Here is a 56,657-nt window from a genome sequence, read left to right as displayed (position 1 = left end):
GCGACACCGTGTTTCTACCAATCAGTGATTGGCATTCTCGCCAATCGGCGTGGTGCGTTCTCAAGACGTCATTAAATTCTGGCCGATCAGCGTGAAGCGTCGCACCTAATGTGTTACAACGCGAAAACATCGACGCCGCATAAACAAAAAATGTTGTCTTAAAAGCTGCCACTCAAATAAAACGTTCAAATTTTCGGTCGTTGCTTTTAATCGCAGCCTCCGCGCAACTGCGATGAGATCTAAGCTGCAAAGGCGGCACAAACGATTGCTCCAGAGCTGGCCGGCCTCCGAGATCATCAACGGCGCAGCCCAATTGCAGTGTCGGAGGCCACGCAGCAAAAAATACGATCGCAGAATCTATCCTATTTCGCTGAGCAACGTGAACCATTTTCACGGGTGCCCAGGTAGCACCGAAACATTGTGATAATGTTACATTTTTGTTACGCTGAAATGTTATTTATATGTCCTTAATGTCCTCTTTTTCTAATGTTTTTGTAATGTTACATATAAATGTTCGAATAACCTTCCCCAAACATTCATGAAACATGTAAACAACATAAATGAAACTTTCTCGAAAATGGTGAAGCAGCCCCGCACCAGCATGCAGGCCTGCCAGTGATGACGTCACACAACTTACCACACATTGCAAGAACCAACAACAAGAGCACAGCAATTCGTATTCACTCACCTCCAAACATATATCATGCCGCAGAGCTTATATACTCGCTACTGCGTGATGTCCCATGAGTGACAGTGGGCAATGGGTAATAAGTAAAGTTTTGTGACAAAGTAATGGGGCTCGTCATGTAATCTATGGCGAGTACTATCTAAGAGATGTGGTTACAAGGTACTGTTAGTTGAAAAACATCTTTACTCTAAGAACAGTGAGAAAATGTCTGGAAATCCGTGCTCGAAATATATTTGCAATGTTGTTTTATAGTTGCGACTCTAACATTATAATAAAATTTAGAAGATTATATTAAAACAACGCTTATTTAGAATGTGAAAGTAACGTTTCCTATGTAACTTATAACGTTATATGTTAATTTTTAATGTTAATGTAAAGTTACTATGCAACATGTAACATTACTCCAACTTACATAACATTTTTATAACAGTGGTCTAATGTTCGGTGCTACCTGGGTGGTTCAACGGCGCTTTGCGGGGCAACTGAGAAGCACGTCCTCTCCCGCTACTTCAGCCCGTAAAGAAGCGCCTCGAAGGTCCGATTATCGACGGATTGAAGTTAGAATATGAGCCTGGCTAGCAGCCTCATTGGCTGAAAAGTTGAACGAGGAATACTGTGGTTTCCGAATACTACTACGGCAACGGAAACTGTGCAAAGAAACACTAATCGCCTTTAAAATATATGTCTTAATTAGACCTTGTTAAAGCACCAGACAATGGATAACTGTGTCAGTTAGCCCATGGAATGGGAGGTGGCGAACTTTGATTCGCCACCGGAAGCGTTGCGACCCAGGTTGACTTGTTTATAGTGGGGGTTGAATGGGAAACATAATTAATGAAAGTGAATTGAATAGAAGCAATTCAAGTGTGAAAAAGAACGCCTTTAGCTGTTGGTTAGAGATCGTATATGAGTTGCATCTCATATTGTGTCTAAAGTTTGTACTCAACGTCCACTTCATGGAAGGAGGGAATGGAAGGAGGGAACAGAACGAAGAGTCCAGTTCGAAAGGCGGAGGTGGCGGAATGCGTTCGGAAGGTGGTGCGCCCGATCGGTGGCGCACTTCGTCTTCCTTGCGCGTGTTGAAACGGTGGCAGTACAGTGAGATTTCGGCGAGGGGCTAAACCCCCACTAAATGCGGCTCGTGAATGGAGCCGATGGTTCAGGGCAAGGACGGTCCGCTCCGTAGCCCGAGGCATGCCAGTTGTGCCCGCTGGTGCGGCTGCCACAGGAAATGTCCCCGCAGCGCTTACTATCATTTTGCACAGGTAGAGGAACACTTTTCGGTGTTACGACTCAGAAACCAAGCTGCAGGAGCTTCTCATAAAGGTGGCCCCCAGGGGGACTGGTCTCCGACGTACACCTTCGCCCTTCGTCGGAAGCCTTCACGTGGTTCAGGCGCTTGACAAACGAGAAGCTCGTCCTGCCACCATAACCTCAGCTTGGCCCTCAAGGGCAAGAACAATGGCTGCGTAAGTGCATTAAGACTAAAACAACACTCCCCTAACGAACTCACAGGAATGCCACCATTGTCTGATGCGAGATTCAGCGACGGCTGTTCGCAGTGGTAAAGTTAATGCTCCTTAGTAATAATTTTAATGTGATAGAATGGCCATGAAGGCGAAAACTGTCCGGCGGCGTCTGCGTGAAGTCTCCACATGTCAACCGTTGCAGATGGTGTTTAGGTATAGGTTTTGTGGGGCTTGACGCCCCAAACGGACTCAGGCTGTGAGGGACGCCGTAGTGGAGGACGCCGGATAGTTTCAACAACCTGGGGTTCTTTAGCATGTTTAGGGGCATTTCCGTCCCTACACCTGTCAATCACCCATCACCTCTCCCCTTCTAAGGTAAAGTGTTTATGAGTTTATGGCGGTTTAACGTTCCAAACGGATTCAGGCTGTGAGGAACGCCGTAGTGGAGGACGCCGGATAGTTTCAACCACCTGGGGTTCTTTAACATGTTTAGGGGCATTTCCGTCTCTCCACCTGTCAATCACCCATCCCCTCTCCCCTTCTAAGGTAGAGTGTTTATAAGTTTATGGGGGTTTAACGTCGCAAACCGACTCAAGCAATGAGGGACGCCATAGTGGAGGGCTCCAGATGATTTCAGCCACCTGGAGTTCTTAAACGAGTTTAGGGGCATTTCCGTCCCTACATCTGCCAATCGACCCCTCCTCCCCTTATAAGGTAGAGGAGGGACGAAGAAGGACGAAGAAGGGCTCAGACAACAGCAGGTCTACGTCTAAAATAGACAGCCTTCTGAAGAAACCATGTGTGCAAAAAATGAGGTTTCGGGAGCACTGCTCAGGAAGAGCAACTTGGGTCGCACAAGATCCATTGGTAACTGCGAAGCGCCACTCCAGCAGTAGTGCTGTAAGGACTCGCCGTGATCTAGCAATGTGACACTGTGAGTAGTTGCGTAGTCGCGGAATCGAAACAGACTCATAATTGGCCTAGGATGGAGAGTGAAAGACAGTGGACTCAAAATTGAAACAGAACGGCGAGTGAAAGAAGAATGTTATCCATTTCCTCCGCATCAATCCAAGTGATCGCCTCTAATTTTAATGTGATAGCGTAAGAGGCCCCGCTACGCAGAAAATACGACTTCGGCGTGTTCGGGGTCAGCGTTGATAGCGAAAATTCACGAGCATTACGCTGATAGGTGGTGCCCAGAGAGCAACCTAGGAGGCAGATGGGCCACTTAGGTCGCAAGATCTTGCGGCGTAATCCCGACCTGCCTATCCGATAGCTAGCAAACTGCCCGCCGTGGCAGTTGACAGTTAAATTAATGATTGGTTGCTTGGGAACAGCAATCTGGGCCGCACAATATCCACCGCTAAGAGAACCTGCCATCGTAGGGCAGTGGCGCATCGCTTATCCGCTGCACCACTGCGCCAGGAGCGGTATGTGGACTCCCAGAGATCTATGAATTTAAAGTAGACAATGTGACCTTATGCATATATTGGAATTAACCCAATACGCTATTGCGTCATATCCTTAAGGCTAAAGTGTCCCCTCCAATTCTTTTTTTGCGTCTCTGGTAGGGTGCGCTTGACGTAACTCTGCTGTTACTATAGTGACTTCGCTGCATACCGCCTTAGCCTTGCCCCCTCTTACAGCAACAACGATCGCCAACTTATCCTTTGCTCCCGCCTCTTCCCATTGGAGCGAACATTCGAAGCGCGTTCTGTGCCGCCTGGCAGGTGCTCTCGGGCCATGAGTAGCAGTTTTACAGCATCCTTCGAGAGGAAAGTATGTATTAGTTGTATCTTGCCAGTACTGAACTAGGAGGCAGAAAATGGAAGGCTAAAGAAAAGGCTTCAAGTTAAACTGCAGACAACGCATCGAGCTGTGGAAAAGAAGATGGTAGGTCAACGTGCAAGTACAGCAAGAAAGCAGTGTGAACCCGGAAACAAGTGCTAGTTAATAGCATCCTAGCCGAAATTGCGAAGAATTAAAACTCGCGAGGCAGTTACCACTCTGTAACGCAAGATACAGGGACACCTGCTGCAGCATTTTCATTACGCGATAGATATAAGCAAAGGCTTTCAGAGCGGCATGCTTATATGTGTTGTCATAGAGCATGTTTAGTGTGCTAGTACTTATGGTGGCCATTCCACGCATTTGGGAGTTGTGTGTTTGTGTGTTTGTCTGAAGCCGGTTTTGTGGCAGGCTGCTGACCTAGCCACGGGGTGGTGGTCAACCAGCCCATCGGCAGCGATTTTAATCGTGAGAGGCTGCTTGGGAAGAGTAACCTGGGTCGCAATCCAGTTCCCATCGATGGCGACGCCTGCCATAGAACCTGCCTTGTGCCACTGCGCCACGGCTTACCTGCCCATCAGGTGGCTTACTCGCCAGGATGTAGCCAGTGGTAACCAGGCGATAACCTGGGGCGCTAATTAGGCGGCACCGCCCCTAAGCGCCCCGAGCTAACGGAATGAGCAGCAGCGGTTAGGAGGAGAAAGTGATTCGAACGATGCTTGCACAGTAGCTAAACAGAACTTGGGGTGGTAATTAGGTGGTAGCCTGGCACCACCTCGTAGGTTGTATCTCCCAACCGACAATTGACGTCATGCTAGCGCACATATTCGCCTTTGGCATAGTTACCCAAATCGACTGACATTTTTTTTTTCTTTCACTTCATGCTTTCTTGTAGACATTTTCAACAGGCCTCCAGGGGCGCTGCCATCTTTAAATCCCCGGTAGGAAAAGCAAGGACGAGGGCGACGCCTAGCGACGACGCCATATTGGACTGCAAGAAGTTCATTTCGTTTCATTTCGTCGCGTTCGTGTGTCTGCAATTGTTTACATATGGTTTATTGCTTCTCGCCTTGTTTTGGGAGAAAAAATCTCCGCGTCGTTGCTTATACGAGCATTTTCTGTGCCCTAGGACTTTGAAGAAGACTTGCGCTTGTGAATATATGAATAACGGGCCGTTTTGTTCCACGTGAGTGATTGCTCGATGGCATCTGCGCATTCAGCTGTTGACACTCCACCGTCGTGCGCGACGGGGACCCAGCCAACCAGGCTTAATATCGGCGGTAAGATGACTGCTTATGCAATTTAGTTTGCAATAGATATTCACTTCATACCATTTTCTGCATCTCGTTTGGCTGATACAGCTGCCGTGGATGCTCAGCTGGTGACCCTACAGACGCGGGCTCTCCAGGCTGCGGCAGTTACATTTCGATGGCGTCTCCAATACGGCCTTGAGTCGCTTTGAGACGTTAAACTCCAAACCATCATTTTGGGCTGACACGATACTGCGCATCGTTTTTTACTTCTGCAGAAGCCGAGAAAGAGAAATTGTGATCGTAAAGTTGCTATGCCCGTGACGCTCAGTACTTCAGATGATTGATGCATGCGCGTTATCTGCCGGAGAAATGTAAGCGAGTGCACTGAGTGGATGAGCTCCCTGCAGCGTATAATATTCGGCATGCATGTCGCTGTCAATAAGAAAATAACGCTATTGCCACTCTGAAGCCTAGCAGAGAGCATCAGCTAGCGGTAGGCAACTTGTGTCGTGGCTTTCAGCTGTAATTAGAAGGGTGTACCGAATCACTATGTTGGAGTTTAATAAAGCTATGGCATGGATAACGTGGCCTGTATCGCAGACCGTCTAGTGAAGAAAGCCTCGCTCTTGAGCAATTTTTATTCCTACCGTCAGGCCATGGGAAGGTTAATAGTGGGGTGGAATACAAATGTTTGGTTAGGTTCATGGGGATTGACTTCCCAAAGCGACTCGGGCTGTGAGAGACGCTGTAGCTGAGGGCTACAGAAATTTCGACAAGCTCGGTTTCTTTAACGTGCACTGGCATCGCACAGCACATGGGAGCCTTGCTTTTCGCCTCCATTGAAAAGCGGCTGCCGCGGCCGGGATTCGATCCCGCATCCTTGAGCACAGTATTCGATTCATTTTAAAAACTAGTGAAAAGATGGAACACAGAGAAAAGCAGAGCCTCTTCTTGTGCTATTCTCTATGTTCTGTCCTTTCAGTGCTTTTAAAATGAATGAATCAGTACCAACTTGCCCAGTCATCTACCTAGTTGAAACACAGTAGTCGACCATCCTAACCAGTGGGGCCTCACAAATGTAGAATAGGAAAGGACTCCACTTTCAGTTTTTATCTGCGACGGAAGCAACACTTAGATTGACAGTCAAGCGGAACTAAACCTCACCGTAACGGAAAGGGAGAAAGATGAGAGTGAACGAAGACACCGTAATGACTAGACGCGCCTTTTTTCACTCCAAACCATTGAGCTGGCATGGCGGAGTGGTTAGCATGCTCGTCTCGCACTCCGGTGACCGAGGTTCGATTCCCGAACTCGACCAATTTCCTACTCGGTTTTATTTATTTACCTGGCCTGACTGAAAGGGTTATTTAAGATAATTGGGTAATTAAGTAATTAACTAATCTCAGTCCCACTTACTCGGAGCATCACTATACGATCCCTTTAATTGGTCGCATGGTTACTAGCCAAAGTACAATTGGCACCGTTTGAAATTCGCGCACTGTGACGTCACTACTGTTTCGAACAATTGAAAAGCGTGACATTTCTGTCGACAACTTCTGCTTACAACGATGAGGCATTAAAGGCTTCCGCCTTAAAACAATCACACACACTGGCCACGCATGCACTCGTAGCCATGGCTCGTAGCGACATGCCAGGGTATGAAAGCCAGCTTCCCATGCAGTCCAGACAGAATGGGCAACATTGAGTGGTGCGTTACTCTCGCCGCCAGCAAGTTACTCTTGAGCTTTTACCGGCTGGTTTGAGGCTTTTGAGGCGCCTGGAAACAGATCGCAAGGGAGGGAAAGCGGCCTGGCTAGCCTGTCCAAAAGGAGTGGGAACGGATATCTTGAGAAGCGAACGTGGGAATTCGCCCAAGCTATGAAACTTTACCGAGATTGCGGCCCACCAAGAAAGTACGTATTGAACGCAACGCACTTTTGTTGGTCATATTACGCGCTTGTTATTTTGTGTCACCAGTCGTATGGTATATTATGCGACGGCCCCAAGCCTGCTGCTTGACAAAGTGACAGGTCAAAACGCATGCAGCTTGTATGTGCAGCGTGTGTACGGGGGAGGTGGCCGCTGGCGTGCGGCGCGGAACTTGCGTGTACAACAGCGCGCTAGCGGTGGAACTTTTTCATAACTGGTTTGCATGTGTATGTGAATGGGCTTCGTATACATAGTGCGATGTTTTGAGATTACGTTCTTTCCGCCATCCCCTCTCAAAAATCCCTACAATCTGCATTGCGCCACTCTGTCGTTTCTCCTGTCACTAATTTCCTCCGGGCGGAGCTTTCCGAGTAAATAGCAGTTGCCGCAAATGACATCGCACTTTGCCTTTGTCTTCCATGTTTGCTATTTACGTAGAACTTTACTAACACCACCCAATGCCTCAAAGCATTCGGGCTTGCATCCGCATGGCTTACATGATAGATGTCATGGGTTCATTAAATGACTGCGCTGAAAGTGCAGTGGACGAAAATCTGTAAAAACAAGGTCTGGAGCAGATTGTTGCAACGATCATCAGCTTCTTCTTGCCAAATGTAAGCTTCGATTGAAGCAAGCTCAGAAAGCTAGCAGGCCATTCAGGTATGATTTGGATCAAATTCCATCAGAATATGCAGCGGAAATGAGGAACCGATTTCAAGAATTGAATCTTGGTGAGAGGGCACTTGAAGAGATATGGACTGATATTTGTGATATCATACAGGAGGTTACTGCTGAGATAGTCCCAAAGGCAAAGAAATGCAAGAAAGCAAGATGGTTGTCTCAAGAGGCATTGCAAGTAGCCGAGGAAAGGAGGTTGGCAAAAGTTATGGGTGAAAGAGAAAGATAAGATTCTAAATGCTGATTTTCAGAGACTAGCAAGAAGAGATAACATGCCTTCTCGTACATGCAATGCAAAGAAGTTGAGGCCAACAGCCAATTGAGGAACTCAATGGCTCTCTATAAGATAATTAAAGATATCAAAGGAAGTGCTGCCTTTACGCAATTTATTGACAGCTGTTTTCTCTTCCAGAACAACGTGTAGTTCCACTGCACGACAGACAGAGAGGCCAGGTCTTGATGAGCCCAGCATCGCAGAAGACATCTTCGCAGCAGTGATGGATGGCCCCTCAGTGCATACAACGCCTGAAACAGCAGCAGAAAGCTGCGACATGCAGGCAGGATTACCTGCACCTCCAGAAAGCCTTGTAAGAAGGCCCAAGGCCAAAAAACGAAAATATGACAGTTTTGAGGACCAGCTGCTTTTGCAGCTTCAAAAAAAAATGACTGAAAATGAGGCCTTTGGTCTGTCAATTGCGATGACCCTTGACAGGTGGCCGCCGAAGAAAGCTAGCCAATGCAAGGCAAAAATAATGGAGATCTTGGCATCATTTGAGCCATAATGTTTATAAGTACTGTGCACTCCCTAATAAATTCAAATTTCAATACTCCCCAACTTGTGTGATATACCTGACAGTTTTGCGATCATTTCTTGGTTTCCTACAAAAAGAAGACAAAGAATTTTGGTTCTCACAGCCATTGATGCAACTAGTGCACTGTCGGCCAGTCTGGACTGCAGCTTAATTGGATTTCAATTCAATTCAATTCTTTTTATTATTTGTTTGGACATGCAGGTGTCATTTCAACCTGGCATAGTAGCATTGCCTCAGGTGGCCTTGCATGTGAAATTAGATGCTGTGTGTTATATGCACATTTTCGAAAGCAGTAAGATATTTAGTAGTTTTCTCGTAAGACAATGAAAAGGTTGCAGAATCAGCAACATACCAGTCAGTAGTGAGGAGTCTGGGTACTTTTTTAAATGCTGTTTGCATGCAAGCTTATTTCCTTCTTTCTCCTGGTTTACTAGAGTCAGATAAAACTTTCGCCTGCAGTGAAACTGTCCACATTGTGGGCCACCGCACAGAAATCCTCCATGACAAACGGTAGTGTGCTGTGCTGACTTTTTGTGTTGCCTAAACAAGAAGAAGCTAATCACAAGTAAAAATATGCTCTAGAATTTGATGCCTCTGGTTTGTTTATTATAGTCAAAGATTAAAAAGCTGATTTCGCTTATTGTTGTGCTTGGTCAGTGCAGTAATACAGGACACTGCAGACCGCGGCCCATTGTTACCAAATACTGTTTTTGTAAGTTGTATGCTACTATAGCAATGTGCTTATGCTCATACACACTTGCACTTTCATTATTTATCTCAAGCGACCGTATGGGGCCATGCAATGTTGCGGCTCAGCAGCAGATCGGCAATAGGTGCAACTAGGTAGTCACCATTAGGGATAGACAGGTTGGGACTCGGGGCTACGAAAGATGCGGCTCGTGATGACAGAGAAACTTGGGAGAATACAATCAGGGCATGAGCCGCCACAGTGGCTCAGTGGTTATGGTGCTCGGCTGCTGACCCGAAAGACGCGGGTTCGAACCCGGCCGCGGCGGTTGAATTTCTTTGGAGGAGAAATTCTAGAGGCTCGTGTACTGTGCGATGTCAGTGCACGTTAAAGAACCCCAGGTGGTCGAAATTTCCGGAGCCCTCCACTACGGCGTCTCTCATAGCCTTAGTCGCTTTGGGACGTTAAACCCCATCAACCAACCAACCAATCAGGGCACAGAAGACAAGGGTTCAGGATCGATGGGTGGGAGAGCAAGGTGTAGAACACCTTGCGAACAGTCGATACGAGCTGAGCATTCAGACAGAAAATCAAGGCCAAAAATAAGGTCATGTGCACAGGTGTCCAAAACAGTCAACTCTACCGGCAGACCGTGGCCGGCAACACTAACGCAAGCGGTGCACAGTCCTTCAACAGCAACCGTGGCACCGTCCGCGACACGTACTCAGGACTGAGCAGGTGTGAGGTTGAGTCATTGCAGCCGTGCCGGTGTAGTGACCGCTGCAAAGCTTCGTGGTGCAATGCGCCAGGACACGGAGGATGGGAAAACCCGTGGCTTCAAGATGTTACGAGGCGGAAGGTGTTCACAGCATGTAAACCACACAAGACACAAGCACAGGGCACACGGGACATCAAGGCACAGGCTACCATGATGAAACAAGCCAGCGAGCGCATTCCAGACCCACACACACTCTTCGTCTGCGTCGTCCTTGTTCTCTCGAAGCAATATGTACCGTATCATAGATGATACGCTATGTGGTAAGGGGTCGACGTCACTTCACAGCCTGTGTGTGCTTGAGTGTCCTTGAACGAAATTCATTTGCCGTGTTTTGGTTTCGTTCAGTAATACCGGTTATGAAGCGGGTCCCTTGGGTACCCAGTCCGTCATACCTGGCCCACAATGAGCGCTCTCTTTTCAGGATAAGTTCATGCGCAGATTATGTATCAGTAAGGTTAAAATCGCTTGGCACTGTGTTTGGTGCTCTTCACGGTACCTACATCCCACTGGTCTTACAAGGCCAAGCAGCGCAAAACGAATGCGCACCAAAATTTTTGTTGCGACTTTGGTGCGGTTGGAAGTTGATGAAGACAACGACATATGCAATGCACAGCAAACCCATACTCTCATCTCTTTTCACTCCCCCGGTGTTGCTCTCTCGTGTGCTTTTCTTTTGCCTTTAGTATGTACAGGTGAATAGCAACCTCCCCCTCCCGATTCTTGGCCGATCCCCCAGTGTGGGTATGTGCCATCTTTTCAGAGGCTAACAGCAACAACAACGACAGAGCGTGAGCGCCACTTACACACGTGGCGTGGTCGCGGTTGTGGCAATAGCAAACTGTTCTCATACAGTGGCCAACGAACCTAATCTGTTCGCTGCGCCGCGGATTCGAAACCCAAGGGCAGCACTATCGCGGCCATACTTTAATAGTGTGAAAGCACTTGTATAGACTCACTTCCCGGGTTTCAGCGGTGTCTACATGAAGACTGATCAAGTGAAACCCAGGAAGAACACCAGCACTGCCAACGAGTAAGCAGAGAACGGCAGCATGACACGCGCTGCAGAAACCGCCGAACAACACCAACAGTGAACACCACAATATCGCTGAGAATAAGCGGCTGCATTCACCTACAAACTGAAGCAGTTATGCGCCTTTCCTGTTCTCAAAGCCTCCGAAGGTTAAGGCTCCGCTGACTGTGAGAAAAGGTAAGGCTCAATAGCTCCCTGGTCAGGGGACACTTCAATCGCTCTTCGAGACATTTCTGCAGGTCTAGCTGGTTTCAGACACACAGATGACAGGTTTTTCAAAGCGAAAGCTCTACTACTATATGTATCCCAAGGTCAATCTTGATGCGCGTTTGACCTTGAGACACTGGAGCACAGGCAAACCACTTGATTCGTCAAGCAGAGGCGCACCTGCGTGCACTCGCCGGCTTCGCCACTGTGATAACACGTGACTAGGAGAGGGTGTAACAGTCGGCGGTTTCTCCTTCGGTTCCACCATGGATAAGGCACACGCCGAACCGACGGCGGCTTGCATGAAGCAGTTCCCAGAGGGCAATAAGCTCCTTTGGATGTACTGTGGACGTTTTGGATGTCCACGGGACGTCCAAGGGCGTTTCGATGACCATAGGGTTAAGACAGTCTAGTTCCCTTTTTTGAGACTGGAAGCCTTATTGCTCGCGCGCTAAAAGTTTACACGCCTATGTGCAGCGCTGCAATTTCCCGTGCCAATGCAGCGGTGGAAGAGGTTAAAGGAAAGGCGCGTGATAAACTTCTCACTGCTTGCCATGTGGCTGGATGTAGCCTTGAAGTAATGAAATTGCGTCAACGGCTTTGTCCAACCACATCGACGGTGACTGTGACAAGATTATTGGATTGCACTCAGTTGATACTACTTGTGTCTTAAAATTCGCGTATTATGTGCACGATAACGCAAATAACTCCGTTCTACGGGTGTGATCCGAGACACCTGTAGTGACCATTAACTGCAGGGTTCACATGTGGCCATTGCCACGTGGCTGCGAGGTCGGTTTGGTTTGGTTTATGGGGTTTAACGTCCCAAAGCGACTCAGGCTATGAGAGACGCCGTAGTGGAGGGCTCCGGAAATTTCAACCACCTGGGGTTCTTTAACGTGCACTGACATCACACAGTACACGGGCCTCTAGAATTTCTCCTCCAAAGAAATTCTAGCCGCCGCGGCCGGGATCAAACCCGCGTCTTTTGGGTCAGCAGCCGAGCACCATAACCACTGAGCCACCGCGGCGGTTTAGAGGAATTTTTTCACTTTACAGCAGTATAGACACCTAATTCTGGTGGTATGTTTTCTTCTCTATAATGATGCTGAAGACACTACTATGCATGAATCACCATGTGGTATTCGCCTACAACCGCTAAATAATTTATAATCAAATTTTTCTGTCATTATGTTTTGGTTTCAACCGCCGAACAATGGCTGCAACGTCAAAGAGAGGTTATAGGTCATGTGAGCCATGGAAAAACTGCGACATAATCGCTGCTTCATCGTTTTAATTCACTACATTGCTGAAGCCGGCCTTGCTGAAGAGCCGGTATGACAACGAATGTAGAAGCACCAGTTATATTGCAGTTTTCCATGCCTCACGTGACCTATAACCTCTCTTTGGCGTCACAGCCATCGTTCAGCTCTTGAAACCGAAACAGCACGAGAAAGAAGTTTGATTATAAATTATTTCATGGTCATAGGAGGATACCACGTGGTAATCTGTGTATAATAATGCCTTACGCCTCATTACAAAGAAGAAAACATGCACCCAAGAGACAGGTGTCTATAGTCCTTTAAGCTATCTGGGCTATACCCGTAGGAATTAACAAAAATATTTCCATGTAACTCTAATTTCACCATACTGGATAGACCTCATTCAATCCCTGTGCCAGTATTAAAACAGTCACAGCAGTTTCCCATAAGCACAGTCTTCTCAAAAAGACGTCTGGTGTTGCAAAAAGGTTATCAACTGTGCTACATTACGTGACACAAGTATCCAGAAAAAGTTGATTTGTATAGATATGGTTTAAATAATAAGAAAGCAACAATCTGGGCCACAAACGACAAAGGCATGCACATTTTCCCATAAATTACTTTATTATCTGGCAGGCGTTTGCAGAGCGCACATGTAACACGAGATCCTTGCCATGGATTCTCAAGTCAGAAAACACTTTGTCGGTCGGTCAAAACCACCTTAAAAATCACAGAAACCCAGCAGCTGTTGAACGGCACGCAACAGCAGTCTTATCTGCAAGAAAAATATGCATCAAGAGTCCACAGGTGTTGTGCACAACATTGCCCTCTGGCACGGTGTAAGAAGTAGCTACTTCTTACACCATGCCCTCTGGACATGTATGTATGCGCTGGTACCAAGTCTTCCACAGTGGTGATCCTCAGAGCCAATGTTAATCCACGCTGACCATTCCGTACATCTAAAGCAGTTACATAGAAGCCTTGAATTATGCGCAAATATGGTTCCTGTTCGTAACACCATGTCGTGAGAAACCCATCAGCGGCATATTTGTTGTCAGACAAATTGTTTACACCCTAATGGAAACATAAAAGCAAATTTTTTTTTTAAATAAGCATCAAACGGAAAAAGGAGAAAAAGAAAGGGCAGTTTGTTCCATACTACATTCTTTCCTTCTTTCATACTGTGTTTTCTTAAAAAAATTAGTGTTGCATATCATGCTCCCTCTTCAAGACCATATGAGCAGGGCAGTTTGGTTTGGGTCTCCTAAACTTAACAGGCACCTAATAAAATGTGAAGAAGGTGCTGCGTAAGCACAGCACAGGCCTTCAGCATTTTGCTCAGTCAGATGCAGACAGTACATCAAAGACTGAGCACTGGAAGGCCCAGTCTTCGGATACAGCAGTAAAACCCTCCATTCAAGTAAGCATTAGGTCCAGGCCTTGTGAGAGTTTAGTGCCTTGTCAGGTCTCACCATCACATGGTCATATACTGCATGAGTGAAAGCCGGAGGAGACTTGAATAAAAAAAATGCAAAGGAAGGCTATAAAACAAACCAACGCTGAGTAGATGGCAAGAGGTACCAAACGTAATGACTGCAGACCAGGTTGTGTGTATGCAGAGACTCAGAGGAGTATATTCATCGCAACGGAGGCATTCAGATGTGAAGGAAAGTCTCGTACGTAATGTGCAACAAAGAAAGGCTGCACTGAGCTGTGTGCATTTGACAAGCGAGGTTTTGTCCACAAGAATGCCATCTCCGCAAGCACCTGCGAAAATTAGTAACTTTTTTATGCGAAGCATACTACTTTAGCTACCACTTCAGCCCTTCACCGTGGTTATGCGCCTCCAAATCACGTGATACATGACGTCACACCACGTGACACGATGACGTCACAGCAGTGGAGAAACGGGGGCCCACCTCACGCCGTCGCTGTGGTTGTGCGCCTCCAAATTACGCAACACAATGATGCTTCGCATTCTCCAGGCTTAACCAAGTTAAGCCTCAGCCATTTTTTTTTATGTTCCTCATGTTTGCATGATTAGTTTACCAGGGACAGGCAAAACTTTTTCTTCTTTTCAGAAATTTCTGCAGAAAAGGTGCACTCCAGTGGATAGGAAAGCCTTATGCTGAGGCAGAAGAACCTAATATCACAATTAGCTTTTACTAAAGTCCTGCACGGAATTAGGCACCGTCAACCCACAACATCTCATCATTTTGCTTTCCATTCACAAAGGTACAAAGACAAAAATGGGAATGGAAATAGCTGTGCACGTTGATACGAAACCGCAGCACCCATGGTAAGAATACTCCATTATGTATGGTGCACAGCATGTAAATAGAACAAGCTGGCTACATTCCATGCATAATAACGAAAAGCGAACTTCATGTTATAATCATGGCTGCAATAAATTCGTGTAAATACAGTGATTTCTGCTAAGCCACTGGTGAATAGCATTGGAGAAGGCTGAGAATGATCCATTTACATCTGTCCGTGCTCTAACTACATGGTTAACAAAACTATACAGCCACTGTGAAACCTTTCTCACCCTTTTGCATTCCTTTTTGTATACCTAAACATACACGCATTCACTTTCACTCTTGTGAAGCATGAAGCTGAGAAAATTGCGTGAAAATTATAATTACAAAAGAAATTACGAAAGACAGGGTTCCCACTGTGTTCACACGGTGCTTCCTAAAGAAAAAGATGCCAAGAAGCGATTTCCATTTCTTTGAGGCATGTACAGTCTTTGTCAAAAGTAACCAGGCTGCATGGTTTGCCTCTAGCTCGTACAGTGGAGCCCTTACAGCTTCCCTGAAGCTGAAATGATCCTTAAAGGTAAGGACTGGGGGTCTTCTTACCTTCCAACCACTTTTGACATTTAGGAAAGTCACAAGGGCTCCACTACAGAAGCTAGAAGCAAACCATGCAGCCTGGTTACTTTTGACAAAGACTGTACAAGTGGCTTTGCTTTGAATAGGCAGTGCAAATTCATGAATATAAAAAGAACAGGAGGCAATAGACTCCGCACACATGACTGGTAGTAAGATAAAAAAAAAGAAAGAAAGATTAACGAGCTTCAATTTTTTCTCAAAGACAGAAGCATCACTCAAGTTAATGCACAATTACGAGCGTTTTTGCCACAGAATACAAGGAAGCCTCTCAGCTTTGCATCAGTTAAAAAGAGCTAGCCTAAACGGACTAAACTAAAGGAGTCTGATGCTTTAAATGAATAACAATAAACACTTATGGATAAAAAAAACATGCAGGCAGCCAAGATACCATTCATGAAAGCTACCACTTACACCAAATCAGTGAGATCCAAAAAATTAAAAAGGCTTAGGCCTATTTACACAATTTGAAAGGTTTGAGACCGCGGCTCTCCCGAAATCTTTTCCCAGTCACCAAGAATACAAAGGAAAATGACTTTCACAGCTTATGACAGTCTTTGGATACACAAGTGAGCATATGGAAGTTTTCGCATTGCTTTGACAAAAAAAAAAGTCTCGGGAAACATTCACAAAAAGCTGCGATTTCCACCAGCCTTTATTCACGTGCTTTGGATATAATTAGTGATGTTGATTTAAAAACCGGGAGCCGAATACTTGCGGGCCAGACATGAAAGATGCAACAGGCACTGAATGCACTTTGGAATTTAAAAATTCATTCGCACAGGTCGAGCAAACAAATCAGCAAATTTTGTCATTTGGGAGCTGCCATAATCTATAGCCATTTATAATTAAAGAAGAAAAAGAGCGCCTCGGATGAATGAAAAAGGACACCCCACTGAAACGAAGAAAAACAGGAATTTCTTTAACACAAGAGGCACAACACTTTTCCTGCAGCAAGCCAATCTTAGGCTGTACGACAAGTCACCGAAGACGTTGAACATTACATTCCGCACACAAGTCCGATGGACATCACCCCATGGAACACAGTTCCTACATGATACATCATTTGGCATGTTTCCAACAAAATCTGATGACAAAAAAGGCACATGGCTGGCAAAGAAAACAAAAGAAAAATGAAGGAACAAGAAGTCTTTGGCCCTGAGTGATGCAAATATTGCTCATGGCGTCTTGCTCGACAGGGCTTGCCACGCCTGGTCCGACCAATCTGGAATGTGCCGGTTGTTGGCGATGAACTGGTCCTTCGTGATGCAGTGCGTGCTCACCGCATCAGTAGAGCCATAGATGGAGGCTGTGAAGATGCGTAATGTGTCGTTAATTTCAGCGTCACATGCAAATGTGTGCAGCCTATCAAAATAGCTACGGTTGCTTTAAACTAAACTGAGCATGTTATCTTGTACAGCAGGGGTTCTCAAACTTTTTTGCTTGGAGGAACCCCAAAAGCCTTCAATAAGTTCCAGGGAACCCCCCCCCCGCTTTCACTTACCAGCAATGTTGTTGAGTGCATTTTTGCAAAGAGAGAGTTGCAAAAGTTAAATGTTTAACGCACAGATTAATACAAATACTAATGTGATGGGTGGTACTGCTTCCCTTTTAAGAGCAAGTCAAAGCGTGGCTCAGTAGCACTCAGAGCCAGTCTCATATCAGCTGCCGGGCCAGGGACGGTGAGGGTTCTCGCGGAACACAAGAAGACAGCCCGCGGAACCCCTGTGTTCCGCGGAACCCAGTTTGAGAACCCCTGTTGTAGAGGACAACGTGCTTATCAAATACAGATCACAGCAAAACAATCAGACAGTCAATTAGACCCACTGCCATACACAAGTACTCACTATTTTCCTTTGCAATTTCTCACATGAAAAATTATCTGATGACATAGTTAACAGTTCGTTAACAGCTAGTTAACAGTCAACAGTTAGTTAACAGTTCGTTAACAGTATGGCTGCCACGGTGGCTCAGTGGTTATGGTGCTCGGTGCTGACCCGAAACATGCAGCGTCGATCCCAGCTGCGGTGGTCAAATTCTGATGGAGGAGAAATTCTAGAGGCCCGTGTACTGTGCGGTGTCAGTGCACGTTAAAGAACCCCAGGTGGTCGAAATTTCCGGAGCCCTCCACTACGGCGTCCCCCATAGCCTCAGTCGCTTTGGGACGTTAAACCTCATCAAAACCAGTTAGCAGTACTTCTGTAGAAATCTCTGCTCGAGAAATTACCGATTTCTTTTTTTAGCTATTTTTACCGCGTGCATGTGGACATCAACACTAGAAATGCAGCCATCATCGCAATTTCTCCAGTTATACCATATACAGCTGTTGCTGCAAAGTGCTAAGGTTTTAAAAAGTCGCTGCTCCTCGTGAAGTGTTACAAGTGCCCACGTAGTAGCACGCTAAGCATTCCACACCTAATGTGGTCGCACTATCACCCCAAGTGCATACCAACCACTTTCCTGCACGCGTTCACTCTTTTTGAGGAAAATAGACCTGACCATGTGACATGCATAAAAAAGCCTTAACCTCGCTGCGGAACACCCATGACAGAGGCCTCCGTAGTGCGGCATCCATAAAGCATTTTCGTTGCACACGGCACTTCCCATCCAACCCACCTCCGAGCCAGGCAGTGTAGTTCTCTTTGCAGGGCGGACTGTGGAACTTGAAGGTGTTCATGTTCATCTTGCGAGCGTACACGGGGTCCTTGACCAGGCTCTTGAGTTCCTCCTGTAGCCGGTGCTTGAAGCCCGGCATCATGGAGCTGCCACCCATCACCACAATGTTCTGGGCCAGGACCTTGCGCGAGTCCATGGGAGCCTGTGAGGGGGACCGGGCAACACTGTGCATGCCGCTTTTCCCAGCCCCAGTTCTCGTCCGAGGTTTTTCTCATGGAAAACATGACAACATCACTTTGCTGTAGCTGACACCTTAACATCAGGAGGCGACCTTCTTTCATTAAAAACTGCTCGATCAGAAATTTCCATCACTGAAATACCTCTTTACATAATGACACAAAAAAATTTTGCTGATAATCACTACAGAGTCAGAGCATGCAAGAGAAATCATCAGATGCATAACTTTTGCGTGAACACATCATCAATGAAAATGATGTCTGGAAATGATGTCAAATACATGATGTTCCCATAGCTGCAGCAAAGCACTATACTAGATGGCAAATCACAGCTGCCAGATGATTTTTCTTCTTTAGAGGCAAAGAAGAAATAAAGCAATACAAACATTCATACAAGCGAAGAAATCCCAGATGAATGCTTCCCAGCAGGAAGCACTGTCACAGTAGGTCACAATGTGAATTCCGAGGTGTACAGCTAAAGCATTACCAAAAACATAGGAACTTCTTATTCAAATTCTTAAAGAACAAAGAGCAGTAACTTTTAGAAGTTAGCCCACCCCCAAATACTCCAAAGGACCCAAGTTTTGGAAACAGGCCCACCCTAGAAAATGAATTAAGGTAGATTAGTGGGGATAAGCAGGTGGATTAGTGGTGGGAAACCACAGATGGATAAATCCCATATGACAACCATATATGACAACCCAACTGAAAATACTGGAATGTCTTAGTTCTCAGATGTTCAAATTTTGCAAAGCTGACACTGTCACAACCCTCTCGACCAACCAGGGAATTTCGTTACAGAGAAAACAGGTAGTTTTTGTAAGATGGCTACCTAAATGCTAAGCAAAGCGGAAAGTTGGGCAAGTTGGTAACATTCATGATGAAAAAATAGTGCAAAAGAAACATGAGGGACTGAAAGGGAACGACACAGATAGCACTTGTCTGAGTCGTTCCCTTTCAGTCCCTCGTGTTCCTTTTGTGCTATTTTTACATCGTGAACCTAAATGCTATCGCATCAATATGGGAATGTTCCTTTATTGTGGTGTCAATGACAAGAAAAGAAGAAAAAAAAAAGCTGGCTGACGTAACCCCCCCTAGCTAAGACGTTACTTTCCTCAAAGCCCATTAAAGCTGTTTGTTCCCACACTGATCGTACTGCACACTGCCGGTTCACTCACTCCACACATGAATATATTAAGGCCAAAGCCTCTAATGGCTCATACTCGCGGCCGTGACTCTGTCCGTTACATAAAACGTTTGTGATTTGTGGTGTTTACAACAGATGGCGCCACCCATCTGAGCATGCTAACCATTATGCAACGCCGACTTCCTGCCAACACATATGCAGTTCTCCATGCAGGCAGGGGCATATTATTTTTATTTCCTTTTAGGTCACCCCAAACTATTCATTGTCTAGCGTAAGGATGCTGGAAAGCGTCGCGGAAAAGGCTTTCGCCTCATTGCACCTTAGATCCCCAAAATGCCCCCTCGAAATTTCTGCACCTACTTACGTCATGAACCGCAACAGCTTTTCCAGCACCCATAGCACTTACCTTGAGGATGGAGTCCAGGAGCAACGTCACTATGGACTTCATGTCACCGTCCAGCTCAAAGAGGGCTTCCGCTGCGTACTCTCTGCACACAAGGATACCCATTGCAAATGTGATCGGTTCTGGTAAAGCTGCCCGCCATCTCAGTACGGAAATGGACACCCACAAATCCCACTTTCTTAGCAATTCACCACCGAAACAGACTACTGCACACCGACGATGGCATGACACAAGTTCTTAACTCTGCAATACGCTGCATGCTACACAGCAGAAATAAACTGATAATTTAAACGCGAATCTAGTAAACTCCATTTCTACAAAATTCATGAACCACTGAGCTTTGGGGGAGCGAACGAGGGGGGAAGGGGGGGGGGGGGGGGGGACAGAAAAAGCGAACAGGAGCACATACGCAGCAGCCACATCGATGTCAGCCGCAATTTTTTCATTACTTGTAAGTGCAACATGCTTTTCTGTAATTTGCAAGGCTTTACGGCTCTCGCGATCGTTGCATATGTGCAGAAGGTCTGAAAGGCCCTGCGATGGCTATCTCCAGCTGCTTGAGCAGTTGTCGGTGGAAAGGAGGCAGCAGCAAGGAGGGAGCGCACACAAAGTGGGTGAAGTTAAGACACATGCACTTCTGCATTACCTTCACACAGCCGCTTTTCATCCTCCATGATAGTCGTCTACTATAACCTAGAAACTGTGCCTTTTAAGCTGGTGGCAGCAAGAAAGAAGCAGACAATCTAAACAAAAGCCTTAGGGAAGACCCGTACAGCTGCACCTCGCATAGCGCTGACCCCACACAGTCTGCTGCAGCATAGTTTCGTTTTCGCACCTTCGGTCGTTTTCACTTGCATTGTAGCGATGATGGAACTTAATTCTCAGCGCTCGTCATAGGTCGGCGGACTCACTCATGAGTCAACTCACTCAGGCTCATTTCAGATCCTGATTCAAGTCGTGAGTGAGCCCAGACTCACATTCAGATCACGATCTGGGCCACGAGTCGGAGCTCACATGCAGATCACGACCTGAGTCGTGGTGAGAGTGGGCTCACAATCACATCATGATCTGAGTCCTCCTGGTCAGTCCGGTAGGAGTGTGGGCCTATCAAATTAAGTAAGTCCATGATGTGGGTTTGAACAATCCCGTGATCCCATGTAAATCCACGATGCCGACTGGGCACAAGTTTGTAGCGTTATAAACTTGAGTTTCCTGCATACTTGTAATATTATTTTAAATAGCTTTTGGTCGAGATGATGACATATGGCAATGTCATTGTTTCGTGGTATGCAATTTTTGTGGCTGCTGCACTCTGGAAAAAGGCTAGAAAAGTTGATTAGTCGCCGCTCTTAGTATCATTTGATATTAGCTGTGGTCTGCTGTATCGCGGTTGTTCCATTTCTTCCTTTACTGTTTCTTAATTGGTTGCCAAACACATATAGCGGCATTAGATCTTAACGTCCCGTGAGCGGAAGCTACAGGCCTCTAGGCCTCTCAGCCAGGCCTATCTACAGGCCTACTCCCAAGAGCTCATTGCATCACTGTTTTTTTAACAACTTTTTTTTGGCATTTCAGGCGCGTAACTTGGGCCGTTGGGCATAAAAATAATTCAGCTGTCCGACATGTTAGCTTATATAGGAGTCCTGAGTCAAGGTGAGCCTGGGTGATTCACGAGTTGAAATGTGTGAACGAGCCCGAATGAGTGAGTGCAGATGAGTTGTAAGTTAAAATGAGTGAGTGAGCCCAGGTGACTCATGAGCCGAAATGAGCGAGCTCAGATGAGTGTGAGTCCAAATGAGTTGTGCACTGAAATGAGTAAGAGAGCCTCGATGAGTCATGATGGTTTGGTTTATGGGGTTTAACGTCCCAAAGCGACTGAGGCTATGAGAGACGCCGTAGTGGAGGGCTCCGGAAATTTCGACCACCTGGGGTTCTTTAACGTGCACTGACATCGCACAGTACACGGGCCTCTAGAATTTCTCCTCCAAAGAAATTCCAGCCGCCGCGGCCGGGATCGAACCCGCGTCTTTCGGGTCAGCAGCCGAGCACCATAACCGCTGAGCCACCGCGGCGGCTCGATGAGTCATGAGTCTCAGTGAGACATGAGTCGTTACGAGTGGTTGAACACAGATGAATGGTGAGTGTGAGTGAGTCCATGTGATTTGTGAGCCTAAATGAGTTTGAGTTCATGAGTTCCAGTGAGCCCAGGTCTCTGTGAGTGTGAGTGAGCCCGCAGGTTGCCCAAACTTTTGTGAGTGAGCACTCGTGATTTTGCTGAGGTATGCTGCCCGTAAGCATACGTGGTATTGGCGTGGACACAGCACACCGGACGCCACCGAACATGGTGGCGGTCAAACGTCGATGAAGAGATAGCCTACTTCGGCTGGCACACTCCAAAAATTCCAGCACTTGGTAACACCCATTGTGAGGCGACAATCATGACGTACCATACAAAAACATTGCTATGCTTTGCAGTGGGAATATGCCTCTGTTGCCAGAAACATTCCACTGCACTAGAAGCAGGAACTGCTAGGTGGACAGACTACTGCCGGCAGACTATGGAGCCAAAACACACTCTCACTTCTAACACAGTGAAAAACAATCCCCAGTTGCAGTAGTTAATTTTCTCTTCAGATATAGTATATTGCCAACAATTGTTATTTAAGGCACAAAACCGGCAACTTTGAACACTAGGAAGTCGAAGGAAAAAAAAAAGTTTTCTTGATTACAACAAATTTGCTAGGCATGTATAGTTACAAGAAGCCCCAATAGATGGCGCCAGATATACCAGAGTGGACCTACGCAGAGAGCAATGCGTCAGGTGGGCAGGTGCACTGTCATGCAGCCAAACTATATGTTACAGATAAACACAGTTATGGATGCTCCGCCCCTGTAGCCTTTCCTTCATTGCCAAGAAAACCTGTCACCAAGGATGCATGGGGAGCACCACTGACGGTTACAAAAAGACGGCCCACAAAGATGGTTACAGCTTGTGACCGGATCCCACCTGTATGCACCACTGAACGTACAGCCCAGTTTGCTCAGTGGGAATTGCGAATTGTACACAAAGAAGCTATATACGCATTACAACACGCACTCTGTCTCACAGAATGTTAAAAAAGTGAACCCAGTGCCATGTAAAACAGTAGATGATCACGACGCATGTGGCACTATATAACAAGACAAGCGACCGCAAGTCAGGCCAAACTCAAGTTAAACAATGTTCAGGTGGGTAGACCAAGCGTGGGTCTTCTTATCAGTCCAACAAGTGCAGGTGACTGACAAGAAGTGCAACAGGTGGGAATTTCCCTCACCTCAATGTCCCAGGAATGGTTAGGATTTTATCTCCGTCCAACGGGTACTTCACTTCCGGGGGTGGTGGAGGAGGGTCCTATGGAGGGGCAAGATTATCAACCAGTGCAGACTCAATGTAAGACTGGTTATTTTTGTACTTCCAAAGGTTCAAGTGCAAAAGCCTCGAAAAATAATTGCAGAGTTCGAACTGCACCAATGGAGAGGCACGAATACCCACTACTTTTTCTTATCTCGCCACACGCACTATGAAACAAACAGACACAAGGATCGAAGTCAATGAGAAAAAAAACAAAACAAACGAAAGTCCAAGGATGGTGTCACTCACCGGAATGACGTTGGCATTGTTTGCCCGTGCAAATCCCCAGACTTGGAGCTTCTGCGCCCGTTCATGGGATGTCACGAAACATGTGCGGACTGCCAAAACAAATGAAGAAAAGCAAGATTAATAAACAAAACTGCTACCATCTCTGCTTTCTTCTTTTTTTTTCAGTGAACAAGTGAAGCCACATCATCAAGCCAAAATGAAGTCCAAACAATGTACACACCCAAACCAGTAAAGATGCTAGTTGGAAGTTCTGTATTTCTGTATATGGGCAACTGGTGTGGGTCATGTCTCAATGTGAACAAATTTAGAAAGAAGGAAACGCAACAGCTGGACAGGGACGATGCAGACAAGCATTATGCATAGCTTTTTTGCATCATCCCTGTCCAGCTGTTGCGTTTCCTTCGTGCCAAATTTTTTTAAACCATGAACCTTCACCAACTCGCCCAACTTTTGACTTCAACATGAAGAGTCACACCTAAAGCATGTCAAACAACTGGGTTCACAATGATGTCAAGACTTGATCTCAAGCAAATATCCGTGAAGGGTGCTAATGTTTCTTTTTATTCATTCATGCTTGACTCCTGCTTGACAGTATAAGATTACATTATAACACAGTTTTCAGTTCACTTTGGCCTGGTTTCTTCGCCCCAATTTCATGCTCATTTTCCAGTGAATCAAAGGCCCTAATCTCAAAGAAATAGTTCCCTTCCAACTGTTACTGCAATTCACAGCACATACTTGCTAGACATATCATTTCATCTTTTCATCTCACATCATGAGCAATTTTCTTCACAAACCCTCTCGGTGAGGCCTTAAATCTGTCCTTTTCACAAGAATGTGGCGCCCTCTGGAGAGTGCGCAATTAGTCTGCAACACAGAAATCTAGTTGAAAACAAACACACAGGGGCAATGCAGGCGTGATCCTCAAGGTGCATGCTTGACAGCTGCCGTCACCTGTCAGTTGCACCTGTCACCACCATGGCCTGTGCATGCACACTAGAACCTGGTGGTTTATTAAGGCGGAAGCCTTTAATGCCTCATCGTTGTAAGCAGAAGCAGAAATGTCACGCTTTTCAATTGGCCGAAACGGTTGTGACGTCACAGTGCGCGAATTTCAAACGGGGCCAATTGCACTTTGGCTAGTAACCATGTTAAAGGGATCGTATCATGATGCTCCAAGTAAGAGGGACTAAGTTTAGTTAATTGCCTAATTACCCAATTAGCTTAATTAAACCTTCTAGTCAGGCTATATAAATAAATAAAACCAAGTAGGAAATTGGTCATGTTCGGGAATCGAACCCCGGTGTCTGGAGTTCGAGACGAGCATGCTAACCACTCCGCCATATGGTTTAGAATGAACAAAGGCGCATCTACTGAATACTTCTAGTGAATACGGTGTCTTCCTTCACTCCCATCTTCCTCCCTTCCCGTTACAGCAAGGTTTAGGTGTCCACCGAGATATGAGAGACAGATACATTTCCTTTCCTCAAAAAACAATTTACTGATGAGCAAGGGCGTTCTATGGACTCCCTGGCAGGGTTGCAAGATGCTGTGGCATTGCTTAATATCTTAACCACACATCAGAGACACAAGCAGCAGCACTGGGCTTAAGGCTTTCGCCTCACCGCACTTTAGGTCAACAAAGTGGCCCCCTGAATTTTTTTCAAACAGTACAGTGTGGGAGAGGGCAGAGCAGGAAAGCAGCCCATATGCAGGGCAGCCATGCAAGAGAGGTGGATTGACTTTGCCCAGCAGTCCCCAATCATCACATAAACGTTTACGCACATGGGATGCATGCCACAAAAAAACACTAAGCCAAGGTGTCCTCACCTTTGATATCTTCCAGAACAGATTCTCTGATGGGATCTGAGTAAAATAAAAAAAAAGATGAATTACCTGCACGAAAAAATCAAAACACTCGAAATGCATTCATTCTCAGTTCTTTACATTCAGAACATTGTGCGAGAACCCCCAGCACCACATACTACAGTTGAATCTCGTTAATTCGAACTCAAAGGGGATTGAAAATTGGTCCATATTATGTACAGCTTCTTTGTTTAAATATCCTCTTCAGAGTCTTTAATACAAATGATGCTCAAAGTGTTAGCCGAAACAAACCAGCTGAAATAAACCAGAAGTTCAAATTAAGTAGGGTCCATATAATGAGATTGCACTGCCTATCACACTGCAGAAGTGATCCTTGTGCAAACTTTGGTCTCTGCTTAGCTATCTTTCTTCAACAGCTGCAACCACTACTCCCTCACCCCACCCAACCCCTGTTTTCTTTTTTTCCAGCACACTTTAAGACAACATGAGGGCTTCAGGCCCTTAGTACTACCAAGGGATGATTGAGGACCTCCATACTTGAAACACAGACCAAAGAACCAGCTTAACCTGGCAAAATTCCAGGGATTACATTCTGAAGCCTATCCTTGGCTTCAGTACCTCTCCAATGAAAGGCTGCACCATAATTCCCGTGCGTGCACTCAGACAAAAAATTGCACAGTCGATACCAGGTCGACGGCAGCAGATAAAGCAAGTTTTCCAGCACCAAGAAAAGACAATCATCACCTTAAACAAAAGAAAAGTACTACGGCATTGCTAACGCCACTTCTGTACAGTTCTGCACTTCCAAATAATCCACAATGAGATGAGAAAGCGCCACTTGTTCGGCCGCACAGTGCCACAAATGAAGTTGAAGTACGGGGGAGAGAGGGGGAGGGGCAGTGTAGCCATCGAGAAATCAACAAAAGGAGTCAGTAGACACAAGCCTTGAAGTTATTAAAACCACTGCTGACACTGGAACAGAAGACGAGCACCAACTGTTTCGGCATTATAAGCACAATGGTTCTGCCATTTCTTTTGCGGAAGGTCACCTGGCTGTTAGTGTAGCTCGTACCCTCTACTACAAATAACTATGCTGGAATGCTAAAACAAAAAAATGAAAATTACTCTCACCCATGCCATTATATCACTGCAGTAAGAGCCAAGAGCATAGGCAACTTTTGTTTGTTTGTTTTTTGTTTCTTTGTTTTATGAGGCTTTAATGTCCCAAAGCAATTCAGGAATTCAGGCTATGAGGGACGCCGTAGTGGAGTGCTCCAGATAAATTCGACCACCTGGGGTTCTTTAACGTGCACTGACATCGCACAGTACACGGGCCTCTAACATTTCGCCTCCACAGAAATGCGACCGTAATGGCCAGGATCGAACCCACGTGTTTTGAGTCAGCAGCCAAGTACCATAGCCACTGAGCCACTGCGGCAGCTAATAGCCATAGACAACTTTTATCAGCCAACATTATGCTAGACAGGTGCTGACCAAGTGCAGTACAGATGACTGTCATTGCCACCTACAAGGAGAGGCCAGCCTATGTGGCTGGCGCTTAACACAATCCCTTGACACACCCAAGCTAGGGTTTCACATAAAGGGGGGCCAGTTAGTGAACTTGGGAGTTCTCCACTACAGCTTGCTATTCTGCTGATATCAATGCTGTTCACTGTGAAGAAAGTCTAGTACTATACAGCTGTAAACTGTAAAAGTTTCTGAATTATAGCTCGTTAGTTCCAAAAAAAACTTCCTCCACCGACTGAAGCCACCACAGCCTAGCATAAATAAGGATGAAATATTACAACAACCAGTGCAAGGGGGAGTGATCTGTTCATCGAGTGACCGTACATACCAGTGAGATCTGAAACCGGGTATTCGCCATCCGTGGATCCCCGCACTGTTGCCAGCTGTGTCAGTTCGGACTCAATTCGCCTGGACACATTGTGGGGACGGAAGAAAAAAGAAAAAAGGAGAGACATCAAGTAAGGTTAATACAGAGCAGGAAAGATAACGAAAGGCGGGATGGAAAAAAAACTGTCCCTGCTCATTTCCATTACGGCAACAAATGTCACCTGACTCGACTAGGAGCGCACGGCTACACTCAGCAACAGCTTTTCTTGGCAATGTAAAGTGAGCTACAGGGGCAAAGCACCTCTGTCACTCCAGCAACAGTTCGGCCGCAAGGCGACCGCTTCGAACGCTGCTCGCTGTGTGGTTTCTCACTCCATCGCTGAAGAAGCTGGCATCAGCGATGGAAGCTTCATGAAACCGGACACACTTAAACAACTCGTTGCAAAAGAAACTGCTTTTTTTTCCGTGACCCTCTGACATAAAATTTCACATTTAGAACATTAGAAACGTGCCTTAAATAATAAGTGTTTTTCGGTATATACTATGTTTTCAGAAGAAATTAACTGTATCTGGGGACTATATTCACTTCGTAGGAAGAATAGGCGTGTTTCCACTCTGTAACCTTGGTTCCACTGCCAAGAAAAGTTGTAGCGGAGTAAGAACATCCACATCGCACCAATGGATTCTCCAACGTGTCTCTCAGAGGACAAAAAAGCAAAGCCTTATGCGAAATAAAATGAGTGAGGACTTTCGCACTGCTGATGACACTGTGCAACCATTTGTGAAATTTTGTGTCAATATAGAAAGGGAAGCTGTGGTCCAGGTTTTGCTGTCATTTCTTTGCTCAAATGGGCGACAAAAAGTAAAAGTTTTCTGCAAAAATGCTCACTTTTGCTGATGAGCCATGAGCAACTCTCCCCCCTTGTCGCAAACTCGGCAGTCAATTATCCACGTTCCGAGAATATTTTTACGTGCAAATTACAGGGTAACGAATTTCTCCAAGGAGAAGCCACAACATGCATACTGTAGTATGGACACCGTAGCAGAAGGCCCTGGATTTGTTTCAATGCTTGCTTTAAACAAGTGTTTTTGCATTACACTTCCACTGAACTGAGAACCACGGGATTTGAACCCACAACCTCGTGAACACCACTTAACCATCACAGCCACTGAGCCACCATGACGGCTGCATAACAGGAGACATCACAGCCAAAGGAAGTGTGTCAACGCGTGCAGTTCCCAAGACTCGTGGTCACGAGAATATAAAATAAAAGCAGCAGAGTGAGCCCACCTCACCTGTGAATAGCCAGTCCTCCAAGTGGAATGGCCTGCCAGGCACTGAGGATGCAGACACCTTCGTAGATGTGCATTCAACAAGAAAAAGGCTAAGGAAAAAGTTTCCCGCGACTTTCTGAGGGCAAAACATTTACAAATGAATGAAAAGTCCCCTCGTTTTATCACTGACAGCAAGGTACTACATTGCCACCAAAGCACACGACAAATGTAAAACAAGGCAAGATATGCAAAAGCAAGGTGTCAAACCTCTAGCTACCAACTGCGAAAACTTGACCACTACGGTTCTCAAACTACGAACAAAGTACAACTTGATAAGCTCAAGTCCTCGCCTCTCTCCAATAAACAGCAGTGAAGTGCTAGCTCACACTGGTGAACAATGGATATTCAGCATCGACGTTAGCTTCACCTTCACTACAAAGTTTAAGAAGGCCGCTCTTCGTGAAGGAAATAGACAGGACCAGTGAAAAGCATTTAAAGCATAAAAATCTGCAAGGCCACAAGATGATGAATGCTGTCTTGTAATTTTATGTTTTAAATCCCGTTGTATTAGCAGCTCCTCCTTATAGTATATGCTCAGTGAGAAGGATATTGGCAGTGAGATGGTCTCATAGTAGCCACAGTCCAGCACAAGCGCAGAGTTGATCCCAAGGGTGTACATGGCCATGAGGTGCGATGGCACAAACACAACGGCTGGAACCTGCAGTGTTGTTTTGTTGCAAGTCAGAAGAGAAAAAGGGGGGAAAAACAGAAGACACACAAAAACAATAAGGATATAGGCATGCATATGGGAAGCATGAATTTGGTCTCTATTCCTATATTCTTGCATGCTGCCAAGAAGACGTCAACAAATGCTACCATGAAGTCCGCCCCCATGCACATCTATGAACAAGGATAAATATTACTGGCACAAAAAGCTGTCGTGAGCTCTGTCATGACACAATCTGGAACGACTGCATCAATTCAGCACAGCACGTGAATACCAACACCTCACAGAACAAACACGCATAAAGGCACTGCCAGCCTACCTCGAAGTGTTCAAAGAGCACCTGGGCAACCGTGTTGCGAAACAGCGTCGGACAGAGCACAGACTCGACGACGACGACCCGGCGGTCCTTGGGGTTGACTGAGAGGTGCCTGCAGCAGAGAATGCGGAAAAACATAGCAGTGAACGTACAACGAAGCAGTCTGTGATGAGTTGCGAGATGATGTCATGCTCTATTATCATCGTAGGTGCCACAAATGCTCAACAACATGCCTGCAAATAAAAACCACAATTTGCTTAGTCAGCGCTTCTCCTCTAGTATCTTGCGTGCATGCACTGCCTGAAATTTTGACAGGCAGCCCAAAGTTCAATTCATGAAAATAATAAAAAACAAAACAAATTACTGCAAACACACACATATATAAGAGCAGCCAACAGCCACAGAAACCAAGAAACACGGGGAATTTCATTTATATTTATTTATTTTGTGGTGTTGATCAATGGAGAATATTACTGAATATGTTATCGGTTAAAGATAACTGATTAGGAAAGCAGAAGAAAAAACAACCACGTGCCGCCGGTGAGAACCAAACCCATGACCTCCGAATTATGCGTCCGGTGCCCTACCGTCCGATGCGCTACCAACTGGGCTACGGCGACGGCTGTCAGATCTTCTGCTTTCGGGGGTATTTATGTTTACAACTAACTTAACCTTGAGAGTGTGGGTAAGGGAAGCACTTCTTTTTAACAATTTTGACAGGTCTCGGCCGTTACCCAAAAGTGAAATTTTTCAGTTCAGTTTTCAAGCAATAGTCCGGAGAAACTACTTCCTTGTCCCATACAGCAAGTCTGGCTCTTTATCTGGCGTCTCCACAAGTGTGGCCCTTACCCGCATATACATGGTACACCTAGATTTCAGTTCACAAAACAAGGAAGTGGCTGGCAGGTGTTTTCACTAATCTCTCTGGTGCAAGTAATGCTTCCAATTGCAAGAGGCAGAGCAAAGTTCCATTCCTGATAATACTGTGTACACTGATAACAGGACAACAGTCATCACCCAAACAAAGCGTCACTCTCTCCAGCTTCCTTCCTGTCCAGGAAACAAGGAAGCGACTGGCAAGATGTCGAAGCAATGAATGTCAACATGCTTCACCCAGGCACTGAAGAGGTCTGCTGTAGACGCATTGTTCGAAAAAAAGCTATTTGCTCAGTCCCATCACGCCAATTTGTGCAGACAACAGCGAATGCAATGTATTACTTTAAATAATGTCCAACCTTCTTTCATGGAAACATAGTTTCGCAAATTTCGTTTCAACAAACAGGCTCCAATTTCCCCAGAGCAACAGACCGAGTAGAATAATTTCTCAATTTCACCAAACGTTATTACCCTTGCGTAACATTCTGTGCCAGACAGCACTCATCGTATGTGTTTCTGCCACATTCCAAAGGGCTGACTTAGAAGCACATGGGCTTGTATTACGGAAGTGCCCACTGAGTAGGCCTGTCCAAATGGGCGCGGCTTAAACTGGGCGCATTCTCTCGCTCTAAAAAACACTGAATTCTGCCGCCATGTCAGATAACGTGAGTCAAATCGAAGATCCCAATGGTTTTAAGTCAAACACAATTTATTGTTTTTACCTTTTAACGCTTCGATACTAATTGTTATTATTTAGAGCACGAGTCTTACACCGTTCACTTGTGCGCAACAGTTACTGATGTCACTGGCATCACATCCACTTTTCGGACTCCAGCCAATCGGCACAGAGAGAAGTGGACAAACCCACTCAATGAACACTTCGAGAACACAGGCCCTAATTAATGCAGAGTGTCTTGCATTGTTTCAACATCGTGCTCATCGATAGCAAGGCCTCTCTACTTATATTTAGAGCGGCATCCAAAACTCAAAACGAAGGGGAACTGAACGTCGACTGTTGAAAAGCTAAGAGCACAACATACACGACAGGCTGTTTCTTTCACAAGATGGCCTGGAACAAAAACGCAGAAAGCAGGTGCTTGCATCTCAGGTACATTTCAAGCTGCACAGGTTTACTGCCAAGTTCCCAAGGTAAATAAAATAGGCAAGTCTAAATGCTACTCACACTATCAAATGAAATGAAATGTTTATTTGGCCATATTTCCAATATGCCCCCGGGGAGAGGCAAAAGGAGGCAGACAAAGCATGCCTCCTGACGAGGCCAACACCCCGGCTAACACATCAGGACAGAGGTGTCAAGGCGGCAAATCACATATGCAAAAAAAAAAAACAACAACGCGATAATGAGAAAAAAAAAACAACTTAAAAAACAACTTTACAAGAAAGGAACAGCATACTTTAAGGTAACATGCCTAGTCTCGAAGAGAAACAAGAAAGACACTCTTGATATCTTAAAAAACAAACATGACACCGTTACACCCGCACTAACTAACCAGAAAAGTACTAATACTAGCAAATTGAAAGTCTTTTGCAAAATTGACAACAGACAATGGAGTACAAATATGCAAGAAAGAGAGATATCCACAACACTGAAAAAAAAAACAGCAAAAAACAGTGCCAACCAACTCAAATAAACACAGAATTACAAAATAGGAAAAAGCAACTTCAATTTCTTTTTAAAAGCAATAGAACTCGTAGCTTCCTGAGCTATTTCCACTAAGGATGGATGCTCATTACATAAAGCTGCAATTTGATTATTTACACTTTGCGTTCCATAATTTGTTCTGGATCTTATGGTAGATAGCAAAACCGTGCACAGTTCGTATTTAATGTTTCTAGAAAGATACATATTTCGGAAAGAAGAGAAATCCTCTTTAATTTTATGAAAAATGTGGATCGCTAAACTAAAGTTGTAGGAGTTAAGGAAACTGTGTGCATGAAAAGTTTTGAAGAGATTTGTTTCATTGTTTCATTGAAGAGTATATTAATGACTTTCTGTTTAAAGACAGCTAAGCATAAGCTCCTACCTGATGTATCATCAATTCAACTTGAGGCTAGAAAAAGGGTGCATTAGTTACAACTAACCACAGTCGCCACCTACCGCTTGCAACCAATTTCTAGACGTGGCACTTTTATGCAAACATATGCGCAAAAAAGATGAGTACAAATTTTCTGACAGTGCTCATAATCCCAAACTATATATGCGCGAAGAAAGAATGATTCTTCGAGCACATGGATTATGACTTGTATACTGTGAGCTGTCCATTAAGGGGTCAGAAATTTTCTAGTCGGGCCATCAGGCACAAACGAGGCAACCTACTGCCAAATTAGAGGGTAAATATGTATGAGTGAAACCTACTGTATGGTCTTATCTGAGGGTAAAGCTTGTAATCGTTTCAGCTGTGGTAGTTGTTTTTCTCAGCTAAAGTGTCTTTATCAACACAATCCGAATTTATTAAAGTGATTCCCGACTACTTACTTTTGCAATTTGAATGTCACATCAGAACACCTAACACTGTCAGAGTCCACTATGCTTATCAAACAAAGCTAAAAAAAAAACAGAAAACATGAACTGCAGCTCTAATCTGCGGTGTTAATTCTTCTCTGTTCTCACCAATAAGAACACAACAATGAAAAAACTAGCTGCTGTAAAAACAGTCACCAGCTATCATGTGGACAGCCTGCCTAGTTCACAAACTCTCATCAAGTGTTCTCCCAAGCAGTCTTCATGACTGCACTATGTCATGAAACAATGCACTGCCCCCAAGTGTGTCATGAAAAACTTGAGTTCGCATTGCACTCACAAATCCAAACACTTCCCTGAACCTCAGGAGCTGCTCAGATTGTTTGTAAAACAGTTCAGTTGATAGCAGCTAAGTGCATACACTCAAGACGGTTCGTTATAAGCATCACTCTCCAACTGGCATCCGACTCAAAGTTGCACTTATGCCCTGAGAGATGGCAGCACATTCGTACAGATCTATTTCTCCATATGCAAACTGACAAGCTAGTTGCTACTGTATTGTGAAAGCACAGCTGAAGACACAAGAACAAAGAAATTTACAAGAGATATGAGACGCACATGAGTGCCGAGACAATGGACAGACAGAAATAGACAAACAAGGCACGCGTGTGTGCACACACGACGCAGAGATACGCGACACGACCCACGAGACACACACGAGTAGCACTCACGCGTGCATTTTGTATCTTTTGTGCAACTCTCGGTACTTCTGCCTTGCACTGTGTTTTCACAATGAACGATTTTTAATGCTCAGACCCAGCCACACTATTATGGAGCATGCTTTTGTGATCGAAATCTTCCCATGCTTTACGTAGTGAAAATTAGGAAGCACTTCATACATGTGTTAGCATGTGCGCGTGGTGCACTTGCGTATGAACCCAAGAAATCATAATATCTTCTTTATGGAACACATGAAACGATTTCAGACGTCAAAGCATGCTCCACAATATTTTGGATGCACCTCTGCGTTATGTAATGAAGAACCTTTTTCTCCAAACTTGCGCCTAATGGCATCAGCTGCTCACATGACAGAATGAGATTATGAAATAGGGCATTCAGGTGCGAACTTAACAGACTTGCTTTTCCGTTGTTTCAGAAGTCACCTTCAGTGCAACCTACCTGAAGTACAGTGTGTACAGGAACTCTTTGAGCATGGCAGTGAGGTCGTCCTGGCCCCAGTAATTCCAGATGGGCTGCACCTGTGGAAAACATTATTAAAGAGCTGTCATTCTTTTTTTTAAAACTTTTGTAACCATAGCCAAAGCATTGACACATGCTACTAATTGGTTTTGTGTAAGGGGGTTTAACGTCCCAAAGCGACTCAGGCTATGAGAGACGCCGTAGTGAAGGGCTCCGGAAATTTCGACCACCTGGGGTTCTTTAACGTGCACTGACATCGCACAGTACATACGGGCCTCCAGAATTTCGGCTCCATCGAAATTCAACCACCGCGGTCAGGATCGAACCTACGTCTTTTGGGTCAGCAGCCGAGCCCCATAACCACTGAGCCACCGCGGCAGCACATGTAACTAATTGTTAGCATCGCCCTTACTATAAGCTCTTCGCACTTACTTTTTCAGTTGTATTCACAGTAAACCATAAGTTGTAGAATCCCAAATGGGTAAGGATACTAAATTTTGGTTGTGTTTGTTCTATCTTTGCAATGATGCACAAGACATCAACAAACATGGATTGCCACTTGGAATCCCTCTGAGCCCATTAAATAATTTTAATAATTTCTTTTTTTCATGCGCTGTTTAAGTTTCAACTGCTTAACAGTGGCTATGATGACACAGATGAGATGAAGACAACACTGAGGTCGTGTGGGGCATAAAGAAATTGCAGTATTGCATTAGCTGTCATTCCGGTTCTTGAGGCAGGCTCGCATAAGAGCTAGGGTGAATTAAAATGATAAAGTGACAATTTTATTGCAGTTTTTGCATGGCTCATGCTACTTCAACATTGTCTCAACTCGTCTATGACACCATAGGCGAGAGACGCAAACAAAAATTTATGTCTTGAAATACAGTACAAGAAATTCAGTTCAACAGGGCTCCATTTAAAGAAGGCTTAAAGGAACTGGCAGACATGCTTCAATTTCACAAGGCTTGATGTTACAACTCCTCCTTATGCGATGACAGCAACTGACAATGAAGGTGTACCTAATGCAGTACCACATCATCAACCTTAACGTCCTGGAGATTATATGCGCTCTATGTTTCTAATGGCAGGGCAGACTGTGTTTTGTTCACCTATTTCTGTCTTACCACCGTCTCAGAGCTGCTAAACTGATTCTGAAACTTATTCTTGATGTCTACACCACAGTGGTAGTCACCACAGGACTGTTCCCCTTGTTTCTTTTTTTGTTGCAGAGCTTGGAGATAGGAAGCAGGTAAGGCACACAGAATAACAATTTTTTCCACGGCAGGACAGCTCGTTTAAGATGACATTGCTTTCACACTCATCAATGGACTGAAAGCATTGACTTTTGTCGTCTTCTTGAAAATGTTCTTTCTTCTAACCAAGAGCCGCAGAGCTCTGAGCTCTTTGTGAATGTTTCAACAACATGACATCAGACAGGGAAATTGTAATTTGTCCGTTTAATCGAATAACAAGTAAAATCAGCCCAGTGGCTGTAGTGATGATATAGTAGTGACAATTTTGCACGAAACAAAACATAAATTAACCTTAACACTTGGCAGTTTAGAACAATCACAACATTGAGAAACGAACCCCCACCTGGCTGCTTTGAGGCACAGGAACGCAGCTTGGTATGATCCACCTAGGGCTCTGTTCGCGGGCAAAGCCACACCTGGGTGATGAGTTTCGCAATATAAATATCGCACAGTATCAATAGATTACAACCACAAAGCTTCTTTCAGCTTGCCTGTGAAATAAACCAAGTCCTCATACACGATTCTTGAGCCTTTTGCTTTTTGACGCAGCGCTGAGACTATGTTACTCTTGAAACTGGATCGCATATGAGCAGAAAACACAAAAACAAAAAACGCAAGGCGAAACATAGATGCGTCTCCATCACCAGTAGACACTTGTCAGCCAGGGGCGCAATCGATGCTCAAATTTCGCTTTTCTAAACTCTTATTATTTTGAGATGCTTTCTGCCCAGATGGAAATGAATGGCCACAGCATGTTATGCAAACGAAACAAAAAGGTAGATCACATAGCAGTTCAAACAGGGATGAGAGCACTTTTCAGAGCACCGGCGATCCCATGCCACGCACACTTCTAGCAGAACGCTTTCAAGTCAGCACGCAAGACGGCATGCACTGCACGCTCTTTAATTAAAGGTAAAGATCCACGCTAGTTTCAACAATTTCAAGCGGCGCCAACATCTTTCTGTCGCTTTCTTTTTCTTGAGAGTACCGGGCGTAAAGTTTAGAACGCCCATCTCAAAGCGATCGTCACTCACTTGGTGTAGGCGCGTCCAAAATCGAACACGACCGAGTTCTTCTCGGCCACCATGCCTATTCCTTCGTAGATCGGCATTTTCACCTAGCAGTCACTTAAATCTGGAAGCTACTAACAGCAGGTTACATGACCACAGAGCGAAACACTACCGCACACGACCACCAATTCACGCCCGAAAGTGAGAACTTCCCGACAAGGCAGCTGACATGTTTCTGAGAGGGAACAAACAGATAGACATATAGTCACAAAAACGCCTGAAGTAAAGTTGTCGCAGCGCCACACCTTTTCTTAGCGTCGTTGTGCAGAACTATTTTGGCGTCTGCTAAAATAAAATGCAAGGATTTGTTAAACCGAAGTGTTTTTTCGACCGTCGCTTTCAAATACATCATCAGAACCCTTTGTTTAGGAAATCACGGATGCAGCATTTCGGAATGTTTTCTCCAAGTAGCGAGATCGCACAAATAACAAGCAAAACACTGCGGCGCCGAGAAATGAATGCAGTAAAACAACAGGTGCTTGTGCCGGTTCCGGCGCAAATGGCTGCTGGATGATGTCCAAGGGAGCTGTGAGTTATAACTGCTAATGGCAGCAGAATCGCAAAAACTGAAACAGCTCAAAGCTGTTCTGGCGAAAAGGGCTACAGCTAATTGGGTCAACTCGCTTCATCAATCCATCGGCAATGCCAGCGATATCGCCGTCACTTCAGCAACTTCAACCGCTTCAACTTCAAGCCGCGTTGTGCTTGGCCGGACGCAGCAGGTTTCTGTCACTTCTCTGTCGTAGTTTTGTCGCATAGTAGCTTTTTCTGTCGGTGTTAAACATCGCTGAGCTTTCGTCGAAGAAACGATCCCTCGTTTATGCTTAGCTTGCGGCGACGCTGACCGTTTCTTCTGTTTTTCCTTTGCAGCAGCAACACGGTCGGTAAGTTATCAACATGGTTTTCTTTGTTTATCATTCGTTTGAAAAGTTGCTAGATTTTCATATTGCAGCCGAGACGTACTGTTTGACGCGACCATATAATTTTCGATATCGCAGCGACTCGAAATTTCTTAGTTCATCACCGTTGGGATGTAACGACAAAAGCTGACAGTATTTTTTTTTCCCCGCTACCGTCTTTGTTTCGATTCGCTTCATTCTTGCTTTGTTCGTTTCTGGCCCGACGGTTGTGACGTGTAAACAAATAAACCACCCGGGAAATCATTAATTGTGCCTGATGGCGCTATTAAAACGAGTTGAGCAGCTTAGCGCGCAGCAGTTTTGTCTCGAAAAGCAAGTATGCTGAAACCGCGCCGCAGCTGTCACTTATTGCGCTTTGTTGTTGCCGGTGGTGACACGTGCTGGCGTTGCACGTGGGTTGTCATGTTTTATTTTTCGGCGTTTTTAAGAAACAGGTATTATTCCTGTCAATCACCAAATGAACTATGATGTTTGCGGGAGATTCATTCGGAAGAGGCCTAGTTTTTTCGGAACATTTCGCCATTCGTGCTCAGACGTCATATCAAATCAGTCAGTTGCACCGCAGAACCTTGCAGTGCATTCAAGGTTGCCAATTGCCAGTGGACGCAGTGTTTGTGGACGCAGTGTAACACGGGCCATGCTTGCTTTATGCATTTATCAGCGATTTGATAATGTATCGATGATAACGTTTGCTGGTTAGCGATACACCTTGTAGATTGTAGCGGAGATATTTTGCAAGGCAAAAGAAGGGGCCTATGAAGCGCTTTTCCATTGGCTGTGTATTTCAACATCATCACCTGTGCAGTTGGGGAGCATTCTGCCAGGCATTTGTCAAAATTGATTGTGATAAAATGTGGAAAACAGCCACTCGAAATGGTAACGGGAGATTCTGCCTGTCACTGGTACCACACTCCAGTTCTCATATTGTGGCTATTTTTTATTTATTTTTTTCATTAGTAACAACTTGCATGAGAATTTCTCATTAAAGTGTCACACACTATTTGCCAGTCATGATCAGCCGCCTCCTTCTGAGAAACTTCTGAACTTTCATGTCCATGGATTATCCCAGCATTTTAGCATGGAACAAACTCACTAAACATTGATCTTGCAAAAAAAAAAAAATCTGATGAAAGTTGCTTGCAAGGCACACTCTTTCCCCCTTCCTGAACATCCTAGCAATTTTTGCGTTGATAGGGGCGGTGACAGTCACAGCAGTCAGATGCCACACGAGTCCGGTCCACAATTGGCATCGAATGCAAGTGGATGTGGCCAGTCATCATCAGCTTCGTTGACAGCATCAGCCATGCCTCAGCCCTCAGACGCCGAGCCTAGCGGCCTCTCAAAGCTGGAGCAACTAAAAGCAGCGATTGGCTCCTCGTCTCCTGTGCCATCCACAAGTCACACTGCAGGGAGCAAGCAGTGCAGCCTTTCAAAGATGCAGCAACTCAAAGCCGTGCTAGAGGAAAGCAAGCGAAAAAGCTCAGCTAGCCCACAAGATGTGCCACCACGTTTGATCCGTGCATCACCATCATCGACGATGCCGCCACCACTGATTCCAGCAGACTCGAGAGCGGCTGTCTGTGAAGAGGTAAGTTGTTCGCACGTTGCTTGCATTTTGTGCCAATCACAAACCATTCACTGTCTAGTCGTCCGAGTAGGCTGCACGGTAAATGGCAAAAACAGTTGCTGTGATCTGTGTGAATTTGGCAGCGTTGCATTATTTGGGCGCAGTCCTTGACTATGGAATTTCCCGTTATCCTCATAGCAAAGTGCGCGGTTAGATCATAGTGGGAGGTTGTGTTCGGTTATGCCTGGATTTCTGAGTGGTCATCAACAATTTCACCAAATTTCAAAGCTAGCACCGAAGTTTTTCCCACTTGTACTACCAGGCCAGAGTGTAGAAATGCAAAAATTTTAGGGTTTCATTTGATGAAACAGTTCGGCCAGTGCCATGGTGTAGTTTAAAAACTGGTCACTGCATGGTGGGTAGGGCTGTGGTTCATTCAGTAGCATATAATAGGTCCAAAAAATTACGAAAAACAGGACAGTCGTAGGCAATAGTGCGGAGCAGTGTTGCCACTTTGCGTTGCCGTTTGCAGTCCTTCAGGCTTATTATGATCACTGCATGTAGTTCAAAAACAGTCTATCATCAATCATTGCTTCTGATATGTGAAATCCAGTTTTTTCAGTTTCGATGCTTTCTCTTGCTGTAGTCAACCATAATAGTGCTTGTTTTACTTTACACCTTCTTGTTTGTGTTTTTCATTTTCATCATGTCTGCCTTGTATCACTTACTCTCTTCGCATTGTTCTTGCTTTGATGAGTTTTTCCTTCGCCTTCTGCTAATCGGAACTGAGATCTTGTCTTAGATTGTTCCGATAACAAAATTGATTTAATGGTTGTTGCTCTTGCATGTCCTAAACACAATGTGTGTTTTCTGTTCAACTCGTGCCATTAGCATACATACTTATGACTGTGATGTTATGTTGACTGTGTGACATAACCAACCCTTTCCTGTCATATATAGCTGCAACTAACACGGCATGCCAGAAAATGTTGACAGGCTTTGACACATTGTGATAGCTAACTTGACACCGCAGCTCGAACATAAGGATCTTTTTGGCTCGGACCTTTATTGAGCCTTCTAGTGCTCTCAGCATCTTTGAGTTCAGGTGCAATTTAGCAAACTGAGATCAATGATTGATTATTTACATGTTATTTGTCAACGCAGCACCATTTCAGCTTTTCATGTGAACTGTGTCATCTGACATCCTCCAGCTTGCTTAGTGCTGCCATGTACTCGATTACAGCTTCTCGAGCCAGTCGACTGTGTCACTTGAGCTTGGCTCGACGTAAACCTCAGACAGGAAATGATTTTAAAAAGTCTTCAGAGCAGGTGTGCTTTTGGCATAACGTAATTGACTTGGAGGGATGAATCGCCATTCCAGCATACAAAATCAAACTACTAAGGGTTTGCCGTACTGACATGCATGACAAAATGATTACAAAAAACTGGAGGCCATCCTCAAGCATAGCCCATGTTCACCTGTCACACGGTTTCGCAGCTCTGGCAGCAATGACGGCACGGGCCCAAGGCCTTTGTAGCCGACCTGTCTGTGCATGTGGAAAGTGATCAAAGAGCACCATGAGAAGCATCACTTGCAAGGGTGCGGTGTGTAGTTTGTTATACAGTCAAGCCCACTTATAACAATATTCAAGTGCCATGGAAATACCATTGTTATAGCCAATAATTGTTATAACAGGGTTGAGCCGAAAAACAGAAAGGACGACAAACTTCAGAGCATGTATTGGCAGTAAATACTCGGAGGGGTTTGATTGTTCTAATGCCTGTGAAAGCTCGTTAATTCGAACTTCAGGAAACCGGAACAATGTTCACCGATGACCAAAGCACCGCCATCACTGCGCCGCTGGTGGGAGCTTCGCGCACCTCCACGTCACAGGAATGAGGCTGGCTTTCCAGAAGTGATACTTATGGGAAATTCAAGAAGCATGCAGAACCAAGGGTGCGGTGACAGCTGACAAGAGAAAAAAAACCACGCTGGCTGCATGCACGCGCACTGCACCGACTGATTGGGGGCACGCACAACGTGCGTAGCCAATGCAGCAGCTCTCCTGACATGATGACGCCTGCCTCTTTTGCTTTTGTGGTGTTGCTGCGCCAGCTTAGCACTTTTGTGTTGTAAGCATGGTTTTGCTGGTGTGGTTGTAGCATTTCCTTCTTTTTTTTTCTATAATGGTTGACACTCAGTGGTAACTGAGTGTCTTGACAGCATTGCTATAAGCAGTTTATTTTACCATAGAACACATGGCAAAGCTGATGATGCCATGACTGACCATTGTTATATCCAATATATTGTTATAACCAGTATTGTTATAAGTGGACTTGACTGTATACTGAATGACCGGCAAAATTGCATTTCAATATACAGTGCCACTTTCCTTTACTTTTACTCAGGATTTTCAAGGGGAGTGTTGGATATGCCCAGAAATTCGAAATATCCGGGTTCATTATATCCAGTCTGTACTGTGTAGCCCTCTTTCGACTAAGAAGCCATGGTGTCGTTGTTAGTGTGCATGAAACCACCTCCTCCTCCCAGCCTTTCTAGCACATCGGAGGTGCCCCAGTCTGCTCCAGTCCACTATGGGAGCTGAATGAAGGGGGAGGGGGGGGGGGGGTGCTTTTGGAGTGCTCACTCTGGTGGTAAAAATGCATTTCCCATTTACAACCCTCCACCCTGCACCCACCTCCATCCACTAGATCCCCACAGTAAAATAAAATTCAGAGACTAAGTGGGAAGGCAATCAGTGTAAAAGCTTGCAGCCAAATGTCATAGGATTGCCTGTGCATTTTTTCTAATGCGTAATAAATCTTCACAAAGAGAAAATAATGTCATTCCCAATCAGGTCGCACCTGACTGCGCAAGCCCAGTGGCTAATCAAACCTGTGATAAAAGGGACAGTGTACGAGAGCCTGTGGTACGCACTACGGCAACACAGCTTTCCGAGAAATCCAAGGTGAGGCTTTGTGGGACTTTTATATGCGTAGTCTGTGCACCTTTCTATTATCAAGTACAACTCGAGAACGACGTGGCGGATTCCCCCCGTACGAGGCACTCCTACCAATGGCACTACAGGTGTAAGATACAAGAGTGAGTTGATGGGTTAGTTGGTTCTGCATGATGAATGTGCAACGCAAGGCACGAGACAATGGAGAGTGCCTGTGTGTGTCTTTTGCTGTTTCTGTCCCTTGTCTTGTCCCTTGTGCTCTATATCCACCAGGTGTAACGTGACCTCAGCATCGTGACAATAGGTTGATGCCATTGGTGGGAGGGCTTTGTTTGAGGGGCATTTGCCGCTTCTTTGTCCTTGAGTTGTAATCCGGCTGTAGGTAATCACAAGAGGCAATATGCTACCACACATTGCTCACATTTTCATGTTTACTCTGCGTGTGGCACGTGGTGCCCTTAGTTGCTTATGTGCCACAAAATCCAGCAGACACAAACAAACATGGCTGCTGTGTTTATTTTTTTTCTTTTAGTGCTGGATACTTGGTGGAGTTCATATTTCTTCCTATGAACACATTGTCATGGTATGGTGTGATTGATGCCCTAGCTGAAATCGAAATTTCCAGAGCCCTTCACTACAGTTTCCCTCATGGCCTGAGTCGCTTTGGGACGTTAAACCATAAACCAGAAATCAAGAAAGCGGCATCGGCAGGATAATGCTGAGAGAAAACAAGTACAGCAGGGGGCGGCAGAGGATCGGGAGGGGGGGGGGGGGGGGGAGATTAGGTGGCCGCAACTGGCACAAGACAGGGTTAATGGGAGCAGCCTTCGTTCTGCTGCAGACATGGTTTGGCTGCTGAATGTGGTGACTGTTTCAGAGTGTGACGTTTAGTGCCACAGATGTGACATATCCTGAGCAGCACAGGTGATTGTCTCAAGATTGGAAATGGGTGGTATCACTATGCCCCTATGTAGGCCAAATGTTTAGGGGAATCCCCCAAGGTGGAGTAGATTTGTAATAAGGGAGTAATTACTCATTGACGTCCACCCGAGCGCAGCCATACGGCCACAAAGGAAAGCTATACAGCTTTCACAGAAGCTTCGTAGTTAAAGAAAGGACCAGGACGAATTTTTCTTTAACTACGAAGTTTCTGTGAAAGCTGTGCAGCTTTCCTTTGTAGCCGTATGGCTGCGCTCGGGTGGACGTCAATGAGTAATTACTCCCTTATTATGCCCCTATGTAAGACCGGCTTTTGCCATTGTATTTCCAATGTTGGGCCAATTAGCCGTGCTGCTGGGAATGTTGCACAACTGTCATAAATATTATACACACTGTCGTACTTCAGTTTGTGTCTGAAAGGACAGAAAGACAAATTGAAGTTGGCCTGTATCAATAGATTACTGCGTTCTGGTGACGAAGGCACTACTGTCCCTGATTGTGGAGCTTTTGTAAGGCCGAAAAAGGCCAAAAAATGAAACAGGTGTCGCCACCCCCAGCCATTTTCGCTAGCAAACTGCAGTGCGTCGAGATAGATTTTTGGGCACAGATCCTCGAGGTTAGGCAGCACTGTCATTCACTTCTAAACAGTGGTCATGTTGATCAGTGATTTTCGGTATGGACTTAAGGAGCTTGAATTGCATGGCTGGAAAAAATTTTTAATCTGATCTTCCTGTCAATGAATGCGTCCTTTTGTTGCCGGGCATATCGAGAAAAGGCCACAAAAATCAGTTTGTACTAAGAAAAAAAAAAAATGGATGAATTGTCCTCAGTTTTCTTTTAATGTCAGCCACGTGGAGGTTAGCTTGGTGCTTTTTTTTTTTTTGCCAGAAAGAGAACTACACGGTGCTGTGTTAGTGTTGCAACTTTGGGTTTAGCACATTACCAATTTTACCAATTTACTTTACATGCCAGCCCGATAATGAGTGAAACAAATGGACTGCTTTCAGTAATGGTGACATTAGCAGGGGATCCCATGGGCTTATATAAAGTACTAGGCAAGGAAAATGCTCAGAGGTAAGAAAGCTATTTATATGAAAGAAATGGCTCTCAGTCAATTGGTCAGTGTCTGTTGGTTTGTTCTCTTTGCTGTGTGCATTCCATCCTTCTCTTCTGGTGAGCTTTTGGCTAGTCTTAGTAATGCACAGGCAAAAAATTAATGTGGCTCTAATACTATATCTCCAGTGATCAGTTACTGACTGGTTTTTCTCTTTTTTTTTAACTGCTTTAAACATCCACACCTACACTTGGCATTAGGAAGTCCTTTAAATCTGTTCTGTGCATGAGTCTGTCTGTGTTGCACTTTGTTTGATCACACAATTTTGTGTTTCATGATACTGTGTTATTTGTGTGCGGGTCGATGTTCTCTTTGTGAGTAAGCCCGTGTTGATGGGTCAAGTTTAATCAAGCCGTTTATATTTTAAAGAACTTTCATGTGTGTGTTCATGTGTGCATGCATGCAGACTGGAAGTGTTTATTGATGGTGTGAAAACAATGGATCCTGTAGACACTGGAGCTAGACACTGGGCTTTGAGATGGTGATATGGGGGAGGTCCGCTATTTGTCTGAAGCCTCCAAAGTAATGGTTCTCAGATGGGAGTTCATGAAATCCTTGATATCTCTAGCCGATGTCCCCGGCATCCTTTGTACTTTTTCCCTTTACCGAGGCCTCCGTTTTAAAGTCACAGCTGCATGACAAGACACAGTGGTGCCCTTTGTGTGCTTGTTTGCACCCACCGTTTCAATCTAATTGTACCTGTCCATTGACTTCATATCTTCTGTCAGTCAAAAGCCCTTTGTTGCAGGGCAGTCGCACAGTGCATGGATGAGCTAGCACAATGTATTTGATTGATTATTCTATACCAGCAAAACAAAGCCAGTATGGGATCAGTTTGTTGCATCGCCTGTCCTTTTTTTTATTAAGTGTTTATTCTACCCCACTGTCTTTGCCTCATCAGTCCCTTTGTATCTCAAGGTATCCCAGACAACTGCTCCTCTGCGTCGTACCAGGATTTCCACTGTGCAGTTAGCTACTGCATCAAGTACAAGCCCTGTTGCCAGACCCTTTCTTAAAGCACTCTGAATTTGGCAGTAACTGCAGCAGCTGCATGAACGTTATCCTCCAGAGTGAAAGAGTCACCGTTGGCATACTTTATCGTGACTGAAAACTGCCACCTTTATTTGCTTACCAGAGGAAATGTTATTTAGATGAACCTGAACTGTAAGGGTCTCTGTATAGACTTGGGCAAGGGTTCTCAATCTTTTTAACTTTGGGCAACCCCAGTCAGTTCGAAAATGGGCAAGGGTTCTTAATCTTTTTAACTTTTGGCAACCCTAATGGGTTCCAAAAAGTGCTGAGAAACCCCATTGTGTCTTGGCTTCTGTTTGCTGTCAGCAGTGACATATGGTCAGTCCAAAAATAGAGGAGGGAAAAGAAAGGTTGAGGTGTCCATGAATTTAGGTGCTTGGGGAGCTCAAAGAGCACACCAACGAATCCAAGGGTTCCGTGGAACCCTGTTTAAAACCCATCTGGACTTTGGTGTGGGTGCTTTGGTGCAGCTGTGTGTGGTCCAGAAAGACCTGGGCATATTGTGCTTTTGTAGGGGGTAGAGTGGGCAAGGCAGGGTGAGTTGGGGTTGCGGTATAATCTTTGCTGTTTATCTTTGTCCTGGGTGAGGGACACTAAAAGGTCTGGGAGTCCTTTTATTCGCATCTTTCCGACTGACTCTGTCCCCTTTGTTTTTAATTTGTTTCTGTTTCTCACTTTGCTCACTGCACACAGCGACTCAGGGAACTGCTTGAGAAGCAGGCACAAAAGAAGACAGCTGCACAGCCAGAGTCAACTCCGCCTCCCCTGGAAAGAGTTTCAGGCCAAGATGACAAGGTAAAAAAAAAATTGGAGGGGGCACTTAAGCTCAGTCTTAGTGGTACGATACAACAGAAAAGGGAAAAATATATAAACTAATTTTTTATTTACACTTTATTTTTACAACAATTTTTGTGCGCTTCGTTATGTAGATAAAAAAACTAGAACTCATGCTTTGAATATTAATGGTTACATGAGCAATATTCATATATAATTCACATATATTTATCTCACAATATTACAACTTGAATGATAGTGCCAGTCATGAAACACAAAAGTAACTGGGACCATTGCAGCACCACTATACCTTGACAATCACTACGAATTGTACTCCTGTAGCTACCGACCTGTACAGCGTGTAATTGTGTGAAATAAGACAGCCGCTAACACGGCGAATGTACACAGTAGGGGACTACCTGACACATCACAGACGAGAAAGCTTTCCAGTTCTACGTCGAAAATCGCATCTCATCCTATGAGAGCCCGAAAACAGACGTTCGGGAAGCACATCTTCCCCCCCATCTCCCCCCCTCCCCTAGGACCTGGTCACCACCAACAAGGACAAAACATTATACTGCACAAACGGCAGAATAGGGTGCACCCACACTAGGGGCTCATTTCGTTGCGGCGACACATCACCCACCAGGTTTGGGTGCCAGCGGAATATGCACAGAATAGTCGCCACTCACCCGGCATCACTAGGCCTAGCATGCTTCGCAGGAAAAGCGTTTTATAGTTGCAAGTTGTCATAGAAGGTCTAAACTTGTTCGTAGTTTGCCATCACACAATAACCTTTTATATGAAGATGTACTAGATTTTCGTCAGACCTTCAACAGCGAAGCACACAAAAAAGCAGGCAAGGCGACAGCCAGCTAACATCAACGGCCGCAGGTCGCACACGTGGAGCGCTGCTTCCAAACGTCAGTAAAACATCATTACTGCCAGTACAGCATTGGATCTTCGGAAGATACTGTTAGGATCGCATGACATTTACCACTAAACTGACCTCTCAATCTGTTTTACTTTATGCCATTAATTCACGCCAGTAGTTGGGCGTAAGTAAGAGTAGTTAGGCTAACAAAGAGGGTTGAGCTTAAGTTAAGGACAACGCAGCGAGCTGTGGAAAGGAAAACGATGGGTGTAACGTTAAGAGATCAGAAGAGGGCACAGTGGGTGAGGGAACAAAGGCGGGTTAATGACATCCTAGTCGAAATCAAGAGGAACAAGTGGGCTTGGGCGGGGCATGTAATGCGAAGACAAGATAACCGCTGGTCCTTAAGGGTAACGGAGTGGATTCCAAGAGAAGGCAAGTGTAGCAGGGGACGGCAGAAAGTTAGGTGGGCGGATGAGATGAACAAGTTTGCGGGAATACGGTGGCGGCAACTGACAAAGGACAGGGTTAATTGGAGAGCAGAAGTGCAAGGTTCCAGGCTAGTAGGTAATACTTTTAAAAGGAAGAAACAGCATGAAGAAACGACACACACACACACACACACACCATGGAGAGACACGGGAGAGGCCTATGCCCTGCAGTGGACGTAGTCAGGATGATGATGATGAGTTGGGCGTGCTCCCCATCATCCACACCTTCGATGCATTGTGCATTTGAAGGATTCGCCGGGGCAGCGCTAATTTTTTCATAAGAATGTGTGTGTGTGTATAATAGGGGCATGCCTGATCAGGGCTGGTTATAGTTGGAAAAATTTAACGGAAAAATGGTGGTCTCGTGTCAGGGCTGCACCCTGTTAAAAGCACAAAAAGAAATGCGGCCCTTACACAAGTATATACAGTAGTTAACACTTACTTTGATTGTTGCAACGTTTTTTTGCTTTCAAGGTCGTCGAAGACGCCCCTGTGCCTTTGGCCTGCTCCGAGGGCCAGTCGGACTGCAGTGAGCCCGGTGGAAATTATTCACCAGCAAGGCTGCCACTCGGGACACGGGTTCCTGTCGTGTTTCTGAGCATCGGAGACAAGAAGGACGTGAGTTGGTCTTCCATCAGTTGTTCACATCAGTGACTCGGACGACGATGTTGTAACGTCGGATTTTGATTCCGCAGCTATACTTATCGCATACTATATATCGCTATATCGCAGCTATGCTTTGTTGTTTTTATATTTCTTTTCCAATTTTTTTCGGAAATTAATTAAGTTCCCATTTGTATTTTTTTAAACCACGCTTATCAAGCTTTCGTTTGGCACATAACATTACACTTCCATTTTTTTTTTGTTTGACTGTCAAAATCATATCAAGGACACTCTCATTTCATTTCATTTCATTTATTGGTTTTGTTTGGCCAGTACGGAGACTGCAAACAAGGGAGAGCAAGCTAAAGGGGCCTAGTAGCGCCTGACAGAGGCCTGCCCTCCCCATGTAAAAAAACAAAAAAAAAACAAATGAGCCTTTTCAAGAGGCATAAAGAAAAAGATTTCTAGCTTGAAAACTATTCAAGTTATAGTTTTAATACTTTAATGCCATGTTTTAGGAAGAATTTGAATTGTTTTGTGTATTCTAGAATTTTTTCAGTAAAAGTATTTTGAAAATTACTGTCATGTAAACAAAAATTTTGTTGTTTTTATTTTTTGTGTTGATTCTTTCCACAGCATTTCAAACCAGAATTCGTGTTCAAATAAATTTCATTAGAAAGCGCATTCTATTTCTGTCATTGTTCTGCATTTTATAAACTTTTTTCTATCACATTTTTTCTAGAAAAAATGTTTGTCTGAGACATGTAAAAAACGGTCCTTTTCCCGTGGTAACGAAAGAGTTAATGAGGAATTTTGTTGATTAAGCATGAAAAACTGCGTAAGGAGAGTTGAAGCAATGTTCTCTGGCCTACCTACTTTCAGCAGGATGCGTTGTTGGGCAAGTTGGTTCATACTGCTTTAGAAAGATGGGATGCACACAGGAGACAATCACAAGAAAGAAGACGGGACGGGCGGAAACTAGCAACTGAGGTTTATTCAAGGAATCGACGTTTATACATAAGCATGTCAGCACTGGCAACAAAGGGCATCAAGGCAGATAGGGCAGATAAAAAACGAACCTATGTTGCTGCGTCCCACCAGCATGGATGTGTATCAGTATGCATGACCTAAGCATTGTTGAGGATTATATGCATTTTCTCCTGTACGGTAGAACCCTGTTGATACGTTTTTCACCGGACCGGGAAAAAAAAACGTAACAGCCGGGAAAATGCAACAGTGAGGAAAGCACCGAAAATTAATGAAAACAGCGCAGCTTTGACTTGCAACAATTTATTTCCGCAAAGTGACCCTAGGACTTTAAAAAATCGAGAATGGTGGATTGCAGTTTCTTTTGCTCGCTGGACAGAACAACGCGTTTCTCAATAGCCTGGAAGGCCGCATTGCTGTCAGCGTCGCGGTGCGACGCACACACCTGCGGAGGAGGTCCAGAGCCGCGACGGCTTCTCCAAAAATCAAATCTGCCAACTCCCAGGAATCATGCAGCTCGTCGTCATCGTCATCGCAGTCAGCGGCTTCACTCACAACCGAGTTCGCAACGATCTCGGCAATGCTTTGACATTCCGACGTCACGACGGCAGCATCCACGGCTAAGTAGTCACCACATGCGATTCCCGTGGCACCCAGCGCAGTGCATAGCCTCAGTTAGCTCTTGATCACAAGAGGCTGCTTACTACTCTTCATCTTCCATGGCAGTTTCCACTTCTATGCGAAGGCCACACCGCACGCAGCAGTGCTGTGCAGTTGACACGCTCACTGCAGTCCACGCTGAAGCGACGTTGTGCGCAGCGTCAAGCACTGAAATATTCGTAGGCTGCTCCGCGTAGGCCGCCCTGGCTACCTGTCGACTGCGTTTAGTACGTCCAGCTTTTCCTCAAGGGGAAGCTCCTTCCGCTTGAGCGACGCTATCACGCCATCAAAGCACGATAAAGATCGCGGCATCGTGGTTTCAAAGTTCGGCGTTCGCGAGGCGGATAGCCATCTAGTGGCGGCGTCTCCAACTCGCGTGTGGCTTCTTGCAGCCAGTTCCGTAGCCAAGCCTGGCCAAGACTCGTCAAAAATCAAAATGGCGGTTGGCGCGCATTGCCCGGGCGGGTGTTCGGGGTGCCGGTTGCGATGTATCATGCGGGATCGTTTCCTCGGCTACAACGTAACAGCGGGGTTCCCAATACATTGGATCCTATGGAAGCTATGCCGGGACCCGAAGAAAATGACGTAACAGCCGGGAAAACGCAGCACTGAGGAACGTAACAGCGGGGTTCTCCTGTATAGTGTCTTAGGTATTGTAATAATAGGCTATATGCTCTTTCAAGGGCACCTTCTTGTGCGAAGAAAGTGCGGAGGGAATTCGCTTTAAAGGGTCAGTCTACTCGCCGAGATGAGTGTATAAATAATGGCATATTCTGGTAGTTGGCACCCTATAACATCAATAACGAGGGGTCTGCGCCCGGTTTAGGCAGGAATTTATATTTTATTTCGGCGTTAAAAGTCACGTAAAAAAGCATGGTGGCGACCCCAAACGTTCATTTTGTTCAAGAAAGTGGCAGTCTTTTTTTGTAGAAGCATAAGTGAATATACTACGTACCATTTGTATGCCCCAATGTCAGAGAAACGCACGTTTTGTTCTAGTAAACTGTAGAAGGCGTACCGCTCGCTTTTTCTGTAAATCACATGAATATTTATAATTACACGTACGCAAAACACAGGCACGTTCCCACTTTTAGTTCAGCGTATGCTAGCAGAGACGCAAAAATAAACTCAGCCTATAGTGGTGCCATCTGGTGGTCAGGACGGGAACCATTGCTGTAAACAAACCGACTCTCCACTTAAGCCTAGGAGCGGCAGAATCGTCACTCTAATTATTAAAATAAAGCAAATTTATCTCTTATATGTTTTCTTATAGGCGAGATGAGACGAAGCGAAAGACAGGCGCCCCATTTATGGCCAGTGAACGCACTGAAAAAGGCAGCAACAACAAGAATTCAGTCCGAAGCGAGAGGTCCGGCTTCGACGGGCGCCGCCATGTTTGTCGCCGCGCGGCGGAAATCCAGATGGTTGCCAGATGAGACTACCATCTCATACAGATGTGTTCCCACATTAGTAAATTCTATTTTAAAATGTTCTACCGCACTCCTTGGCACCACAGCTGGCTAAACGGTAATTTGAGTAAAGAGCTATCGGTTGCCGCAAAGAAAATATGGTCGATAAAATTCAGTAGACTGACCCTTTAATAACAAGTGGGACAGCAGAACAGAGGCAGCTGCTGAAGTGTGGGGTTTGCACGCATGTGTTAAGAGGTGCGTAAGGGAGGGTGTACTGCAGATTTTCGAAGGTGCAAATCTGACAGGGGTTCACGAAAGGTATTCTCGTCATGCAGTACAAACAAAATCCACATGCAGAAGCATGGGAAATACGTTCACACGGATCTCTTTGTGACTTGCTTGCTACGCGATTGGTGGATTGGTGATCAGAGGCAGGTCATGTGCCACCACTTAGTGCTCACATAGAGGTCCACACAGCTGGCAGTTGAGGTGTCATCCATGTTGGGACAGTACTCAGTGCTTGAGGGCGCAGTCATGGCTGGCATGTTTGTAACCTGTAGTGGCGGGGGAGAGTGTTTGGAGCATCTGAAATTCACATTGTACACAATGCACTGCGGCCGGGGGAATTTCACATACCGTATTTTCCTGTGTATATGACGCACCCGCCATAAATGCAGGCTGTCATTGAAAAAGTTGGTATATAAGACGCACCCTAATTTACCCAGTTATGCTAGCGAGACTTAATTAAACGCGCTTGCGCGACCATTGCGAAATGCACCGTACCTGTGAGAAGTTAAGTAACGCTAAGTGACCGAAAAAGGCAAGACTCGCGCCATAGCCACCCATGTTTTAGCAAAAAAGAAAGAAAACGAAAGAACTCTCCTTAGGTCCATAACATTTTATTTTACTTAAAATCTTCGAAGTCTTCATCTTCAGATGCGCTATCAAAAAGTTCGCCCATTTCTGGAGGCAACGCGGCTGAAACATTCTCTTCGCACTACGGAGCAATGTTGCAAAGGTTGACTAAAAAAGAACGCCGGCTTGTCTTAGCTTTTCTTGACAATGGCGGGAAGTGCGATTGTCGCCATCTTTTGGCATTTCACATTACTTTTGCTTGGGGCCTCCGAAACAACCATATGTTTGTGATCCCGGCAGTCGTCATCCTCGCCGTTTCATGATAAAGTTCACCTAAAAAAGTTGCTCACGGCCGTCCCGGTATTGAAGTATTAACCGTGTTACAACCGCGTTATTGGTAGTGATATTTTTTCGGCGGAAAAGCTTGAACATGCACGTGAGCAACTTCTGAACTCGCAAAAAAAAACGAAAAATTCGCATATAAGACACACCCTTGTATAGGACGCACCAGCAAAATTTTTGAAAAAAAGCCGCGTCTTATACACCGGAAAATACGGTATTCATGTGGACCGTGATCGTACCTTCGAGACTGTACTGTATTAGCATAGGAATAATGCAGGGGTTCACAAATACATAAAAGAGAGTGCATCTAGTGTCCAACAATTGCTTTTAACGGTTTTTTATGCTGTTTTTAAAGGGGGATGGGGGATCAGATTGCAAAAATTGCGAAAAAAAGTCGGATTTTTGAAAAGGACACTTTTTGGCATCTCCAACACTGCTTCTATGCTGTACTGAAATATTTCACCCAAAAATGAACTTCAAGCGCTCCAAATATATTTGTCAGCATCTACACATAGGCAGTATGTGCTAGCTGAGAACTTTCAGGCTTGTTTTCTCGGAAATTGGTTTTGAGCTTAATACCTTGCTCGTGGAAAGCGCAGCACAGCAATGGGTGCATGGATTTTTACTTCGTTTGCTTTGTTGTGATCACTGAAATGTGGTCTGCGTCGAGACAGTCTCAGATTTACTGTTTAGGCTAATATGTTTTTATTGCATGGTAATTAGAGCGTGATACATTCTAACATAAAGAGAAGGTGCATATTGTGTCCTTTAAAAGAAGAGCAGATAATTTTTTTTTTATTATTGAGTCTTGATTTATGCCACACTTCTTAGTAAATATTACAAGCATTTACAGACAACCTACTATTTAAAAGGCAACCTACTTGTTTCACTTGTTTCATTTTTCTTTCTTTTTTTCTTTTTTTTTTTGCAACAGGTGCTCTTTGTGCAAGAGGTGTTTGCTCAGCGTGACCTGGTCAAGATGATGAAAGAGATGAACACAGAGGTCCCTGAAAGAAGCGAACCCGTCAAGGATTGCGTCCCGGGTACCTTCGTTGCGGTGCTTCGTGAAGAAGATAAGACCTGGTACCGCGGATTGATCTGCGTTCCTCGAAGGGACTGCGAGAAAGACCCTGCACCAAAAGACGATGGGTAAGGAACGGGGTAACGAGCAATCAAAGGCTTCAAGCCACTGTTTTGGCCGGTACTTCAATGCTGTAGCGACTGTTTCGTAGGAACACTCCTTAGAAAGTTGCTAAGTCTACAAAAGAGGTGGCATTGGAAGGCGCAGCAGTGTCATTGTTCTTGTGCTCAGCGCGACAAGAGACTGGTCACTGGTATTCGACTCTTTCGTCTTGCACACCGCCGCGGTGGCTCAGTGGTTACGGCGCTCTGCTGCTGACCCGAAAGACGCTGGTTCGATCCCGGCCGCGGCGGCTGAATTTCTTGAAGGCGAAATTCTAGAGGCCCGTGTGCTGTGCGATGTCAGTGCACATTAAAGAACCCCAGATGGTCGAAATTTCCGGAGCCCTTCACTACGGCGTCCCTCATAGCCTCAGTCGCTTTGGGACGTTAAACCCCAATAAACCAAACCAAACTTTCGTCTTGCTGTGGAACTGATGAAAGCACTGAGCCAGATGAGAATGCACGTAATGCCTAATGAGCACTTTTGTTGAAAACTGCCCCATGTTTTCACTGCCCCAGAATTAAGGGGGGAGAGGGTCTTAGAAATAAATTTTCATTAATGAAGTCACAGCTATGAAATCTACAGGGAATATGCATTTTTGCATGCTGAATCCAAATATGTGATTTAATTTTATGTACAACAAGTCCTTGTGCACTTATGCAATATGTTAGGTAACTTTTGCAAAGAGTTTGAAAGAAATTCTACTGCAGGGAACTTGTTAGATTGCATGCCATTGGTTTCTCTTGACATCAAGCTATGCAATAAGGGTAAAGTTATCAACCTGTCTGTTATAGAAGGTGAGTTATAGGATTTTGAAATCATCAGTTTCTTCCCATTTGTGAAGTGGCAAATTCAAAACCCTCTAACTCAACTTCTGTGATAGGCAGAATAATAATATTTGCCATTATTGCACAGTTTGGTGTCAAGACAAGCCAGTGGCACGCGTCCTAGCAAGTTTCTTGCAGCGAAATTTATTGAAAGCTCTCGGCAAAAAGTTACATAAAATGTTATATAAGTGCACAAGGAGTTTTACATAAAATTAAATTACTTATTTGGGATCAGCATGCAAAAATACATGTTTCTCCAAGATGCCATTATTTTGACTTCGTTAACAAAATTTTTTTTCCTAAGACTAGCTTCCCCCCCTTAACTCTTTCCCTACCATGGGGACAATGACCATTTTCTGAAGGTTTCAGTACATTTTTTTTTTTCTGTAAAAACTATTGCATTCAATATTGAATGCCGCCGCGGTGGCTCAGTGGCTATGGTGCTCGGCTGCTGACCCCAAAAGACGCGGGTTCGATCCCGGCCTCGGCGGCTGGAATTTCTTTGGAGGAGAAATTCTAGAGGCCCGTGTACTGTGCGATGTCAGTGCACGTTAAAGATCCCCAGGTGGTCGAAATTTCCGGAGCCCTCCACTACGGCGTCTCTCATAGCCTTAGTTGCTTTGGGACGTTAAACCCCATTAAAAAATAAATAAACAAAAAAAATTCAATATTGAATGCAATACCCAAAAACAGAGCTGAATAAAGGTGCTTTCTATTAATATACGTTTAAACAACAAGTTGCATGTTGCAACAAAAAATTTTATTTGCTAAAAACGAGATTTTAGAAAAAAATTCAACAAAACTTGCAAAACACGCTTGTATTTAAAAAGAAAAAAAATGTTAAAAATTTTTTGAAATATGCAAAATGTTTGCTACTCTATTGGCCACTCTGCAAAAAAAAAATCATTTCTATCTTGAATAGTATTGTTGCTAGAAAACAATAACTGGAAACCCTATAGTTGTGCATCAGAGCGCGGCCGCCTGTGTTTCAAGCTGGTTTCCATCATCAGCGATGTGAAAACTAAATCATCTTCAGCACCTTGCAACATTTCCAGGCTCGTTGTTGCACAGGACGTCGATTAAATCGCTCGCAGACGAAACGGAGTCCTGAGGTTTGCTATGTCCTAGAGCGCGTGCCGCGCATGCGGAGGTTGCCAAGTGACTGATGGTACCACATCTTCGGAGTGCATTCAAAAATGCCATTTTGTACAGGCAAAAAAAACTATATTCGAAACAAAACTTCAGTTCACCGGCCACAAGCCAGATGCGCATCGTGCCTGTAAGCAACGCGGAAGGCTCCGAAGTCGAGCGGCGAAGGCGTCATCTGTGGGCAACATGGCGGGCAATGAGCGCAGGTCCGCGCCTTCATTTCTTCGCAGCGCGTTAGAAAGTGCCCCCTCGCGGGACAAGAGAAAACTACATAGGAAACAAAACTTTTTTTCCTGGCCTACAAACTACATCGGCAGCGTGGTCATTAGCAACGCAGAAGGTTCTGAAATCGGGGCATGAAATCATCGTTAGCAGGCTAACGATGCTCAGTGGGCGCGGTAGGGAAAGAGTTAACATCATAGTGTGAGCCACAATGGAAATGGTCGAGCCCCAATATTCTTTCTTGTTGCCGCTGTGTTCATGAGCCAGCCACGTCATAGGGTAATGAAACAAATATTTTGCCTGTGTGTGATCACTGTTGTGCCACATTTGTGCACCAGGGTACTGCTGACGGTTTGGTTGATTTTATTTATTCTTATTGCATTTTGGCCACCATCCTTTGGGTTGAACAGGTCGGGGGACAAGCTGCGAGTGCTGTTCATCGACTATGGCCGCACGGCGAACGTATCTGCCGCAAGCCTGCTCTCCCTGCCAGCGTTCTACCAGCGGCTCCCTGCCTTTGCCATCCCGGTGACCCTGCATGGCCTGCCCTGGATCCACCTGCCCAGTGGCACCTCGTTCAACGGGGAGGTGTTCGACGCCGAAGTCGTGACCAACAGCGAACTGTGCCAGTCAGTGCGGTTGTACCTTCGAAATAATGACCTCTGTCTCAACGACACTCTCGCAGTGTACGCGGAGTCGATGCCTTGACTTGTATGGGTACGCAGGCTGGCTTAGGGTCCGTGGAGTGACTTAAGGGGGGACACTGGTCTTGAAAAGAAAATTTTATTAATTTAGTCATAGTTATGAAATTTTCAGGGCACATGTATTTTTGTGCGCTGATTCTAGATATGCCATTTAATTTCATGTAAAACAATTCCTTGAGCACTTACGCACTTTTTATGCAAGTATTTTGCGGAGAGTTTTGAAGAAAATTTGCTGTGGGAAACTCGCTGAAATGTATGCCATTGGGTGCAATTGACACCAAGGAATACAATAAAGGTAAAATTATCATCCTGCCTCTCATAGAACTGGAGTAATAGGGTACTGAAGCTGCCACTTCAGAAACAGGAATACACAATTTCCTTCTCATTTCTGAAGCGACAACTTCAAAACTCTACAACTTAAGTTCTATGATAGGCAGGAAGACAATTTTACCCTTATTGCATTCCTTGGTGTCAAGAGAACCCAATGGCATACATTTCAGCGAGTTTCCCGCAGCAAATTTTCTTCAAAACTCTTCGCAAAGTACTAGCATAAAGAGTGCATAAGTGCTCAAGGAATTGTTCTACATGAAATTAAATGACATATTTAGAATCAGCACACAAAAATACATATTCCCTGAAGATTT

At 45.1% G+C, this 56,657-nt stretch overlaps 2 protein-coding genes and 1 long non-coding RNA gene across 4 annotated transcripts; 2 read left to right on the top strand and 1 right to left on the bottom strand.

Moving 5' to 3' along the window:
- The first annotated feature begins 6,903 nt into the window (after positions 1 to 6,903).
- LOC149333010 (uncharacterized) lies at positions 6,904 to 8,640 on the top strand. The gene is made up of 2 exons (XR_016284917.1): positions 6,904 to 7,111; positions 8,218 to 8,640. It is a non-coding gene; the product is annotated as an uncharacterized LOC149333010 (long non-coding RNA).
- Positions 8,641 to 13,187: 4,547 nt separating this feature from the next.
- Positions 13,188 to 36,573, bottom strand: Arp10 (Actin-related protein 10). Of its 2 annotated transcripts, XM_089558534.1 has the most exons (13): positions 36,363 to 36,573; positions 35,672 to 35,744; positions 34,052 to 34,131; positions 29,518 to 29,626; positions 29,082 to 29,189; positions 28,493 to 28,560; positions 27,198 to 27,277; positions 25,346 to 25,381; positions 23,516 to 23,604; positions 23,190 to 23,266; positions 19,879 to 19,960; positions 18,090 to 18,291; positions 13,188 to 16,782 (listed from the first exon to the last, which is right to left on the bottom strand). In XM_089558534.1, the coding sequence occupies exons 1-13, from the start codon at positions 36,437 to 36,439 to the stop codon at positions 16,652 to 16,654; spliced, it is 1,212 nt and encodes a 403-aa protein (XP_089414660.1). In that variant the 5' UTR covers positions 36,440 to 36,573; the 3' UTR covers positions 13,188 to 16,651. The 2 variants fall into 2 exon arrangements, with proteins under 2 accessions (XP_089414660.1, XP_089414661.1); XM_089558535.1 differs by lacking the exon at positions 35,672 to 35,744 and having other exon boundaries at positions 36,363 to 36,571.
- A 131-nt stretch (positions 36,574 to 36,704) lies between these two features.
- On the top strand, positions 36,705 to 56,144 carry LOC149333008 (uncharacterized). Its single transcript, XM_089558533.1, has 8 exons — positions 36,705 to 37,120; positions 37,269 to 37,282; positions 38,513 to 38,906; positions 41,744 to 41,854; positions 45,624 to 45,725; positions 47,544 to 47,687; positions 52,863 to 53,077; positions 55,720 to 56,144. The coding sequence occupies exons 1-8, from the start codon at positions 36,944 to 36,946 to the stop codon at positions 56,015 to 56,017; spliced, it is 1,455 nt and encodes a 484-aa protein (XP_089414659.1). The 5' UTR covers positions 36,705 to 36,943; the 3' UTR covers positions 56,018 to 56,144.
- Positions 56,145 to 56,657: the final 513 nt, after the last annotated feature.

Source organism: Amblyomma mixtum, chromosome 8 (assembly GCF_055824585.1).
Source record: "Amblyomma mixtum isolate Tamu chromosome 8, ASM5582458v1, whole genome shotgun sequence".
NCBI lineage: Eukaryota > Metazoa > Arthropoda > Arachnida > Ixodida > Ixodidae > Amblyomma > Amblyomma mixtum.
Note: the sequence above shows the minus strand (reverse complement) of the source record. Positions and strands in the feature narration are given on the sequence as shown.

Excerpts from the sequence above, each read along its gene's own strand:
- LOC149333008 (XM_089558533.1), top strand. The coding sequence starts at position 36,944 with ATGGCAGCAGAATCGCAAAAACTGAAACAGCTCAAAGCTGTTCTGGCG. Across the intron at positions 41,855-45,623 it reads AGCTTTCCGAGAAATCCAAG|CGACTCAGGGAACTGCTTGA; the intron begins GTGAGGCTTTGT and ends CACTGCACACAG. Across the intron at positions 53,078-55,719 it reads CCTGCACCAAAAGACGATGG|GTCGGGGGACAAGCTGCGAG; the intron begins GTAAGGAACGGG and ends TGGGTTGAACAG.
- Arp10 (XM_089558534.1), bottom strand. The coding sequence starts at position 36,439 with ATGCCGATCTACGAAGGAATAGGCATGGTGGCCGAGAAGAACTCGGTC. Across the intron at positions 28,561-29,081 it reads ATGAGACCATCTCACTGCCA|ATCTACGAAGGTGTCTGCAT; the intron begins ATATCCTTCTCA and ends TGTTGAATGCAC. Across the intron at positions 27,278-28,492 it reads GGAGGACTGGCTATTCACAG|GCGAATTGAGTCCGAACTGA; the intron begins GTGAGGTGGGCT and ends CAATGTGTCCAG.